Source organism: Labrus bergylta, chromosome 17, assembly GCF_963930695.1.
Source record: "Labrus bergylta chromosome 17, fLabBer1.1, whole genome shotgun sequence".
NCBI lineage: Eukaryota > Metazoa > Chordata > Actinopteri > Labriformes > Labridae > Labrus > Labrus bergylta.
This window is the reverse complement of record NC_089211.1, coordinates 11,395,510-11,467,598: the sequence shown is the minus strand read 5'-3', so window position 1 is coordinate 11,467,598 and position 72,089 is coordinate 11,395,510.

Sequence of the window (72,089 nt, the reverse complement as noted above, 5' to 3'; positions counted from 1 at the left end):
CAGACTGAGAATCTTCCATTCTGCTGGATTTTAACCAAACACATGTTGCCAACTGTGATTTGATCACAGTTTCCTGCGGGGCATGAGGGAAAATAAGTCATTACCATGGACAGGTTACATCTCTGTTTTCTCTTTCTGTGCGAAAACCATCCAATAAGCTTGAGCAAAGATCAATCAAAGCAGCTCAATTCACCTGGATACATACTAGACTGTAATCATGACACTAAGGTCTTTAAATCCTCTCTTCTTAATGTTCAATTCAGTTTTTTCTCTTGATAAAGGTTTCTGTATAGTTTGTCTGATGGAGAAAATGGTGAGCTGGGACATCGTATCATTTTTACTACCCTAAAATAAATCTTCAATTAATTTCTTTCTTTCTGTCTGTCAAGTGTGACCGCTTTCCCATCCACTTGCTGCAAGTCCTGATGAGTCAAAATGTCACATTATTCAAAGCTGTTATATAAAATTGTTCTCAGAATATGACCCAGGTTGTGATAAAAATGGCTGAATGGTGGCTTCCATAACCCCAATTATCATTTTGTACCTCCGAATGTGTCCTGCTCATCTCCATAAGACACTCCTTGTCATTGAAGCTTTCTTGTTAAAGACCGTTGTAATTACTTGTTCCTCTATGTTGAGCCTTTTCCTCAATGATTTTTGTTTGCAAGATCCAGTCAAATATAAACTCTCTTCATTCATTTTGACTTAATTTTTGGATAAGGCTCAGTCTGGTCTTCATCCTGTGCGTTCATTAACCTTTTAAACAAAGTTCTGCATATGATATGATACCCTGCTGGGTGGAAGACGCAATCAGCTGAAGCCTTTTCCAGCCTTGAACCCACTATAATGCCCTTGTTATTGCTTGACAGGAAGTTTATATCTTTCCCTTTTTTATGATGCCTTTCTGTAAAAACTGCCCTCTGTTCTGAACTCTTCTATTGTTTGAATGTTTCAAAATGTCCACTTTCTTTACTCCTTCAAACAGAAAAATCCATGAGAAGTCATGGGATTCTTTTTTGTTTGTTTTTTTTTGTTTGTTTTTTTTGGGCTTTTGGGCCTTTAAAGGGGCTACTTTTGTTTGTAACTTTTTACATGTATAAATCGTTTTTTATCGCCCATTAATAAGCGAATGGTTAACTGATGTGAAAAAGTACATGTTCACTGTCTATCTGTGTTGCCTGTATAAAAAGTTTCTCCGGGTCGTATATCCAGGAAGTGACATTTTATGCACGTTCTCAACGTCCTCCTCACTCCGCTCCGCTTACAGAGATCAACAGTACAAACTCATCACACACTCCCACTACAGCCAGAGGCCGCCTTCCACACACTTCTATCCACCCTAAGAGCTCTCAAAGGCAGACAAACTCATCACACACTCCTGCTCTCAGCCAGTGCCTGCAGAGACTGTCGTTTGTAGGATGGAGAATGAACACAGACACACAGACTCCTTCACAGACTTTCACATGTGTATGACCACTTACCTCCTCTGTAAACATTATGCCGGTAAACATCCAATGTTTCACGGCCGATGATGATGCTCGTTTGTGTACGTACGAGCACGCGAGGGAGAGCGAGCAACAGGTTACTGGTGCAGTTTGCCTAACGGCCATGCGGTATTGCTACAAACGCAGTATTTTTGAAAGTTACATACAGCCCCTTTAATTGAGAGATAGGACACTGGATGGAGTTGGAAATCAGGGAGAGAGAGAGAGTGGGGAATGACATGTGGGAAAGGAGCCACAGGCAGGATTCAAACCTGGGCCGCCCCATGTCTCCGTACATGGGGCACGCACACTAACCACTGCGCCACCAGCTGGGATTCTTTGACAAAGTCAGTGGTTAGTTCCACAAGTGAATGATGTGCCGATCTCTTCCATAAACTTTGGCTTATTGAATTTAGTGCCTAACCCTGTTGGTACACTCATAGTAACATACTGGAACACAATCCTATAATTTAAGGGATTAATTTATGAGCCTTATTCAAGACTGGAGTCCTCTGCACCACAACACATCGTTTAAAGTTATCGTTAAGTTGAAAAGGGGCCTCACTTAACTGAATTAACTTTGTTCTTAATAAACTCACAGACTTCGGTGACTTCATCATAATCTGGTACATGAAGAGTATTCTGAAATTGTATAAGGTTTGACAAGGCTGAAGGCAACATGTGCTGAACATGACAATGGTTGCGAGTTTGTAGAGTTATATCACTTAATGGACTAATTGTGTAGAGAGCGATTGTGTCGTAGTATTCAAAATCCGGTCTCGAGATCACTTTTTGAAGGTCTAGGAATCTAAAGCATTTTTACTCGATCTTGTCTCAGTCCCAGACAGGGCAGACTTAGAATTTTAAATTAAGACCAGTTAGGACCACCACCGAAGGGAATTTTCCCACGTCAGTACTGTGATTAGAATGAAAATGCCTTTTTCTAAAATAGCTATTTTAGAAGATATGATAGATATAATTATCTAATAATGATCTTCAATTCATTTGTAGTTTAATTTTGATTCCCCGATAGCGGCCGCAACCTTCCCGGTGATGCGGTCTAAATGTGAGACATGTCATCTGCACACAAGACGATGATTTTTCAGTGATATTAATGGTGTTGGTCTTCTCTTGGAGCACTCTGGTCTCGGGTATTTCTTGGTCTCAGTTGGTGTGATCTTAACTACAACACCAGAGAGCCATCTGACAGGAAAACCCAGATGGGGGAACAGCTTTGTCATGGACAGGAGGGCTCTGCAGACAGTGTTTATAGCTGAATGCATGACTGCAACTACACTGCGCTCCCTGAAGTACTTCTACACCAAGAGAAGCGGAACAATAGACTGTGGGCTGAGGTTGTTGTGGTCAGACAAGCACCTCAAGAGTCAAAGAGCCGTGTAAGAAAGATTGACACAGGGTTTCTTTCTTCAGGCCACCAGGCATGACACCAACACTTTGTTCATCGCCTTTAGCTTCACAGCAGAACACAAATAAAAGTATTGTTTATAAAGGTAACATGATTGTACATGGTCATTGGTTGAAGGATTAGCGCTCTCCTGGTGAATGTGATTAGCTGGGAGCTTTATTACCCTTTGCACAACATTCCAGACTTTATTGTGTAGGCTAATAGAGATCTCATGTCTTTATGCTGCTGCAGTGCTCCCTGTTCTCTTCTCCTCATAAACATGCTGCTCCTGCAGTTCAACACCTCTCCAGCCCCCTCTTTCACAGCTCTGCTGCCTCCTTGAGTTTAAGCACTTTCATATGTCACCGTGACACATATATGGGCAGCAGGGTTAACACTTTAGCGGGCCATTTCTTCCGATGTGAGACATTTCATCTGATGCTGTTTGATGATTTGATTACTGTGCTGGACTCTTAGAATGCATGTAACATTGATGTATTTTAAACTTTGGAAAAAAAATTTAAATACTTCATTTGACTATTGCCTTATACTGTACGTTATGAATAATTAATTGTATAGAAATACAAGTTATATAATAAATGACATTTCAAATATACTGAGTATTTCTATACAATTGTAGAATTGTATATTTATTCTCAGATCCTGGTCAAGCCTCATGAAGTGGTAGCTTATCTCTTTGCTGACCCTGTCCCGTATATCTTTGTTGGCAGTGTTTTTGTAAATCTTTTTTCCCCCTGCAACAGCATCACTCATTTTGAATCTTTGCTGTGAAATATATTAAAAAATGCAGTTTCTTCAGTGTGCTGTTAATTGGTTCTTCTGACATCTGCCCTGCAGCAGCGATTAGAGGCATTAAAAATTAAAATATGGAAAGAGTCAATCTTGTGGCTAATGGTCTCGTTTGTTTTTGTAGGTTTTAGAGGCATCAGTATTGAGTTCAGTCTGTTTCATAACCAGTAAAAAAAAAACTCCTCACAGGAGGAGATTTAAATGGTCACATAAGGATCCAAGGCTTAACTGTGATCTTAAATTTGAGAGGAAAAGTGAACTCTTATTCATTTATAAAACCTTTATAAAACCTCTGAGAAATGTATGTTATGAAACCAGATGGGAAGATTGCCTCAGACCCTTTTCATGTCCTACATGAGGAGTATCAACTTCTGTCCTCTGGGAGGCATTTCAGGGTGCTAAACTGTAAAGTACAAACACTGTTTCATTCTTCACTCCATCATTGCTGAACAAACAGTAGAGCAGAGGCAGGCCACAAAGGTTTTCTTTAATCTACTTCATTCTGCATCCCCTCCAAATCAATTATAAAAACAATACTCCAGAGGGCAATAATCCAGAGAAGATGAGAAGAGGCTCCGAATTTTGATACTTTCATCCACCAAATCAAGATGCTTTGACAATTCTAGAGTGAGAGTGGGCTGATATAAAACACCAAAATATACTGTCATAGTTCCTATTTTTCTAACAAGTTCATCATTTTAGCACTCCATGCATGCATACATTTAAATTATGGCTGTCTCAGGAATCAGTGTAGTCCTTGATATATGAGACAATGATTATCAATCCCCACGGGAGCTGCAAAGTAATTGAAAAAGTTACTGATTGAATCTCTTTGCAGGTGCTTTCCTGATAAACACTGGAGGTTACAGATAGAGTGTGCTGCTGTTAGCCTTCTAAACAGCTCTGAGTGGATCACAGAGGCCTTTAGCTCTGCAGGTTAACGGGCTGCGAGGCAATCTGTTGCTGTCTGTCCCACTTAGACAGGGAATGCAACAGGGAGCTGATGTTTGGCGGGGCTGCAGAGGGAAGAATTGCAGAGACACTCAAGGGGCTTTCACCACCTGGGTTAAAACATTCTCCGTGTCACCGGGCAGAAAAAAAGGAAATCTTCTGGCTCTGGGAAAAGTTTCTCAACACGTCTTTTGTTTATCTGTTACATTAGACTTTTTTTACTTATTCTTACATGCTATGTGATGAGAACAATCACTCTTCCTTCCTGTGCAGGGTAGAACACTTCCATGTATCTGTCAGGCTGCAGAGACATCATTAACAAACAGTCCAGGTAAATGTCATGTCGGCAATGCCAATGTTCATGGCTTGTCTTGCATACAGATTAAATCCAAAGAATATCTTTGCCTGTTTGACTTCATAATATATTAATTTTCCTTGAGACCTGATTTAATGGCTGGAAGATTCCACAATATTTTAAAAAGGTTATGGGTATGTATCCCCTTTTCCTTCACCTTAGAATAATGTACAGTTATTCGATTCCAGTATGGAGATTTTGTCGTAAAAGTCGATGGATTCTTTTGAAGCCTGAGGGAAAATAATAAATCAGGTGGCAATACGTCAGCCTGCAGCTTTAGTCAGTAAGATTGAAAACCAAGGACCAGGTCAGAAATCTGGGTGAAGTGATGGACTCAGACCTTAATTTTAAAAGCCACTTTAAGACAGTTACAAAGTCAGCCTACTATCACCTGAAGAATATATCAAGAATCAGAGGACTTATGTCCCAGCAGGACCTGGAAAAACTTGTCCATGCTTTTATTTAGTCGACTTGATAACTGTAACAGTGTCTTTACAGGTCTGCCTAAGACATCAGTCAGACAACAGCAGCTGATCCAGAACGCTGCTGCTAGAGTCCTCACCAAGAATCATGACACTCCAGTTCTGAGGTCTTTACACTTTTAAAATACTGCTGCTGTTTTATAAAGTGCTGAGTGATTTGGAGCCAAAATACACAAGTGATCTTGGGATTAACTACGAACCATCCAGACCGCTCAGGTCATCTGGGACAGGTTTGCTTTCTGTCCTCAGAGTCAGAACCAAACATGGAGAAGCAGCGTTCAGTGTCTATGCTCCTTATATCTGGAACAAACTCCCAGAAAATTGCAGGTCTGCTGAAACTCTCAGCTCTTTTAAATACAGGTTGAAGACTGACCTGTTTACAGTTGTCTATTTAAAAAAAAAAAAAAAACTATTACATTTATTTTAATATGATTTTAAGCTGTAACTCTTCACTGTAACTTTTATTTGAACAAATTTTAGACATTCTTAGTCGTAATTAGTGAGAGTTGGGCTGCGTAGGGTGACCCTGCTAGGGGTATCTGGAAGTCTGAGCCAGCCTGTGAATTGTGATTTGACATAGACGGGGCAAACTGTGAGCCTGCATGCTCTGGAAGACGTTCAGAGGTGGATTGTTAAACAGAATCCATTTCGATTAGGCGAGACCAGCAGGTGAAAGTGTGTCAATCAGGATTGTAAGACTGTGTGGTCAGCAGCCTCAGAGCACTAGACTCTTGTGTGCATACAGAACTGATTACTTATATATTTCACTATGATTGAAAGACCCAAAATAATTATTTGGGGCTGCAGGCTTACGCCAAGGCCTGGTGATGGGATTGCACTAAATACAGACAAGATCAGGAAGAGGAACATTTTTTTAAACAATTTAAGCAATTGGCTGCATTGTCTGTAATAATGCACCTGATTTTATCTTGAAGGCCCCAGTCTGCCATAAGTAGTCGTTTGGCTTCTTTAAGGTTCTCTGAGGTTTGTGACTGTGGAAACTTTGTCACACCCAGTAGTCGACATTGGAGTTTGTCATCCTTTACAAAATGACAGGTGACACCCATGAAAGCATCTATGTTGAGGGAGGTCCACATGTCCGATATATACACTTCCAACCAGAAAAAAACACTACAGCGTCCCCCATCCCGATGTATAACTTAGTACTCTCCAGATTGCCAACACCTGATGCAGCATGGTGCTTTCAGGTGCACACATTCACGAGGGACCCATCCTCAACCAGGAAGTTGACCTCAGAGAGAAAAAAGGTTAATAAGAAAGCAAAAACAAGAAAATAAATAATTGAATGACACACATGTATTAATCAACCCAAGTGGAAACGAACAGTAGCTGCTGAACACATGAAATAAACAAAACAAATATTTGATGAAATGATAAATGAAGGAGTAAGTGACACTGATTCTGAGAGATTCCTCCAGCACACCAGGGAACAATGCTCTCTCGCATAGACTAGATGTACATGCAAGGTCTTATTTGGGACAGATGGAGCTCATTATGGTAAACTGCTGTCTGCTTCCTGAAGAACAAAGCCTCATTGGATAATAATTGGTGGGTCTCAGCATTTCTTGGTTTAAGGCTTGGGGAGTTGATGTGCTGCTCTGTATTACTTCTGTTAAAAGAAAACGCCTTCAGAATAAACTTGATTTTATAAATAAAAACATTGAAAACATTTTCCACTTGTGTTTTCTGCTTTGAAGGTCTAAAAGGAATTTCTGTGAGCTGTACTTTGATCATCATAAAACACAGCAGGGTTCTCGTTACTGGAGGCATCCACCAGGAACCTAAAAAGTAGTCACTATGTAAAACATTGCAGAGCAAAGTGTTTGATTTCCAGAGGCATAGTCAAAGTTTATCACACTGACAACATTTTGTGTTAGGAGCCATATCCTCATAGACCCACTTTTAAATTAATTTCCCACAATCTGATTTTTAAAAACCCATTTCTAAATCAAATACTGTATTAAGAACTCAGAAATGAATCCTGACTTGGCCTGTATTACTTTGTATTTCACACAAGACTCCACAGAGAGCAGCAGAGGGGAATACTGCACCAGGGAGCAATATGTCACATTATGTGGATCATAACTCAGACAAAAGTCATAAAGTTTTTGTGTTCTCCCAAATCCACCATGTATTAAATAAAATAAAAAGTGTATTTGTTGTTAGATGTTGCTGTAAAAACTTGCTATGTGATACTTGGAGTAACTTTTTATGATTATTATATTGAATCACCATCACACCATCAAGCATTAACAAAATAAATTATAGAACATTTGCAAAAGAGGTGACAGAATTAGAATGAAAATGTAGCTGTGAGTAAGAGAAACCCAGTGTTTTCTGAGTTGTACATAAAGAGAGACTTTATGTAAATATAAAAACAGTAAAATATTACCCAGAATATATATTTAATTCTGACACAGGCAAAGGGTATAAAGTAAGTGGATGACCCAGATACTCAGCTCTTTTTTAGGGTGCTGCGCTTAATATCTTATTTTAACTGGTTCAGAGGATTTTTGCCCCCTGCTGATTCACTCTTTTCATCCAACTTGCACATCATGTTTTTAGGATAAATACTCTGAGCTTCAGTGTTTGAATATAAGTGGGAACACACCTCATACCTCCAAGGATTCATCAGTAAAAGTTTAAAGGAAGTTTTTTTTTTTAACCTTTTCCACTCTTAATCTGTCTTTGTCAGACATGTGATGTTTTTCTAGTGACGTAACTGCAGCTCAATATTAAAAGGTATCGTTACAGTGGATGGATGTCAATGAATTTTCTCCAGTTGAACACTGATAAAACAGAGGTTCTCATCTCTGCTTCTGAGCATGATGTTCCAGAGGCAAAGAAATACCTTTGTTTCTACTGTTAGACCTGCCCTGCGTAATTTAGGGATCCAAATGGGTCAGGCTCTGAGTCTATCAGCATGTGAACAGTTTGGTCCGCTCCACCTTTTATCATCTAAGGAATATAGCTAAACTCAGACCTGTTCTGTCCAGAGCTGAGCTAGAGATGATAGTACGCGCTTTTGTTTCATCGTGGCTTGGTTATTGTAATTCTCTGTTTACATGTCTTAGTGTCACTTCTGTGAACTGCCTACAAGTGGTCCAAAATGCTGCCCCTAAACTGTTGACTAAATCATCTAGACAGTATCATGTAACACCACTGACTCCCCATCAGTTTCAGAATACAGTTTAAAGTTCTTGTTATTGTGTTTAGAGCTGTGCATTGTCAAGCTCCTGTTTATGTCACTGAGCTGCTGAGGCCATATGCACAAAGCAACCCTCGCCACCATGAGACAGCTGGCATACTGGCCGACAAATGGACCGAGACACTAATTCTTATGTCCAGGAGCGTCTGGTCTTCTGTCATTTCCAGCCCTATCAACCATTACAGCATAGTGGAATCACCTTCCCCTGGTCAAACCTTCAGGTCGATTACATCGGCCCAGTTCCGAAACCGTTTCGGGATTTTTTATTTTAAAATAAAAATACTTCTAAACAAATGTGAATAAAATGGCAATAACACTAATATTTCTTATAAAGAAATACAAACCACTAGTGTAACAAAACAAACAATAACAAACAGTGCAGGGAGCAGAAGTGGTCACAGACGGCCCGGGGATGCAGGGGATGGATTTAAATGTTTATGATTGCATCTGGAGAGAGAAGATGAGCATTTGTGAAACAATCTGCATTTCATAATATAGTGCGAAAACAAAATATTATTTTCTGTTCAGAGCTGTACAGAAAACTCAGCATTGTTTTTCAGGTGAGCCCCAAATGTTTTCCTAACCAGACCTACAGCATGCACAACTATCTATACAGTGAGGACTTCTAGCACAAAATCTTTAACATCAATACTCTAAATGTGAGAGCTTAAAACTGTTAATGACAACAGGAGGTGGAAAATAAACATTTTCATCGACTAGGGTGAAAGCTAACTAAGTAGCCCACACAAAGATGTCAATAAATAAACAAGTAGGTCTTGTGTCCAACAACATCGCTTACTTCACAAAAGAAGTGTCTTTCTTACACTGGTTATTTTCTTAAAATGAATCATCTTTACCTAATGAAATTACAGTGGAAATAACTGATGTTAACTCAAGCTACTGATTTGAAATGAGTAAACACAGACGTTCCTATCATCCATCCATAACAAGCTAGCTTAACTCCAACAGATAAATAATTGATCCGTTACCTCTGTGTCTTTTTCACATTATTCCTCCTCTTCTTCTTTTTCTCCCGAGGGCTTTGTTGTTGTTTTTTACATTACAGTCATTTATAAACATGATATTAATCGGTACACTCATTGTCACTCACTTCTAATAAGTCACCTGCCCTCCTCCTCCACAACGAGCAGGTAAGGAGCAGCGGTGTTGTGATCTGCCGGGTCAAGCAGGAGACAAGAAAATAGAGCCTTTTTAAAATATATGAAGTAGGCCTAGTTTTGTTTCCATGGCTTCTTTCATAACATTACTAATTAACAGCATGGAAATTATATTAAACAAATAATATTTCATGATATTTAAACGCATTTTTCTTTCTATTTCTTCTTCTTATCTTCAACTTTTATGCCTCACTCATTTGGGGCGCCAGCTGCGCCCCCTATTGAGGCTGGTGCCCCTAGCATTTGCCTATACTGCCTATGCCACGGGCCGGCCCTGGTAAGACAGAACGAGGACAATGCTAGAAGACAGTACAGAGTATAGGCAGAGAAACAACAATGTTCGTTGGCGATGACTGACTGTGGCTTTCTAGTCAATCCAGTGTTTCCTTAAGTTGGGGCATCACCAGACGGAATAATGAGGTGCATCTGCTGATGAAAAGGTGATGAAGTGCCCTTACAAGTACAAGGACAGCTCTGTGATGGAGGCTTCTAACAGTAAGACAGAGACTTCTGTTCTGAAGTAGTATGTGGAGAGCTGCAGCTGAACAGAAGCAGACCGCACTACAAACAAGTCCAGACACAAATTTCTGTCGCCCATGCAGACAACTGTGTCTATTAAAGACTTCACTGTACTGCATGTTGTACCACACACACTGTTCTGAAGGAATGCTGCTCTGAAAAAGGCACATCAATGTTTGAGTTTGTGAGACTTCCAGAACGTGTTAGTGAATACTTCAACCAAGCTGCAATGATTCCACTGAAAGACATTTTTGCTACAGCAGTTAATCAGCAGATAACACAGCAATAATTACCAAAGAAGGATAGAAGAGGAAAACAGGTGGGAAGTGGTGGTGTCTTTGTCGTGGGCCAGAGAGCAGGGACGACATGGTGGCATGTGACAATAAAAACTGCAAAACTGTGTGGTTCCACCTTAGTTGTGTGGGTCTACAGCATGCACCAGCCAAAGAGGACAGCTGGATATATTGCTGCTTTTCACCAAACACAAGCACAACAGCATTAAAATGATTCCTTTCTGGAGGAGGTGGGACTATGGAGGCAATATAGATATTTATGTTAATACTGCAATAAAATAATAAATGGATTAATAAATAAATAAATAATATGCTGGTAATGAAAGTAATTAGATACTTATGTTACTTTTGAACAGTCAGTTTTTAAAACGGGTAAATACTTTTAAAAATAATCATGGATAACCAAAAATAACAACACTATACGTTATGCTTTGCTTTGCTTTGATTGATTTTGAAGCAGAGATGGAGATATTAAAAGAAAACAATTAGCAGACGTGACCTCTCCATATGGTGATTGCATGTACAAATATCAATACTTGGGATGCATTTGTTTACTACCTGATTTACATATTGTTTTCTCTTAAACATAATCTGTGCCTCGTCTTATAATCTACTTGTGGATCGATTGCTTAGGACTCCTGTACCTGTAGTTGCAGTGTTGAATTTGCAATTGTTTGAAGGAGCAGTACTCGTGAAAGCATAATGAACAGAACAGAACAGAACAAGTATCACACAAATACTGTGTGATACTGTGACTCTGGTAGAGTCAGTCACCGTCTCCACCGGAAGGTTGGGGTTTTGATCCCCAGCGCCTGCAGCCACATGTCCAATGTGTCGTCTACGAGGACATTTCAGTGCTTCTTTTCATGCAGGAAATTCATAGAAAATGAAAACATAGATGAAACATCACCCTGCTTTCCTTCTTCTCCCTGAATGTTCAGGCGATTGGGAAAACAGCTTGCCGGAGGCTGGCACATTAAGATCTGTGCTGATGCACCTCGACACACATGATCACACATACATGTGCAGCATCACTAAAGCTTTTGTGACACACTGTAGCTGTGCACTGTAAACACACACTAAGCCACACAGAGACACATCTGCTGGGGCAAACAACTGCACAGCCATCCAACTGGGAACCACTCACACTCTGTGGGAGGTTTGGAGACAATTAACAGAACTAACAGAACGCTCAGCTCACACCAAGAAAATCCCACAGACATTTAAAAAAAGAACCTACAGTCAGAGTGGAAGGACAATCAGTAAGTTCACATGCAAGTTACGCCTAATCGATCGATTCGGTCATTTACATGGTCTGCAGTCCTTGTCCCAGTATACAAGCCCCGAGGTAGGTGGCAGCTAGTTATTATCGGACCATTTTCTGGTTGACCTATTGCGTCACATAATCAACAAACAAGAAAGTCACAAACGTTTTGAGTGGTGAAATGGTCGAAAACTTTACAGCTCTGTACATTTTGTACATTTTTTGCTTTAGCAGTGACCATGTTGATGAACTACTGGACTAATGGAGGCCTATACATTCAGGAGTAAATCAATTCTCATCCGCATTATCTGGGTGTGTTAGTCCTAATTTTAGAAACTTCAGTTAATACAATTTCAGTCAGACTAACAATAAACTGACTTTTTATTATACTTATTTTTTACTGCCTGTAAAGATTCATCATCTTTGGTCCTTTGGTGGAGCTACAGAACATGTTCACTTGGGCTTCAACTTCCTCATGAGGTGGCCTCACATTGCATCACCTCACCAAAGAGTAGAGAAAAAGTACCACAACATTTCTGAGAATCCATTTGTCTTTTTTTGTTTTCTTGAAGATTGTAACATTTTTCTGGCAGTGTGTGTGTGTGAATGCTGCAGGGGCAGAGTTGATGGCAGAGTTGATGGGACAGTTTTTGGGGAATTGTGGTTATCTTCTGTGGTCAGGGCAGAAGGAGATTGCCTTAGTGTTTCTTTTTCAGGATGACTGATTACAGTGGATATGGTTTTGATGGGCAACATGGCAGTGAAGTCTTTTTCTGTTTGTGCTGTTCTCCACAACCCCAGTTTGCAACCTTGCAAAGTTTTTTTTCTGTCTGTATCTTAAACTCTAACTATCTATCTTTCTCTCCTGGGTTATTTGAGCATCTACCTTTGGCTAAGAGTTGTTCCTTCCTTATTGAGTGAAATAGCATCAGGTTCACCGCATGTTAAGAGATTCGACAATAACCACTTTGAATGCTCAACCTGGCAACGGCAAAAAAAAAAAAAAACATTCAATCTTTAGACGTACTTTGGAAATAAAACAGAGGAGAAACTCTTCCATACCTTTTTAGGAACGAGGTTCCGAAACCAAGACTCAATACCTTTTTCCAATTTTCAGCTAGACTGATTTAAGAGAGGTAAAAATTGCAGAGAGCACCAGGAAATAAATAAAAATGCACTGGCTTAATAATACACTAGTTCCATGCAGTAAGCCAGGTGAAGCACAGCTTCAACCATAGAGATAAAAAGATTAGAATAGCTTCCACACTTGTAATACAGGTATAGCGTTTGCTTCATATTCAGAATTGTGTCTTGAGATTTTACTTCCGTTGTGTTATGCTAACTAAAGCGCTGACAGTTTGTATTCTATGTTAAAGTATTAACTATTCACAATACATTTTTGTCTTATTTCTTTAAGACATTTCATGGGCATAAAACTCTGTGTAGAAAAAGTCTATAGGGTCAGGTAATGTTATTCTGGTTGGGTGATACATTGGCCAGAAGAATCAGACAGTTATTGAGCTTAAACAGAACTGAGCAGGAAATTGTGAGCTGCCTCAATAAACTGTTAGTGGTCATTTTTCAAGTTTACATTAAATGTGCTGATAGCTAGTTGGTCAGTAAATTGTATTCTGTGCAATGGTGGAATCGATTTCGTCCTGAAAGGAGATGAAATTGTTTTCCTGCACAGCCTGTGTGTGTGTTTGTGTGTGACACAAAATGTCAGATGTCCTGCTTCCTTGAATTATCACCCTCTCCATAACTTCATGTTTCCATCTTCATTCTTACCCTCACTTCTCCTACAACCTTTCCTGAAAAACGGGAATAAAATAGGATGGGGACAAGGTTCAGTAGGAGGGTTAAGTACCTTTTTACTGCAGGTTTTGGGATAAGTTAATATAATTGAATATTTCATCTCGAATTCTAAATGTAAATCTTTCTGCGTGTTACGTTTGTTCCATTGTTGTTGACCAACATTCTAGTTTGAATGTATGAAGTCTTGGTTACCTACATGGCTGTCAAACACAGAATGTTTAAGATGCATGTCAGCTCTGTTTATTGTCCCAAATTAATGAATGCATAAGATAGTTTCTATTGTCAGACACTCATACATATTAAAAAATGTTCATTAAAGGTTACTCAACTTCTTTCAGAATGATAATAACACTGGGAACTGAAGACCATGTGTGTAATTTGCTTTTTGTTCTCCATTGTTCTCCAACAATGTGAACCTTCTAGGTGTGAATATTAAGTATCTTGGCAAGATGTAATAAAATACCTCATGCTCACTTTCCAAGCGTGTTGTCTTAAGATTCCCATAAAGTCTTTTCATTCTTCTGCAACTAAATCAAACTCTAACTCTTTGCCCATTTATCTAGTACCTTATATATACAAAATAATCACGTTTTTTTTCTGCCTATCACATAGCACAAAGAAAGCTGATAAACATATTAATCGTCTCGCAAGAGTAAGACAAGATGATCCATGTCTGTTAGGTAAATATGGAGCCATCCATGGGAGACTGAATCGAGCGTATCTGAAGGAGGGGAAATAGAGAGAAATAAGTAGTAAGGAGTAGAGCGGGAGAAAGGGTTAAAAAAAAGAGCCATGATGCTGTTTAACCACTACTGATATTTGTTGTTTTCTGGATTGAATAGATTGAGGCTACTGAATTATCGTATTTTATACATACCAGAGATAGGCACAATCTTGTTTTGCAAGTCCAAGTCAAGTCTCAAGTCTATGAGGGTGTCTTTACAGCCCAAGTCAAGTCTGTTATAGTTTTAAGAAGTATGACATTTAAAATACATTTTCAGTTGCTTGAGCTCCTCCATCAGCAAACTCACATCCGCACTCTCAAGGTATGCTGACGCAAACCTCCACGTTTTGTTTGTGCAATTCATGAGAAGATATTTTATCCACAATTAGCACTTTGACATCAACCGCTCTGTCTGCATGCACCCATTAGTTTTACTTTCACCACCAACCATGGCCTTTACCTCTCTTAAGAATTTCATAAGCATGGGTGACCAGACTAATGAACACAGCAGAATCAGCTAAAATACAAGAGGGATGGCAAACCACTGCCTTCTCAACCTAGCTGCACTAATACATCCAACAGTGTGCTCCTCCACTCGAATATTACGATTAACATCTGAAGAGTACAAGATCGCTGCTTAAATGTTGTAGACTTTCATACTTTGATATTCAAAAATATGTGAACATTTCCACCATGAGCAATGTTCTCTGCTTCCCTGAGCATGCCCAGAGCCAGTCCTTTGTTTCCTTGGGGGCATGAAGCTGAACGAGTGAGTCTCTGTTGGCTCTAGGTACCGGTCTGAAACCTTATGGGTACCAGTGTTTCTCAGCCTGTAATTGGGCCCCTGGAGCCAGTGTGTGTCTCATCTCCATGGATACAGTAAGATTACAGATCCCTCACAGCCATGAAAAGTAGTAGGTTGCTTTTTATTAAAGTAACTGATGAGGTAGACAGCTGGACCTTGGTCTAGTCAGGTCTTATTTTTCTCAGTCTGTAGTGTGATTTTTTTGTGTGTTTTTTTGTTTTGTTTGCTCTCCATGTGGGTTGACTGGATGGAATTACAGGTTGCTAGAGATCTGCTCTAATTTATCCATGCAAAAAAAAAGGTGGATGATTTACTCTATCTTCATCCATCTGTAATCTCCATGGAGCTCCTAGCACGTTAAATGAAAGAGACAAGAAAAAAATGATGATCTTTAATTCATTTGACAGCCAGTCATTTTTCTAATGCTTGGGTAATAAAAAAAAAAAGAAAAAAAAAAAAAAGCTTTTTAGAGCGAATGCCTAATAGTCTCAAGATCCAGTAAACAAGATCTGACAGTAAAGTAGGCTTGGTATTTGTCCTTGTATTGCATTACAATCTTTGTTTTACATCTTGCATGCAGGGTGCAGGATCAGAAAGATTTTCTCTGTGCAGTAACAGTCTGTTTGTGTTGTCTGCTGAAGTAAGTTTACTTAGCCTCAACAGACTGTCAGATATTCCGAAAAAATCTACATCAGATTCATGAAGCATAGAAACACATTGTTGAGGCTTTGAAAAGAGGCAGGAATATCTGAAGCAAATCAGGTGGGGCTGCAATAATTACTTTGGATTGATTATGTATTCAATCAATCGATTCATTCAGCATTAAGAATGTCCCAAAAAGTTCTAAGTAATGCCTCATTGCCTACATGTCAATGGTAAAAAAATAATAATAATAACTTGTTTAATTTGCAATTATGTTGAGATGTTTGAGCCTGAGATGTAAAAATTCTAAAATTATAGATTTTTTTCTCCTTTGTAAACAATTTTCTTTTCGTTTTCATTTCAGCAGCATGGCTGTTGGCACACCATGTCTGTCGACTGGTCAGTCCACCACTATTCTCTTAAATGGGTTGGCTCAAGGTGTTGATGGTTTCTTGATGGTGTATTGTAATGGCTTTAATGATCTCTTCAATGAAGACACCAGCCTTTAGTTCAAAGCACCACTGTGACGTCCTCACTGAGCTGCTCACTGATTAGTAGTTAACATTCACATTTCCTTTCCCAATAAAAAAAACTTTTATCAGTTAACTGCCTTTCAGTTCAAGCACGAAAACAAAATGTCTTCCTTCATTGGCTTTGAATAATCCCTGGTTAAATGTTGTAGAGCTTCTTTTCCAAAAGTTAGAGGGAAACCTAAGAAGCCTGAAGGACTACAGTTCTTAAATACTAGTAATAATACTATTGTCAATAATAGACATCATATGATCATATCATCAAAATTCATTAAGATAGTTTCTTAGTTGATTCCATGAACTCATCCCGTTTTCAATACTGATCTTATTACTTATCAAATTACGGCAACTACCTCAGAGAATTGTAAATATTTAAGCATGGTATGGTAACAAATCCAGAAGGTCAAAGTTCTTAATGAGGTGTCATTATGAGTGCTGCAAGTCAAGACCAATTAGAAATGTTAAGTGCGACAAAACCCACCCTCTTAGTCCTTGTAGTTCTGCGATAGGTAGAGACTTTTTGGAGTAAAATAAGTCTATAGCAGTTTTCACATATGTGCTGCGGAACATGTCTTGAAAGTTGGCCCCCTTCCTGACTAACTTGCATCACACAGCGGGAGGCTATCCATGTAGTATGGGAGGAGAGGGGTCTCAGGAGGAACATGACACAAAAAGAAAAATGCAGAAGTGGTGGACGAAGCAAAAAAGTCTGACTCTTTGTTTCTTGACTCGTGCTTTATGTAGTACAATTGTATTCAAGGTATTAACAAAAGAGCAGAGGAGAACCTACTGGGAACAGAAACCATAATGGAGCAGTTTGATTATGTGCACAGTGATCAGAATCAGCTGTATTGGCCATGTATGTTTACACACACACACACACACACACACACACACACACACACACACGAGGAACTTGGCTTCAGTGAACTGTGCTCTCAATGTACAGTAGTAAAACATTAAATGTAACAAATTAAGGTGGTCTAACGCTGGTCACACGATATACATAATCACCTCCTACTTTAATTGTGGGTTGAATTTTCCTGAATATTTCACCCCGACTTCACACACTTTACTTTAACAAAAATTAATTGCTGTCAGGAGAATTTTGGGTGAAGTTGGCCTGAATAACTTGACTGTTTGCATCCCCACATTCAGCCCTGAAAATTAAGAACGTTTTTTGCATGAGTGAAAGTACTAAATGTCGTTATTAAGACACTCACTCAGTACTTCAAAAAAGTTTTTTTCTTGTCTCTGAAAACCTTTATTTGTTTTGCGGCTGAAGTGGAACTTTAGTCTCCCTGCATATATTGGGGCGCCAAACATTTCTAAATCTATACTTTAAAAAAAGGACTGGGGGAACTGGATTTTTTTTATTTCCATCACACTGAGAGAACCTGGTCTTCAAAAGCTGCAGCCTGCAGCTGCTGCATCAAACTCTTTACTTCTCAGCAGTTCATCTGTTGATCTCCAAACCAGGTTCTTTTTCTGCTTAATTGCGCAAACAATTACAAATATTCATCACCCCACTCTTAGGTCAGATCTACTAATACGTAAGGATTAACCTCCGGTCTGTAAAGCTAATTACTGCTAAATCCACCCTGATGTACAAATCAGAGTTCCTTTCATATGTAGATTTTGATCAAATTATGCCATGTTGAGCTCATTAGATTAACATTAACATTTATAAATCCTTTTTTTGTGCTTCGTCTCCCTTGAACACTCTCAACAGGACATCTGCAGGCACAGGATTCTGATGACCTGACATTTCCTGACCATTAGCGCTGCCTGCTCCCAAAGTCAAGTTCACCCATCAAAGCTGGGAAGTGGCACCATACTGCTTCAAAATCCAGGCTTTCACTTTCTCTATATTAAACACTCTCATGGTTTGTAAATGGGTCCTCGTTAGTTAAAAAAGTGGGACAGAGCACATCAAAGACCTCTGGTAGGATTGTGGACAATATTTGATGAGCAGTGTCAAGATAACAGACTCGTGTCAGGCAGTGAGGGATGTAGCGCTTAACTCACCCCCTCTACTGGCAGGCTTTGATTTATTTTCTACTAACAAATACAGATCTGTGATCCTGAAATGTGGCCCTTTAACCAGATTTATTTCATTTTGTCATTGAGACATTTGACCACAATATGTATTGGTTTAAATGTATTTTTTAGGGTTTGAGATGTTCTTTCTATGGATGAATCCACAGGATGACTGACTGAATGTTTTAGCTTGTTTGAAGAAAGCCTTGGATCTTATTATGAGTTGTAAAAAAAAAAAAAAAATGAGGGGGAGCGATTAATCACAAACCCCTGTTCTCCTGCTGTCAAATTACCCCCGAAACCATCACACCGCCCCTGACTGTAATTTGATACAGAGAGAATTTTTTTTTTTCCTCCAGCTGTCAGAGGAATGATCGGTTAGCTGATTATGATGTAACTGTAGCGTTAGCTAATTGAGTTTACTGTTGAACATTTAGGGATGACTCTGCTGTTGTAAACCTCGCAGTGCATACAGCTGAAGATATACATGTATGAATATTAACATCATAAATTGTCACAGTATTTCCATTCCCTCACAGCTTTTCTGTGATAATTATTTTTCTCATTTTTCACCGGTAATATTACACGTTCAAATAATAGTGGTAGTATTAAAGGGAGGATTGAGGGCTTATCTGGCTCTGCAGGTGTTGCGTTACAGGCTTCTCAATGGGTATCAGACTTGTGGGGTTAAGCACTTAACTGGGAGCTGGGACAAAGTGAAGGGCACAGTCTGCAGCTGCTGAGGGGGGGGGGGGGCAAGAGTGCTGGTTGTGATGCTTCTGTGACTCTGTGCTCATGGCGCACTTTTCCAATCTTTCCCATTCCTACATAAGAACCATTTCTCTCTTTCAGTTAAGAGTAAAGCACAACAAAAAAAACATGGGCTGATAATGCTTTTAGGTAATGCTATTACAGGCTGATGTATAACTGAACTGAGAAATGGTTTCAATGTGACAAACAATTATCCCTCTAAATATATAATTTTATTCAAACAAGGTCACTACACTGTTTATGATTAAGTGATGCAAGACGTTTACATAGAACATCATTCAAAGTAGGAAAGAGAAATAACTTTTTTTTATTTTGTACATGCATCTATTTTTGTATTACACATAGTGTGTAATGTTATCCCAGAAGGATAACTACAACACACACCTGACTGCAGCTAGATGATTATCTCACCAAACTCACTGAGTAGAAAGAGCGAGTGCCATCTCAGTGTGCGGCTCAGCTCATCTGAAGTCAGTCCCAAACTTGTCTTATGTACTCGTCTATTTTTATTCCATATTGTGTTCAAATGAGACCGAGGATCTGGACCGCTGAATATTCAGTGAGTCTTTGTAGACTAATTATAATGTTTGTCTTCATAAACTTGGGGGCTGCATGTGGGGACTGAACAAGGCAGAGCAGAAAATAAATAGATTTCTCTCTTTGATGCAGCTGTGTCGGGAGCACGAGGGTCTGATGAGCGGCTGCATTAAATAAAAGGAATTATTCTCTGTATTATTTTTGAACTGTAAATTACACCAGCTACAGTACATCACATTGTGCTGAAACCCCGCCTCAGCACATGATGTTATTGTAATGAAGAAAAATGTTGGCTAATGTTGAGGAAGGGGAACGATTTAAACGGCCCTGGCAGGCTCTACTGCCACTGGATGGGAAATAAGTCCATTATGGGGGGAAAGCCTGCTCAAAAATAAATGAATGATTAATGTGAGTTTGGATTTGTTTGAACACATGCTTTCTTATTTAGCATGTGCAGCACGTGCGCACACACACACATAAAACATCAGGATAAATGCGTACAGTCATATTAACATAAGATATGATCAGTGTTTAAATGTTCAGACACTTCACCAACATGTATGCACAAACACTCGAGGCCAGCCACATTTACAGGCACAGGGTTTGTCTCTAAGTTAAGCTATAAATAGATAATACTCATACTCCTCAGTTTGGGACCCCCAAAATAAGAGTGCCAAGGGTGCCCTGGCGGTGCACGCCTACACTCTCGTACTAATAGGCCGATCCAAATAATGGTAACACAAAAGAACGCCATTAAAGTATACAAAAGCCTCAAAACCTTACAATATTTTTTATAGTAATATATACAAGTTACTCCATGTATAGACTTAAGCACACAGTGGACATTTAAAACCCACAGGTGTGTGCATCTTTACTGTGTAAAGAGTAGCAGTCAACCACACTGTTGCTCTTATGTGCAAACTTAGATTTTAAGCATTTTGATCTTATCGACCCTTAACACTCTGCTTCTTATGCATGTAAGTAAGGAAATAGCTTTTTGAGGGTAACCTTTGCGTCAAATTCAAGTCCATCCAAATATTTCAAATGGTCCAGAACTCTGCTGTTCGCATCATCTTGAGAACCCCCTCAGGTAATCACATCACTCATGTCCAGCTTCATTAGCTCCCAGTTAAATACCGAATCGACTTTAAGAGTTTTCACATTCGACTCACGTTCCCCCCTCCCGTCTCCCCCGCTGGTGTGCGTTCACATTAGTAACATTGTCCCGAGTACACTTGTATGTGTATGTACACCGTCCGATACAGCAGGTGGCAGTATGCACATAGTTGGTTTGCAAATCCACCGAAAAGCATGAAGAAGAAGAAGCAACCATGGCAACCACTTGCGGACTGGGTACATCCTGCTAACTGCTGAAGTTTTTGTTATTTCTGAGACGCCAACAACTACCCTCTTCTACTTCCACGTCTACAGTGCAGCTTAGAGGATGAAACAGGCCAGTGCTGCACGGATACTACGGTTTTTGAAGCAGCAAGAGCCGTTGAGAATTACGTCATATTTTGTCTCATCTCAAAACACATATTTTTAAACTGGCATATTAAGTCTGACCAAAAAGTGGCGTGTGTGTGGCTTTTTGATTTTGATTTTTTTTGCCACTGGAAACTGTGGACGTTCTATAAAGGATGATCCTATCTTTTTTAATTGTCAGACATGTCCAGCAAGTCCAGCATGAAAAAGTACAAATCAAACAATCCAGTCCAGTGTTTCAGACAACTGACTGCAGCACTCGGATGTTCACTTAAGGATATTAAAAGAGGGTACACTGTGTGCATGCATGTGTGTGTATGTTTTTGTGTGTGTGCCTGATTATGGAGGGGGTGGTCCCAGCTGCTGATGAATGAGAGGATGTGTAAATACCATCTGTGTGTCATGAGAAAACTTCACCTTAACAGGAAGTGTGTGTTGCAGGGATCACACCAGCACGCTGCTAAACAGACATGAGGATATATACCCCATGAGTAGCTCAGTGACCTGTGAAAACATAAAACAGAGTCATAACAGCCATCTGCTCTGCCTCTGTTCTTCTATTCATAAATCTGCTGACTGAGCAGAAGAGGCGATGAGCAGCATGCAGAACAGTTTACAGGTCGAGAGATACTCTGTCTTATTCTGACTCCCTCTGTCTCACCTGTATCTCTGTGACACACATTCATACTTAATCTCTCATCAGCTGTGCAGTGATCCGCAACGGACCAATGACTGATGGCTCCTACAAAATAAAAACACCTTTACTATTTTTCTTTTTCAAGAAAAAAACATCAGGGGTGGAAAAGGAATTGTAAAAGGAACTAAAGCAGACAATACAGTGTGTTTTTGGCACACTATAATTATATTTCAATCATGCAAATGAGCTCAGTCTTGGTAGTTAGAGCACTGTTGGAGTGTGTAATTGAAAATGCAAAAGGTTGTTTTGCATCAAAATGTCAAGGAATGTCATGGCTGGCTGCTAATCAGACTCCATGTGGCCGTGCACGCTGAATCTCTGCATCAATCTCTCCACAGAATTGGAACGTTTTATCTTAATTAACTGTGCAGAACCCTTCTGCCAATTTCTTTGACCAACACTCTCTCTTCTCCAGTGTGCACATAGCAAAGATGCTCTGCTCCTGCTTTCATAAATATTTCTGGGGCTAATTGTGATTGGAGTCTGTTTCTTAAACAGTTTGTCTGCTCGCCGCTGTCTGTTGAGCTTCAATCATTTTGTGTAGTAGTGCGTTTTGCCACTATATTTCCCTCCCTTCATCTTTATTCTGTGTAATTAATGTTTTTTATGTTCTCCACTGGCAATAATACACTAGTTATAGAAGTTCTCAGTCCGGTTTAGAAGCTGGATCAACAGAAAAGAAAACTTTCCTCAAATCACATCAGTGGCTAATTCTTCACAACACTGAGGCAATATTCGTTTTTTGAATTTCCATTTGCTTTTGCTTTTTTTTTTCTCTCAAGCAACAGCTTTCCACGAATATCACCCCCATCAGTGTGATTTTACTGCAACAGGAGTGTGTAAGATTTGTGGTTTCATTAGTGTGCTCAGAAATCTCTGCAAGCTCCGACTTCCCGCTGTGATTGTGAACAGCTTTTACAGCCATACACGCGGTTAGAATAAACAATATCAGAGGAGAGGGGAAAACTCAAGACACTTACATTTAAAGAGATAAAAGTTTTCTCTTCAGAGTTGGTTGAAATGTTATCCTTCTCTAACTACACAACTGAATGATAACTGAGAAGATGCAGATAATTATCTCAATGAGGAGCAATACAATTTAATCACGTTTGCTGACGGATCCCACTGCGCGACACTGTTTAAACAGAATAATTTAACAGCTTTAATAGCTTTTTGCAATTGTGTTTCCAGTGATAATTACTCTAATATGAACTCATCGGGTTTGCCTTACCCAAAATATAAATTCAGAAAGTGCTAAAGGGAAGTTTCTGCCTCCAGCGTTGAAACATCTCAAATAGAAGAATCTCAGTTTGTAACTTAATGAGGTGGTCAATGATGTTTGATGAAAAAGAGAGTAAAAATGGAGTCTGCAGAAGGTTTACCATAGCAGAAACCTTCACTTGCTGTTCAGAGCCAAGGTCCAAGGTCACAGCAGACAGCTCTAACACTTATTCTACACCTGACTAGGCCGTCCTGACATCCCGGGCAGATCATCCTGTGGTGTGAACAAGCTCAGGAATTGCTGAGTTTGGCACTGTTGGCTGAAAAAAATTGTTTCCAAACATGTCAGATTGTATCTGCTTCATGTAGTGTGAAGTGGTGGACACACACTGCCATGAAATCTGAGAGCAGCATCGACAACAGATAATAAGAGTTTAGGCTCAGAAACAAGACGGGGGGGGGGGGGGGGGGGGGGGACAATGGACTGCAAGGGCGCACTCAAGCAGACACTTTCAAATTAATATTTCATTCAGATGTTAGCTGCAATGAGGCATGGAACATGTTTGTAAGCAGGCCTGGAATTTGGATATTAAAGCGGGCACTCTAAGTCAAAGTTTAATAACCACTAAGTTGTCATATACATTAAGTCAGATTGGATACTGCGAAGTTTAAAGTGGGCTTCATTAGACCTTCTAAAGGTTATGCTGTGTAGTTGCCAGATATCAAACTCGAGCCAGGATATAATATAGATTTGAAAACCTATGGAGAATTAAAGAGGCATTCAATTTAAGCTAAAGTATCCACTTTCTTTCTACATGGCAGAAAAACCTAAACATGTTTTTTGACTCAGGCCCTGACTGAAACTGAAACTGCACGACGCAGAGAGCTTTCTTTTGATGCCTTTCCAAAATGTGAAGCTTGTCTAAATGAAATACTAATCATCCAGGCAGCAAGTGCAGTAAAGTGGTCGGTGTTGGCGGCGTGAATATTGACTTTTGTAGGTTGAATGTCGTGGCTATGACAGCTGCTGTCTACGTCTTCTCAGCTTGTCATACAAAGTCAGTCATGTGCACGTTCAAAGACTGATGTCTGCCTTGATTTGTGGTTACATTGTTAAAGTTTCATGATAATGCCTGTGGTGTTTTGTTTCAAATTCAGGTTTGTGTAAACGTGACTTTTCTCATACAATTCATCCATGCGTTTCCACACAGAACATGTATACCTGAGTCTACATGTGTTTGTGTGTCTGTATGACTGACAGGGTGTCAGACTGTACTGTAGACAAGTTGCTTCGATGTGGTGCAGACGGGAATTACATTAGAGAGTACAGTTCCTGTTTCTCCAGGGTTTAGCTGCATGTTGAGAAGAAAAATAGAGACAATAAGAAAGAGGAGGAGAAACAAATGGAGGAGTCAAGGTTTAAGAAGGGAGATGCATTAAATTCATAGGGAGATGTGGACAGATTAAACTAGAAAAAAAACTTCCTTGTTATGAACTCCCCAAGTGAACTATATTAAATGATGTATACAAAGAATAATGCACTTTGTGAAGTGTGAAGTGAATTCATATGGATTTAATATGTGTCAGTTGTAAAAACCAGCAGAGCTCAAAGATTTATACATTAGTTTAATGCAGTAAATCTAATGCCCAGTTGCAGATGTTGTGGGAGACCTGTACAGTAAATGAATTTGTCTGCAAATAAATGCATTACTAAGCACAGAAATTGCCTACATTCACTTTTGAACATGAAGTCTTTTGATTCAACTGGGTGCCTGAACGGCTGAGAAAATGTGTGTCACTCACAAGCTCTCACTCACACAATCAGTCACTTAAAACCTGATATGGTAGCTTAGAGGTTAGTGTGCGTCCCATGTACATCGGCTGTAGTCCTCCATGCGGCCTGGGTTCAAATCTGACCTGAGACAGCTTTTCCCCATGCCATTCCCCACTCTCTCTTCTATCGCTGACTCTGTCCACTTTCCTACCTCTAAATTAAGGCAGAAAAAGTTTTTTGTTGTTGTAAGTGTTTACTGTGATGCGTTGTGTGTTTGAATCAGGCCTGTTTTGATGTTATTGTTTGTGTTTGTTTAAAGTAAAATGTTGCACTGTGAAATGTTTGTTTAGGAATGAATCGTAAATATTTATATATCTGTAATGAATTGAACACACTGTTTTCTGAATGTTAATTTTGACTTTATTTTGCCTTTTTTCTAGTTTCATGGTGCTCAAAATGAAATAAATAAATCGCATCAGTCGAAACCTCACACTTCATATGTTATCTTGGTCGAGGGCTGCTACAAGAATGCTTAAATATAGTTCTGTTTACATGTGGTCACTACTGCACATAGTTCTGGTTACATCTGTTTACATCTGTTAGTCTGATCACTGTCCACTTATATCTACTCTTTTATATTTAGTATTTTTAAGTTAAGTTTAAGCTTTAAGTTGTATTTAAATTGACACTTTATATTTAGGTTAAAATGTTTTGTTTACTTGCACTGTTGTTAATTTACTGCTCTGTGTGCCTTTGAATTGCCCCCGAGGACAAATAAAGTTTTTTGAATTGAATTGAATTGAATTAACCAGAAAATAAGACCACAGGTTTAAGCCAGAATTTCAGGCTCCTTCGTTTGTCAGCTGTTGCTAGCTAGACTCAGGGCTAGAATGTTTGCATTACCCGCTTTCTTTCTCTTATTGTCTGTTATGGTCTTCCTCATAAAGTGCTCAAATATCAGGCACATTTGACTGAGCCTGTAATCCCTTCATATCACAAGTAACTCAGGGCCAAACATTGATACAAACAATAGTTCAAACCAGGCTCCTCCACTGATAGTCAGGCAGGGGAATTCTTAAGTTAGCCCCAAAACTCCTGTAGTCTGAACTGCTTTTGGTAGTATCTAAAGAAAAGATGCTCAAAGCCTTCTCCGGCTTTTGGATGCAGTTAAATGACATTTTCTGGTAATTGCCTGATAAAGTAGAGCTGTCACTTTTTTGTACAAAACAACTTTGAGCAAATGTAGAACACGAAATGGTATGAAATGGACTTGAGCTTGTATAGCGCTTTTCTAGTCTTCTGACTACTCAAAACGCTATTACACCGTTCGTCACACTTACCCATTCTCACCCTAACTTGATGCAATGGTAAAGTTATGCTGAGAGCACCCTCTTCTACAAACGTCTTCAGTTTTATTGAACGTCTTATTACAGTTCAAATGGGAACCCCCTGTAGCAGTAGAAAATGTTGACATAAAAAGCGTTAAATGCATCCAAACTGCTTAGCCTTTGTTGTAAGCTCACTCCATGCTATGTTGACTCCACCTGGCGAAATGCTACCAGCACACCGATGACAGAGCTGTAGGACATGCACCATGTATCGGCCCATTGTCACTGATACCCAATCTAGTCATTATTGGACCCATATCAAATACAAGGACCAGATCGGATTGGTGCATATACACTATACTATAACACCCCCTTAACACACATAAATACAGACATACTTTTCAGCAGATCCATGTTACGTTAAGTATTTATGTTTGCCTTCAAATCTGTGGCAGGTGTACACAAACAGTGCCATTCACAGCAGACCTTCCTCATACAGAAAACAAGTGTGACCTTTCTGTCTCAGCTGTGACTGAATGATGAGTGTGAAACATCCTGTGTGGCTCAAAAATGGGTTCACAGTGATGCTGAGTTGAGAATGAGAGCCCTGGGGAGTTTGCTCGTCCTAGGGGACATTGGAGGCCGGAGTTGAGTTTCCGCTGACAGGCTGTAATATGCTGTCATAGACGGCTGCTTTTGAAGGTACGCAGAGCTCGAAGCCTCTGCAGGTTTTGTGAAGTACCTCACAGAATATTTTATCATCTCTTTACAGAATTCTTTTATTTATCTCTTTATGTTGTTATGATATTTTGACTTTACACTAATGTAGGGTGTCTTTGAGTTCCTGAAAAGCGCTTTTGTATGTATTAAAGACTAAACATTAATTCAATACATTGTATAATTAGTTCTTCGACAGATAATTAATTAAGTATTTTTTTGTACTAGACAATCATTCTGGGTCCTTATCATGATCATTTCCACTGGATCCGTTTCTGGAATGTCAGCGCAGCGCAATGCAACCATGATCAGCTGTACACACATCTCAGGAGAACTACAAGATCCCGCGGGAATAAAGAGAAAAACGTGCAAACAAAATGTTGCTTTGTCTTTTTAAAGATGATTTGGTGTTCATTTGGTGCCTGTTTTGACGTAATGTTGATAAAGTGATGAAAAAGTACAATCAGGAGTCCATATATTGTGTTTTATGTTGAAATTGACCGGATGCTCTGTGCGTTTCCTTGTCTGACTTCCTGTCCGGGCAGTCATATTCTGTCCACCTTGTGTGCCTGCAGCGTACTCTGGCAAAAATAGACTCACAGCAAGTTTCATGGTGATAGCTATTAGTTAACCTATTTTTACCCTATTTACCTGCAGTGTCTACCTTTCAGGGAGATTGGGGTAGCATTTTGCTGTATTTCAACCACCCTGGTCCAAAGTGTGCTTCTTTTTTTTTCTTTGTCTGATTACACAGTGTCTCCTGAAAATGTTGATGTAGTTTACATTGGTGTTTTACTAAATGTATATGGACGATCTCTCTGAACAGCTTAAAGCTTTTAAGACTGGATGTATGGTGGGAGATAGAATTGTTAACTTAATTCGATGTATGATGATGACTTAGTAATCTTGTCACCTTATAGTGCTGGCCTACAGCAACTTCTAAGAATCTGCTCGAGTTATGGCGCGCAGTGTGACATAAAGTATAAAAGTAAGAAGAGCGTTGTCGTGATAGTAAAAGCAAAGAACGATGGAAGGCATAATTTTCCTTCGTTTTTTTAACTCTGATCAAGCCCTGAGTGTGGTAGATAAATATTATCAGACATATTATCAGGAATGACTTTTGTGACGAGGATGATGATGTGTAGCGTCAGAGCTGCAAACTGTACGCTCAAGCTAATATGCCGGCACTTAGATTTTCAAATGTGTTCAGACAATGTTAAAACTGAGCTGGTCCGAGCTTACTGTACACCGCTATATACTGCCCACTTGTGGTGCAACTATAGTAAAGCTAAAATGAAAAAGTTGCAGGTGGCAGATAATGATGCATTCAGAATATTTCTAAAGCTACCAAGATGGAGGAGTGCAAGTCAGATGTTTTTTTTTTAATAATGTGACCACATTTCATGCTTTGCTGAGAAATTTTACGTTCAAATTTACGTGTCGATTAAAATGTCATTATAATGTCACTGACCCAGCCCAGACTTAGTGACACAAGGTATTCCTCATGTTTCTGGAAACACTGGTGTAAATGTCTCTTTGTATTTTAATCACATGTAGTGATGATATCCCTTTGTTAATGTCCTGTATTTATATATCTGTGCTATCCCATAGGTCCAACGATATGGACCTATGGGTGTGAAATAAAGTAAAGTACCATGTAAATGTTTAATTTTACTTGATGTTGATCCGAAGTTGAAGCGTATTGTCTACTAATTTGCCATAATTCTTGGTCTTTATTCATACACGAGTATACTAATGCTCAAATACTTGTGTCATATGTTTAGGTGTATGTTTAATCATCAGTTTGGGAGTTAATTTGTGTTGCTAACATGAACATTTAGAAAATAAAGAAGCAAAACCAGCAGCATAAGATTTTCGTCTTTTAAGATTCACATTTATGGATCGTGACAAAAAACTGCAGGATATTCTTCTGAGAACTTTTAACACAATGTCAATAAGGGTGTTGTCTATGCCAAAAAAGCTTTTAAAACATAGTGCCAAGGTTTTGTCAAAAATCACTTTCTAGACACTTTTTCATGGTTCACCGTGTGGTTTAAAACTGGCAGAAGACTTGTGAAAGGGATCTTGATAAATGTGCTGGGAGTTAATCAAGCAATGGGGAACAGGTGTGTTAGAGGAATGAGCAGGTGAGGAGAACCAAAGGACGGAGAGGCAGACAGGTGGGAGTGGCTGGATCGGAAATCACATGGGAGTTTCGATAACTGTTTAAAAAACCAAAACTGAATACATGAATGATGAAATCAAAAACAAGCTCAAAGCGTGACAAGAACTCCTGGTTTCTTAAAATTGAATGCTGTTGCCTCTCAGTGGAAAAGAGTAACAGTGCCTGTTATCTTTGATGGCCCTCGCCGCTGAAATGAGAAATAAAAAATAAGAACTTGCCAGAAGCCAAGGGGAGCAATGCCAAGCTGCAAAGAGTTGAGAGGCATGACGCCCATTATGATACTCAAGAACAGCTCAGCTGGGCTGTTAAAAGACAACTAGCCTTTTAATGTGAGCGTTAAATAAAGACATTTGTGGTAAATCAGCTGCAGTAACTGATGACAAAGAATCACACTGGCCTTGTTTTTGTCCTCAGCGGACCCCATGTCTTGCTTTGCCATCTGGTCTGGTTAGTATCTGTCCCGTGAGCAGTGATCAAATTTTGGAAAGATCTTTGTAGTAACAAGGCCTGAGTGAATATAATGACACACACACACACACACACACCCCGTGTCAAATCGGTGCAAGCTGACAGAAACAAGCCAGTTCTCCTGTGCTTGTATTTAAGAGGGGTCATTAACTTCGTATGAGGATTCTTTTTGGATTCCTAGTTTGGTCAGAGATGATAAAAACAGGCTTCGATTTAGATCTGTTGTAATCAATAAATTGTTTTTTCCTCAAACAACTTGCTCTACTTCCTGGACAGCCAGACATGTGATATGAATACCAATCAATGTAAGCGGCAATGAGCCCATGCACATACTAATAGAGAAAATCAAGTGAGGAAGCATAAGTGCACTCAACAGGATCCTCAGAACATTAAAGCTGTCCTTCATCTAACTGCACACATTTATGCTCATTTTTATAGCAGCAGTGTTCTTAGCTAAAGAGAACTAGAGACCGAGCTCCATATCTGGATAGATCAAGTCAAAAAGGAGCAAAAAAGTTGATCTGTACATGCTCATGACTGATTTCTAAGGACACAAATAAATGTGGAATTGCCAGACTGAGACATAAATGTCATTGTGGCATGAAAGCAGAGGAGGTGGGGAATGTGGAGTGGAAAGAAGAGAATGTACAGCAGCAAAGTTCAAAGAAGATGTAAGTACATAGAAATGATGCAGATCAGAGAGCTCAAAAAGGTCACTTTTGACATCATCACTCAAAAAACAGACCACAAGAAAGACAATGGTAAGACCTCTAAGTGTCAAATAACGCAACCAGCATGAGCAAAATTGTCAGATTTTATTTTTTTTAAAGATTAGTAAGTCACACACCAGCTTTGGATTAAAACAACCTCTAGTGAAAGAATACAACACTCCAGTGCATGGAAACCTGCTGAAAAATGAAAACACATAAACATCCTTGTAAAGCTTTCCTTGCTGTTAGCACTTTATGGATGGCTTCTAAAATATGAATGAATGTGTTCCATGTGGCTTTATAAAAGTGAAGGGGAGCTCTGTAGTTTCTATGTGACTCTTAAAGCTGCAGTGGTTGTAAAAGACCTGCTGTGGTTTAGAGCTGTAATATCCTGCAGCTGTGTGTGTGTGTGTGTGTGTGTGTGTGTGTGTGTGTGTGTGTGTGTGTGTGTGTGCGTGCGTGCGTGTGTGTGCGTGCGTGCGTGCGTGTTATTGTGTGACCTTGCTTTGTAGTACTCTTTGTAGCATCCAAGCATTTGAAATTAAAGCTAATCTATATATTTTAAAGAATGAAGACAATTTGTTTTTATATCATTAAATGCAAAAACTACAATAGTGTACTTTTTTCACATCAACAAAATTAGACACCTGTCATAGAATCAACCCGAGTGTGTGGGGTTAAAGGTTATCCTGTCTGTGTGATGCATCATGATCAGACTTTATGTCACAAGCTAGTGGGCCCTCAGTGTGGAAAGGGGAGCTTTGAAGGCTTTTTCTCAATCAGCCACAAGTCTTGGAGTCTTGAACATGGAGTTTTAGTGGGAGTTAGAGTCCAAATGTTTCAAGTATTAGAGGGGGATTTGTGCAACTTTAGTTATTTCTTAAAGTCAGACAGGATTTACGGTCGGATCTCGGTATGCCTCCCAGAATATTTTTTTTTCGATATATGTATTAAAGATGTAGCTCCTTAAAAAAATCTATGCCTTGATCTATTATGCCACCCTATCTCCTTAAATTCACTCCAGCCATTTTCCTCTGACATCAGGCTGATTTGTTAAATCAAAGTACTCCATGTTTCAAACAAACAGTACGTAAACTCTGCTACCAGGGTGCTCTCAGTCAAAACAAGAACAAAATATGACGTTAAAGGAAGAATGTGTGATAGATACATAAATACAGCAGAAGTATAGTTTATCCATGTAAATGTCTCTCTGAGTCATGACTGTCTACAATGAATGAGGAGCGTGAGTCCGCCAGCTGTGTTGTTGTTGGAGTCGTGTTAACATCATGTTTACATGGACTGGACGGCCCTGCGTATAAAGCTGTTTCAGTCAAGAACTAGAGAAAAGAAGAACATAGCCTGCTCACTGCTTATTAGGCCACTAATCTAACATTTAAGTTTGCTAACACATGATTTTCTTTCAGTTATTTTCTGATCTTTTAAGTTGGTTACTTATAATGTTAGCTCGTCGTTTTGAACCCAATATGGCCAATTTTCCTTCTGTTCTGTGTCTCACATGCAGGCTACATTTGAACTTCTTACATTGAACACAGCATAATGACATTATAACAGCATTGAGAAATAAAACAATAAACCGTAGCACACCATGGCTTTACTGTATTTTTATTGGGAGCGAACAACACGTTTCGCTTGCAGCAGCATTTTGAGCTTCCCATCCGGAGCTTTAGATCAGAGGAATATAGCCTCTGTGTGAGGAAAGCCTGCAGTCACATTTGTATGTCGTTTAGATTTTACCGTCTTATTTTACAGCTTTGCTGTACCATTCAGCGTCTCATCTTTGTTCAGGCAAATTTAAAGTCAACTCAAGAGTGTGTCCTGAATGTCCTCTTGCCTCAACAGCTTTTCCTTCCTATGAGTTCCCCACCGTGTTATTACAGAGGGCTCTTAATGTGAAGAGGAGACAGGGAGCAATGACGATGACTCTCTCAATAGTTGTTATCCAAAAATAAGATGACATAGCAGCTTGTCTCTCTTACTGAGATGTATCTTGATTTACTCTACCTGCCTATAGATCGGTTAACCTCGGGCCTCTGTAACCATGAGTGATGCACCATAGAGTGTCAGCTAAAATGATTTGATGATGTGTAGCATCTTATTTCATGAATGGATATACAATGTGAAGAACCACTCTGAAAAGCTTTATCTCAGCAAAAAACCACGTTTCCTATGAGGTAATTGTTTGCCTTAACCATGCACACTCTCTCTGAGTCACAGAGTCTTGCAAGAGAAAGATGATTCCAAAAACAAAACTACATCTGAACATTGAGTGAAAACGACGAACAGCCTTTCTCTTGAAATCTTTATTTCCATTGTTCAGCGTATTCCCCAAACCTCTGAGCTCACTCAAATAATCCAAAGTCCTCTGTGGCACTTTTGGGGGAGGATATGGCTGAATAAATGTTTGCTGTCAGCGTCGCTTGCTGTAGGGAGAGACCACAACTTAAGAGTTTTTTTGAGCTGCAGTCTCTCTCTCTCTCTCTCTCAGAGAGCACTAAACTACACTACACACTACACACTACACACTACACGGACTACACTTAGATATAACAGTCAGGGCTTTAGAAGCTAAACTTTGATCATCTACAGGCTGACCAGTGGAAACAAACCTAAATCAGTGTTTGCCTGAGGCTAAATGACCCCTGGCTGAGTGACTACTACAGTACTATGACCTGCCAAAGGTACTGCAGATGTAAATTAGATCCAAGCTGACTCTGGACATATCTTCTCAGACATACTGTACTTTAAGACATATCACTGTTTTTCTCAGTTGCTTGTGCTCAGTTCTTATGTTACAATTCACTTAACAGACGCTTTTATCCAAAGCGACGTACATCAGACGGTAAGTACAACGCTAATCCATTCATACACTGCCACTGAAGCAGCGGGAGCAATGTGGGGTTAAGTGTCTTGTCCAAGGACACATCGGACATGTTGCTCAGCGAACCCTCGACCCTCCGGTTGAGAGTCGACGACTCTACCAACTGAGCCACAGCCGCCCTTATATGACAGTTAATGTTGTCAGAAAAAAAATTAAAAACTGTTCACAACACTTGTCACTATTGCACGATAGAGTCTCTCATTCTTCGTTACCATTTTCAAATCTCGAACCACAAGAGTACATTCACATCAGAGCGCTCTGTCGCAAGGTGAAGATTTTCACAGTGGTGGCGCTGGTAGCCTCGTGGATATAATGTGTGGCCCATGTACGGAGGCTTTGGTCCTCCAAGCGTGTGGCCCAGGTTTGAATCTGACTTGTGGCTCCTTTTCCAGCATGTCAGGCCCCACTCTCTCTCTCTGATTTCTGACTCTATCCACTGTCCTGTCACTAAATAAAGGCGATATTAAGATGTAAACCTTATCAGAGCTTTCAAGTATCCCTATGTAGAGCCTGACATGTTCTCTGTCAGCCTCATTAAATAGCTCTATATTCTCCTACTACTTATTAAAGAGTGTGTCTCTAACTGCATCCCCCCTTTTTTATTTGCTATGATTTTTTTTTAAACTGTTATTATCCAGGGAATAATAAATCTGTGATTTTGTCTGTGTGATATGAGGACAACTTTTATAGAGAAAAAAACGCATTAAACATATGTAAATGATGTGGTGAACGTATCCATAGATCTACGGATATCGAGACTGTCACATTGATCATCTCACAGCAGCCACACAGTTAACTCTGCAGCTTTGGATTAGCTCTGTGGGATCCTCGTAAAAAAAAGCTAACTGCTGCTCTGCCCGGCTCAACACATTTTGCTCCATTCCTTTAAGAGCTCACCTCTCTTCTATTTCCTCACATCGAAACAAACCTCTGTTGCTCCTCAGTGACTCCCAGCTCTATCATTCACCTCCTACTTTCCTGACACAACACACAACACTTGGGCCCACAAGCAATGAGCCAAATGGAAGTGTCATAAAAAGCCCATTCATGTCCCACATGTGTCTTCGAGGCAGAAAGCGCTGCGGTTGTTTTCCTCTCTGCACAATGGCAGGTTGCTGTTCATTGCTGTAGCTCACAAGTCCTCCCCAGAGAGACGTGATGCCGAGCAGAATGAGAAGGAAAGAATGTTCTTTATGCAGACAAAGAAATGTTCTGAAGCTGCTGGAAGTTTTCCCAAGTCGCACATAACCAAGGCTCAAATGGGAGGTTTGTCTTTTTTATGTGCATTAGTGTTTTTTTTTTTAAATACCTTTAACGCTGATATAGATTATTTCCAAGTGAGCTGAGACAGAGGATGTATTTAAAATGTCATCCTTGCAGCAGTTACCTTTTAGAGTTAATTGAAGCAGCTTGTAGTGCAACATATTTGCTCAATCAGAAGGGACAGTTTACTGATTCTTTCCTAACTTCAACTTTATTGTCCCAGAGGGGAAATTCGGTTTGCTACCAGGTGAAAACAATAAAGATATAAAGAAACACAGGCACATAGACCCAGACATTGAAACTACATACACGGTGAACAACAGTGAACACATAAATACTAGAGTTCATTGGGTAACAACAGGAAACTGAGAATGTAAAGATGTCCATAAAACCTTCATTTAACCAAAATGAAACTCATCAGTCATCATGGTCATGATTTGGAGTCCCTCGCTTGTCATGAAAAATGTGTTATCATCAAGAAGCAACCTTCGGTGTTGTTTAATGATGTTGATGCGGAGGTGCAAAATCCTGCTTGAGGGAGGTTGCAGAAGAACACACACACCCCATTCAAAAGAGCCAGTTTTTAAAGAGCATCAGTTAACATGTTGACAGCCTGCTTTTAAAAAACTAATTTTGTATGATTAGCTCATGTTGCGATCTTAACACACTGTACAGTTTTTATGAGTCATCTGTTCTGATTTTATAAAGGATACAAAATATTCACAATAAGGCATGTACTGTAGCTGACCTGATTGTATGCCGGCGTGGTTTAGTTGGTCTGTTTGTGAAGCAGCTTATCCCGTCTCAGCTCCAGCTGACAACTGTATTTCAAGCAGGGCGACAGCCATCGAGGGGACTCCAAATGAAGCCCCACAGCAGTAAACAATGGGTGACCTCACTCAGGCATTGTCCATTAATATTTACCGTCTATGGTTATTATTACCCTAAAGACTCTGTCCTAATTGGGAACAATATTAAAAGATGCTGGTGCTCAGAAAAATAATGATAGGTGTACACAGGGCCTTTTTTTTCTTCATTGTGGCTGTATTGATACTAAAGCAATATTTTCAGGACAAGTTAAACATCTATTTTTAAGCATGCAAATGAATCATCATGCCATTAGATGAATCATTGTGATTGTTAAGCAATGGACATTTGTTATCAGTGGCTTTATATTGTATATTATGGCTGCCATTGTCAAAGTGAGAAATGTCTTTAACTCTCCATTAGCAGATGAACATTCTTCGATCTTTTTTTTGTGTCTTGACTGATAGGTGTGTGTCATGTGATGAGTGTGTGAACTAAGAGGCAGTTGCTTTGGACTTCTGTTCAGTCTCTGTGAATTTATTGACAGATTTGACCTTTTTTTCAGAACAGTTTTGAACAAACTCTTTGCTCAGACTTATTGCTGATATGTTTTGAGGCATTAAGCCGTGCCTCATCCATCTCTGTTATAGGTCACCATACTTCATTTTCCCTCATTTCTTTGAAAGGGGGAAATCTGATTCCACCTATTGATTGCTGCATGAATGTGTTGCCTGGTAATGAAAGATGAGGTGTGCTTTGCTTTCATGTGATCAGATTAACCTCCAGCAGGGAGCGAGCTCTCTGCTCCGCCCTGCTTCTCCTGCAGTGTCAGGGTGCATGTGACGGCCACTTAGGGCGATTAAAGATCCAACGTGTTTAGTTTGTGTTGAGACATCAGTCTCTCGCATTTCACTAACCAGGGGACTGTATTACTAGAGCCTGAAGATGATTTGACATCTAGTAGTTTGTACTGGATTTAAGGAGCTCTTCCACATTATCATTATTCATTACAAAATGATTTAATGATTTAATTCAATTTGGGAACTGTATTTTTAATTGATATGCGACAGTCTCGCATTTTCTTTGTTGCTGTTGTTGGTACTATTGTGGTAATTGCAATATTGTTGCCATTTTTATTTTCTGTATGTTGTGTCGTTGTAAAGCTCTTTGTTACTGATTTCTGTGGCGGCGGTGTTTCAGTTGGTAGAGTTGGTCGTCTCTCACCCGGAAGATTGGGGGTTTGATCCCCAGCTCCTGCAGCCGCACGTCCAGTGCATCTTTGAGCAAGACACTTGACCCCAAATTGCTGAGTTTGGGGTAAATAATTGGATGGACAGACAGATGAGGCAGAATGCAATTTTACAAAGAGGCCCTGTCAGCAACCCATAGGGAAGAGGAAACAAGTGAGCGAGTTGAATGAGCAAGCTGAACTCTTGTACAGATGTTGCTAAAAGCTAGCAAGATACATTTTCTGTTGTGTTTGAGTTAGCTCTGAGAAAAACAAGTCTAATTGTAAAACAATCATTAGAATGACAGGTTAGGACCATGCACATCATCTCTTGCTGTGCTGTGAACTTGGATATTTTCCACCTCTCACTTCCCTTCCGTTTCAATTCTCTCTCTATAGATTTCAATTAAGTCAGTCAGTTTGAACAATTACTGAAGTCAGGCCAACTTAACATGGAGGAAGAGGAGAAGTAAAATGTAAAGGTAAACATTTTAAAGTATAATGTCAGAAGTTGCATGTTGTACGCATTCAGTTGAAAATACACTAAATGCATTTCATTTGCGGTCCATGCGCCTGCGGAACCAGTTGCTCACAGTACATGTATACAACATCAAGATATTAAACCTGAAATGTCGTATGATGTCCAGTTCATGTGCAAGTCTGATTTATGATCGGACTCCTTGGCCTGCTTCCTGAGGGGTGGGCAGAGCCCAGATAACCTCCACAGGAGTTTACAGCCAGGATCACAGGGGTGAAGTTCTCTGCACAGATCATTCCCTTTTTCATTTGCAGAAAGAGTCCTGCAGAAGTGATTTACACATACAGTCTGCAGACATGAAATCCAAGAGTAGCTCAGGGCTACAAATCACACCGGCTTCTATTTATGATGACCTGTTGGTGTCATACGAAGTGGCATAATTCTAAACCTTAAGATTCACATCGGAATTTTTTTTTTTGTCATTTGTGTCACTATTGGAAAGTATAGGACAGTATTCCACCCAAGATAAACAGAGACAGAAAAAAGAATCCTCTCACTGAGCTGTAAGCATGATCCAACAGCAGCTAAACACCTGCTTCCCACACGACATCAATCTCTGCTTTGTCATTTTTTAAAGTTAACATCCTTCTCATGGTCAAAACTGTGCACCAGCTGTCACTCCCTGTGAAGTGTCTCAATAGAGGCCTTTAGCTTTCCTCCTTTCAGAGTGGAAGTGATGGATAAAAATGTAGTTTGATTCTGGAGTCTGAAAAATGTCTGAAAGTGTGTCTAACATGGAAAGAAAGTTAATTTATATTTATATATTTTAACTTTATTGCATTGTTTGTTTCCCATATCAGTATCCAATGTGTTTTAATGCATATGATTATGTATGTAGAATAGAGGTCTGTAATTAGGTTCAGCTCTGTGGATGTTTTTCATTTTGGCAACCAACATCCTTTTCACAGATGTGATAGAGACAAAATGCTACGTTTCAAAAGGCTAAGTTTTCATTTTGGGAAAAGAGCTAGTTATTACAAAAACATGTTATTAGATGCTCTTGATGCCAAAGTTTAAATCCACATTCTGAGAAAAAAAACAGACCCAGCAGCAGTAGAAAAAATAGATTAAAAGTTCCTACAGATGAAGAAGGATTGGATATTGATGCTCTGATTGATTTAGACTCCCTCAGTATTAGTCTTATTAGTCATCAGCTTTTTGATGAAACACTTCTCTTACAGACATACAAATGAAAGGAAGATAATGAAAACGTCACTTCAGCACCAGGAGCTGTCTATAATCTATTTTCTTAAATAGACTAATGCAGAATTGTCCTTTTCTTGGCTCTCTGATTTTGAGAAGTATTGATTATTCAAAGTAGATTTATATATATTACCATGACTCCCATGGCTCAAAGGCCATGGCAAATAAAAGGGAGAAACACCAAAATAACACTCAATTAAACTACTAGTTTATTTACAAATATATCCATTAAATTGCAAAAGAGATTAAGTTTGGATGTCAGTGCAGTTTATAGTGTAAGTAATGGGTGTGTGAAAAGTGTGATGTGCATGTGGATGGAGAAGGAAGACAAAGTAACGTCCTCAGAAATGAACCCTACACGTACGCGAGATGCAGTGTGCATGTAACCACTAGGGGCAGTGGAGCGCAGTATGGTGATGAGTCCGGAAATGGCAACATCTGAGACACCAGAGAGCGACTACAACCTGCACTATGATGTGTCATTGCCCTTGCATAGCATCCAAAAATGCATGCCAAAATAGCTGACTGTGTTTTCACGCAGCCTGACTGATGTGGTTCTCCCTCCAGAGGAATCCTCCAGTAACACGCGTTGCACAAAAGGCGAGTATGTGAACATTTAAGAACATTCTGCGTGGTTCAAAAGTAAGTATATTTGAGCCCTAAGGTGGCAGCTTTTATAGCCACTGTGAGCATTGGGCCCAGGTGATGTCAGTCAGGCTGATTAGACAGCCAAGCCTTCCAATTACATGAACCTGCAACACAAGATTCTCAGATTCAATCACCTTACACTATAAGTCCAGGTTTTACATTTCTTTCTTTAATATTGAGGTAAAATTCAGTTTTTATGGTGGTGTAAATATTCAACACATCCTCATTCCCTGTTCTTCCTCTGTGTGAGAGCTGGGTGAGTCATTTCTGAAGTGCTCTGCCTGATGCTGATCTGTCCATCGGGAGAGCCGATCATTGCTCGGCTGCCATGAACCGTCACAAATCACTGCCACCCCACGTCTCCAACAGCATGGAGGGTTCAGGAGAGAAAAATCAATGTGCTCTCATGGGCTACTCCATCATTCTGACTATCAAGGCAATGATGGGAAAGGAAAACCGGAGAGAATGAGAGAGGAAGGAGTCGAAACACGTTTTTAGATTCAAAAAAACAAAACGTTTTTTAAAGATCTGATGCCGTTTTTTTTTTTAATCCCCGCCTCGAGCCCTCCTCTCTGCCTTGTTCATTCCGTTTGAATGTTTTTAAAGAGTGGTCCCTCCCTTTTATATTTGACTTTTGGACAACAGTTTGCCCACAAAATAAACTTCACTTAAATGCACATATCGACTTTTCCTGAGAGTATTATTTGTCAGCTTCACAGAGTGAATGCTTTTAGAATTATTAATCAGCTATGACCAGGCAGTTAAAGTTTTCATATTTGACAGTCTTGAAATACGATGTGAGGAGGTCAAAACGAGAGAGGGAAGCAGGAAGGAGACTGATGATATATTCTGAGGGGGAAGAATGACAAAAAAGAAAAAGTTAGTGCATCTTAAGAAGAAGTTAAAGAGCTGGAGGGAACATGAACAAGCTTGATAAATGACTCAGAAAGTCATCAGTGTTTTTACTTGAGTCCACCAAGGCTTTATGATAAAATGATGTGATATGGAAATGTCTCCAGCAAACCTTTTATTATTCACCACTGCAAACTGACTGTAGAAATGATTACCTCAGGTTAGAGTCAATAAATGCAAATGTTATGTTAAATGTGAAGTGCCGCCTGCAGGTTTTTTTAGAAAGTCACTTCCTCCATTGTTCTCGTTCAGCTCTTTGATTTCACACCCTGCTCAGGGTTTCTTTTAAGATGCAGATTATACAATAAATCTTCCTCATAGAACTTACAGGCCAGCTGGTTTAGCCCGACCACCGTCAGGCCAGGCAGCTCAGATGAGTCCAGAAAGGGCAGCTCTGTCCAAACAGACCAGCAGAGGCTGATGGGATATTTTGCAGGGCACACACCTATGCAACACATTAAGAGTTTTAGTCGTTGTAATTGGGCTGAGAATTGGAAATTAAGTTTGTGGTGATGGCACCCTCCAAACCCATTCGACAATTGATAAAAGTCATTCAAACCATCAACTGTCCATTATTTGGGTGGCGGGTTTTTTTGGTTGGTGAGTGGTCCAGTGGGGCAGGGCGTTTCGTCCAACGAAGCAAAACCCTGGCACTGACGGACTATGTGGAAATTGGGGGTTAATCATTGCTTGTCTGAATCATGTTTTGAATGGAAACATGTATGATTCAATAACTCTAGTAAAAGACCTATTGGTTTAATAAGACGTCCACTAAGAAGCCTAGTTAACGCTATTTGACAAATCTGCTTTTTCCTCTAGTGATCATAGTTTTTAGACTATACAGTTAAAGCATCACAGTTTTGGTTTGGAGATATAAATTATTCACGTTTCTTATAGATAAGAAAATGTGATTATGATTTACTATTATTTTGCCACCCCATACCCAGGTCCTCAGAAAATGTTGCCATGACAATCCAAATGAAATGCAAGTATTCAAAAGGACACTGATGAAACAATGACGTGCCCTCATTGTGAAAGAACAAAGACAAACTGCAACCTAACATCATTCTCCTGCTCGGCTTTTGCAGAGGAATTTTTTTGACGGCTCCCACCTGCTACGGGCTGCCGCTCCAGTAGGATGGGGAGTGATGTCATACGGAGTAAAACCACGCCCCAGACAGAACACAGGGCCCATGAGATGTGGGGTCTTTGAGTAACATCTTCAAAACTGCATGTTTGACAGTCTGAAGGGGATAATTTTGAAATGATGAACACTTTGATTTCACCTCTGTGCTGTTTATGAAGAATGTTTCACGTATACTCAACTCCAAAGTTGCCCGCCAAAGTAGTATTGTATGTGACAAATTTCCACAAAACCACATCAACCTATCATTGATTTATTTAGTTAGTTTAGTACAAATCACCATCGAAGGGTCTGTAATTACTCCAGTCGTTTGGGATGTAAATGAAGGTGTGAGTGGTATACAGTCGCAGGACGCGTTTTGTTGTGTTTTTGACACAATATTTTAAACAATGATGGAAGATTTTTCAAGGTTGTCCATCATTTTGGCCGATTACAAAACTGAGGGTGATCCAGTGTGGCATCCCTGTGCAGACCGTTTGCAGTTGTGAGCCCAAATTGCATTGTGGAGGTGATCGAATCAATCAAAAAGTGATTCCCCTCTGTCTCGTGGGTATAATCACTTACACTGACACTGTGGGCTACTGAACACTAAATGTACAGCAGGTCACAGGGGGCTGAAGCTGCCCTTGTAGGGTGATGGGATGGCATGTGAGCATCCAGTTTTAGTCCCTGCGGACGAGGAGTAACATTTGAGTGGAAGGCAACAACAAGTCTACTGAGTTTAGCCCAGTTAATGTCCAAAAGGGAGTAGCAGCTGATGCTTTATCTTCCAGGGGGGCATTGAATGATAAAGCACAGAGAGACAGCTGGACATCTTAGATTGTTAGCTTGATGCTAAGGCATAATGGCAATTGCCAATAATGGGCTAACAGAATTAGTACTGTGATCACAGTCATTTTAACTTAATAGAGGGGCATGGAATTTCATTTGAAATGGGTTAATGGATTTCCTGATAAAACAATCTTAAATTTTAAATACACGTCAAGCCCTTGAAATCCTCATTATGGTGTCATTCAAGCACTGTTAACTGGAGAAGGAGGCTGGAGCATTTGTATGTGTGTGTATTTGCATTCTTTCGCACAATGTTTGCCTGTGCTCTGGTGTGAACGCTCTCCTCACAAGTTGGTCTGGTGTGATTCTTACAGCAGCTATAAGGCATCATTAACTATGTATGTTCTCTGGAATTCCTTCTCCTCTTCTTCTCTTTCCTCCAAAGCTTGTCCATCTGTCTCTTCTCCTAGATGACAGTCTGCTGCAACTTGTGACGGAAACATTCTGAGAAATTCTCTGGTCAGTTTTTAATCCTACATGTGACACTGTCACTTGATCGGCAGGTTTGTTTTCTTTCAATTTGTACAATTCTGGACTTTGTGGTATGACTCCCAAACTCTTCTTGCCTTTTGAGAGATAAATATGGTGTTTAAACCTCTTAATTGTCTTTTTTTTACAAACTGATGACATGTCAGGATTACTGGCATCTAGCTGGACAAAGCACCTAGAAAATGTTAAAGCTACATTTTACAGCTTATCTTTCCTCACTGGTAAGGCTTACCATCAACCACTGTTTGTGTTGAGTGGCAAAGCAGCGAGACAAATCGAGGTTTTTCTCAGAACCTTTATGTGGCACAGATTTCCAAGTCCAAGTATATTTCAGTCTGTCATCAAAGTAAATTAATGTGCATAATGTATTTCTCTGCTAAGTCTGATATTTTAATGTTTTATATCATGAGCACAGAGGTCTGAGAGATCTGAATGCAAACCAAGAATATTGTATGTGAACCAAAGAAAGTGTCAAACTGGTAACAGTAAAACCACTTTTCTGTTTCTTTTCAATGATAACTTACATTCAATGGTTAATATCAAACTCAATCGAGCTGAGAACCAAATGCTCCTATAGGACTTGACAAGATGAGAAATAAGGTTACTGCTGCTAAGTTTGTAACCCCTTAAAACATGAAATATGTTAAAAACATGTATGTCCACATATTGACTGTAAGAGCCACAGATGGGTTTTTTATACTCTATATACCGTGTTATTACAGTGTTTTGTATTGATTGTGTGTGTCTCTGTAAGACTACAGCTCAGGTATACATTTTTAGGAAACCTCTGTCTTAGTCAGGTGTGTGGATCAAGGAAGGGCAAAACATCTTCCACTGCTAAGGGCAAGGGATTTTATTTTCACCACTGTTATGGACTTGGAGGCACTTTGTTGCACTTTTGTATGGATAAAGAAACATATGAAGCTGCGACACTTTCTGGTAGCCAATCATTGGTAAAGGTTGATTGCTAACTGTCAAAGTATGTCAGCCAGGTTACTCCTGTACAAGCATCCTAATCGCTCAGTATAGACTGTCTTCCTTGAGCACAAACCATTAAAGAATTATGCAAACATATTCACATGTTTAAAATAACACTGAGGCTGTAACTTTCCTCAGTTTGGTGTGTGTGTCCCTTGAACTGTAAGTCTTGGCTTCCTAATCTGATCACCACTCTGTTTATGAACTTTCATTTTTGCTTTTTCATTCAATGATGTCTTTGTTTAGATTTTAGGATTTTCCAGTTGTAAATATGCTTGTGGTACAAATATTGATCATTCCACCTAATCTTGAAATGTGATCTCACCCAAATCCCTACATTGTGCAGCTCTAGAAGCGATCGTCTTTAACTCCTTTCCACAACGAAATCAGCTCATATAACAGAAGGGAGGCATTTCTCTCTCTGCATTATTGTGAAATTTGCTGATTTGATCAAATCTAAACTGATGTGATTATTTTGAATGTGTGTTGTGGGAAGCAGGACATTATGTATGCACAGAGCCATGCATATGCATAAATAAATTCATACTCTTTGACACACATTCAAAGCGGTTTACAAACACTCACTTTTATTTGCATGGACGTGGTGTGTGCTCACTGTAAAGTCATGGTGTGTTTGTCATAGGCTCCCTGTGGAATCAGTAATCTCTGCTCCCTGCCTCATTAGCCGTGAAGAGAGAGGTGTAACAGGTTGGAAGATGTCTGCTCCAGTTTCTCCTTATTCAACATGCAAATGAAAACACGGTTTCCTCCTGAACAAATTAACAGCCTTTTCAGGAGATAAATTGCCACAGCTGTATTGTAATTTTGACTAAACAATCCAACATATTCCCCCTCGGGGTGGGCGGTGCTGCTGATGAATGCAAATGAATTTCTAATATGTGAGAGTGTGAAGGTAGAAGTGTGAGATTCATACAGTTTGCAGGAGTTGTTTTTGTTGTTCACAGATTTATCCAGGTGAAGGAGGCAGGTTCAGTGTCTGGTTATGAATTAAGAAGAGGATTTAGCCGAGGCCTTCATGTCAGCTGATTGTGATCCTCGATACAGTTCAGGTTTACAGGTCGTGTGTCTCCGCTGTTTGTGAATGTTCATTGAAATATCAGCAGGAGAAAAGGTTGTTCTCCTCTGTGTATTACCCTTATCTTGAATGTTCTCCTCTGTGATTCTCTTCTTTAAAGGTCACCTCAGATAGGTTTGTCTCTTTTTCCATTTCTGTACTTATCTGTCCTTTCACTTGTGTTGTATCTGCAGCTCTCTATAGGATCTCTCCTTTTTTTGTGTTTTCTGTCTTTGTAAATGCTCTCTTCTTTTCTTTCACTCCTGATCTCCACACGTCCCTACTCTCTGTGCTGAAACATTTGCAGGAAGCACATTTTTTTTCATATATAAAGAAAGTATCTAGCCTCTATCCTCTATTTAAAAGTCTGTCTCAATGTTCAGTTGAAATACTCTCATTCTCCTCTGCCCTTCTTTTCTTTTCTCTATCTCTACGTTTTCTCTTCAATGTTTATTTTAAAACCCCAGACTTTCCTCATCTCCTCATTAGAAAGTAATTAGTGATGTGCACCCTGGGGAGACCATTCACTAGTTAGATCTGCTCTGTATGGGGCCCTCACGTCACAAACCAATCAACAGTTGCCTGCAGCGAGGAATATGAATCCTTGTATTTTCTACCTTAATGATTTTCCATCACTTTTTTCCTCTCGTATTTGTGTCCAACCTAATGCCCACTCAAGGCCCAAACTGCATTGTTCTGGTAATTCCCTGTAGCCTAAATTCTTTCTTTTCTTTGCTCTTTGCTCTGTCTATCTGCCTTATGAAAGGCTGCATGTTCCAAGGGGAATTCTGTGAATTGAGCTGACCATCAAATCTTGACAGGGTCAGCGTCCAAACAGTTTCAGTTTCTTTCTCTGGGTTAACTTTGAATTAATGAAAAACTTTCAGTTTCAGTTTTATACAGGTGGCAGGAAGAAATGGAGGAAGCTGGAATTTGGTTTTCCCAAGAGATTGGGGCTCCATATCTGCTCTACTGTTAGGATTGTTCAACCGGAACTGGAACTCCCATGCGTAGACATTCTGAATTAAACAGAAACAGAGAATTACATTTAAATATGATTTATCATTCATTCACCCTATGTTGATAAACAGTATTACTTCATTTATGGCTGCACATTTATTTTAAGGCAACAAATAAGAATACTTAACAGAATGTTCCCCTTATACACAAATAATAGCAGCTCATAAAACATTCACAAGAGATTTCAGCTTTGAAATTAATAAATGTAAATATTGTTAATTATTGATTTGAAAGCAAGCAGTGTTCTACACACCATGTAATCTGAGTCATGTTATCATGGTACACATCTAGAAGTGTTGCAATCTCTCTGTACCTCTGTAACGCTTGGCAATAACAAGTGCCACACATCCTAAAAATATTATCCTATTAGGATCATCATTTTAGTTTTATCTGCATTAAGTACCAGTCTTAAAGACAGGAGTTGGGCTTCTATTTATTTAAAAGCAGCTTGCAAGCGATCAACAGCCTTTAACACAGTCTCTCCAAAACAATAAATAATAGTATCGTCTGCATAAAAATGGGCATTTGCATTTTGGACATATTTTTCCCAAATCATTAATATAAATAGTAAACAATAAGGAACCTAATATAGAGCCTTGTGGCACCCCCTTATGGACAGCCAAAGTATCAGAGGAGCAATTTTAACACATTGAGCCCTGTCTGAAAGATAGTTAGAAAACCAACCAACAGCAGAATTAGACAATCCTATATTAGCCAGTCTATGCAAAAATACATCATGGTCCACCGTATCGAAGGCCTTGGAAAAATCAATAAAAAGACAAGCACAGTGTTGTTTGCTATCCAGGGCCTTAAAAATATAATGTACTATTTTAGTAGCTGCTGTGACTGCACTGTGTGATTTTCTAAAACCAGATTGATAACAAGATAAAATTTCATTAAGACTCAAGAAATCCTTCAACTGACCACTAACCATGTTTTCCAAAATCTTGGCTAAAGGAGACAGATTTGAAATAGGCCTGTAGTTATTGAGGCTCGACAGTTCACCACCTTTTAAGAGGAGAAGAACGTGAGCCGTTCCATATCTTGGGGATTTTCTTAATAGTTAGAGTTAAATTAGAAATGTAGGTCAGTGGCTCTGCAATAAAATCTGTGGCGAGTTTTAAAAAATAAACACCTATATTATCTGGCCCTGGTGGGTTTTTTTAAATCTAATTTCTTAAGAGCTTTTTGTACTTCAGCAACAGTGAAGGGTCTAAAGTTAAATTCATTATCCAAAGGGGGCTCAGCAATAGCAAGTGGAGCCAGTGCAGTAGAGGGCGTATTTACTTTATCAAATAGAAAACCAGAAGAAACAAAATACTTATTAAAACAATTGAGCATCTCAGCTCTGTCATGGATAGTGGCAGACTCTGACACAATGCAAGTTGGAAGACTAGAGGAGTTATTTGGAGATAGAGATTTGATTGTCTGCCAGAATTTCTGTGGGTTATTTAAATTTTCAGTTGTAAGGGCAAGATAATAGCTAGATTTGGCCTTCTTGACTAAGGCAGTACATTTATTCATTAAGCATCTAAAAGTAGCCCAGAGAGCAATGTAAGGGTTGATAGAGCCATTTTGCAGTCATTTCTGTGAAAATTTAACCCATTCTATGCAAACCAGCTGCATTGCGTAGTTAAAGTGCTTCATGTAGAGCACTGCTACTCTGCTGTAAAAAAAAAAAAGGTGATGTGAACTTTTGTCATTGATAACAATGTAACATAGCCCCGTTACTTGATACTGTATTTTAGTCTATATATACTGCAATTTTAGACAGCATTGCGTGTCTACATTTAGTGGCTGGAGCAGGAATTTCTCTTTTAGTTGGTCAACTCTAAAGTTGTCCCGTGTATTTTGTTTCTCTCTGCTCTGTTGAGTCTGTGTACTGGAGTATGAGTAGGATGTGTGATGTATTGTACACATACCTGGTTTATGTAGCCTATATATCAAAAGTATTTAAGTATGCATTTTGGCCTATTTACATACCATATTGTACATTTTTACTCAACAAAATTGCCAAAGTGGGCTCTGCTCTGTACATGAAGGACTACACTGAACATCAAACCAGACATGACATTTGATTGTAAATCTACTGGAGCACCAATGAGAGGATTGCCATAAAGGAGTTTTTTTTTTTCACTTTCTTTTCAACAGTTTCTGCAATCCCTTGACTTATCTCACTGTAAACTTCTTCAGGCAACGCTTCTCCTCAAACGTCAACACTGTTAACTCCAGCTCCTGCAGTCTGAGCTGAAGATGATATATGTGGGTTGGCAGGGTTTGACAAACAGGTTGGGATTAGGTAGAGAAGCAGTCCTGGCTGAATAAGCGCTTCTGGCTAACTGTGGGTTGGTGTTACTCTTCCTTTCTTTCACACACACACAGTCATACTGTAAGCTTGGCCCTCTACTCACTTGTTTAAGGGTTTTCTTTGATGAGCATGATCCCACAGACCTGACAGCTGTACCATAAAAGTCATGCAGGAGGCAACTAAATAGAAAGAGAAATGATGAAATGCTGTGGTTGTGATTTTATTGGGAGACTTCTAGAAACTGACAGTCGGCCCAAAATGCACCAACCCATCCCAGCTTTATGAGATATTACTTCATTCGCAGGGGGGTTACACTTAGAGAGATGTACAAATATTGAAACAAGGAGTCTGAGAGTGAGAGCAGGGAAGCAAAAAGCATGACTTTGCTGCTAGTTCAGTCAAACTAAAACAATTACTGTTTGTCCCACAATAACAAAATGTGCTTGAGCAATGGCTCAATAGTAGTGTGTTGCATCAGTTCTGCACAACGTTGGAGTGACTACAAGTAGTGAACAACCTTTAGACTGCAACAAAAATAGGAGACGAAGACGAGGTATATGACAAAATAACACCAAAATGTTTTTACAACATAATAAAATCATAATAAAATTGTGAAACAAAAAAGAAACAGCCACGCTGTGATGTTCACACAGATGTTGTTTAAAAAATAAATAAAAAATGATGTAAGTCAGATGAAAAAAGAGTAAGAACATAAAAAGATGCTACAGGTTGGAGCTTTATGAAAATGAAATGTGAGCTGCTACATGGCAGATGGAGACTCCTGTGTTGATTCAAATCAAAGCAGATCTGTTCTGTTAGACATTTGATAGAGGACTGAAATAATGTTGCTCATAACACAGTCCTCATACTCAACCCAAGCAAGCTTCACTACAAGTATGTTTATCTTACAGTGTTTAACACTGGTTATGTTCTTTATTCTTTGTTAACCAAGAGTTAGAAACCTTTAGAGCAGCAGTAGCTCAGTCTGTAGGAACTTGAGTTCAGAACTGGAGGGTCACTGGTAAAAGTCCTGGTGCGGATCAATGAATGTATATTGGTCTAATTGCTGGAGAGGTGCCGGGTCACTTACAGAGTGCTGCCGAGGTGCCCTTGAGCTAGGCGCCGAACCCCCCAACAGTTCTGGCGGGATCTCTGTGTAGCAGTGTGTAGCACTCTGACATCTCTTCATTAATGCATCTCCACAGTGGTGTTAAGATTTCCCCCTTGGAGTTGAATAAAGTATGTAAATAATAAAAAAGAAAAAGAGACCATGGAAAATCAAGATGCCTAACAGTGGCAGTGTTGCTCCTGTTTTTATACATTTCAGAGAATTTGATTGCCTTTCGAAAGTATTGTTTCATAACAGAATGTTAAAATTCACCTTCTGCTCCTCTGTCTATGAAAGGTAGACAACCTGTTCTGGGAATAAAAGCAACACACATGAAAGAGCAGAAATACAGAATTTGAGACAGTGACAACAACAACAGTGAAATGAATCAGTGACAAAGAACTGCAGAATAAGAGAGAAAAAACATTGACAAGTCGACAGAGTCAGGGCTTTCTGGGGAGAATTGTTTGACTGATTTTATATTCAGCTTGTATCTTGGAGCGGAGTCTTTGGCTGTGTGTTCAGCAGCTGTGTAGCAGTTCTGCTCAGTCGTGCTGTAGCTTGTTGGGAGGTCAGCCACTGATCTGCAGATCTAAGCTGCTACTTTGGATCCAAGCCTTCATCATCCTGCGGGGAAGAACACCACTGCGGGTAAATAAGCCTCGATCTACACGAGGGTTTGGGTGTGCATGTGACTGTGTCACTGTGTGTATACTGTATTGGTGAAGAGAAAAAACAAGTGTGTCTGTGCAGTAAATTTGACCTTTTTCGTTGCACACACAAACAACTCAACATTATTAAAAGTTTGCACCATATTGACAGCTTTGGTGACATTAGACGGCAGTATTTGAAAAGACAGATGTGTTTGATAGACAGGATGGACTTAGGTTGAGCCTTGTTTATTAAGACCGATGTTTAAGGCTGAATGCTTAGACATTTGAAATTCGACTTTTTTCTATCATTTGAAATACTTTAAGAATTGGGTCTTTTTGAGAGATGTTACTTCTGACGACATTGAGGGCTTAAATCAAGAGCTTCCTTTTTCGTTTGAATCAAATCAAGCATAAAAATTCTGTTCAGAAACAGAGGAAATTTCCTTCTCCAACGCTGAGGCTGAAATTCTCATGATGATATCAACCAACTTTGGTATTTTCAAAAAAGTTACAGGGTTTTGTGTTTTGTTTCAGTTTTTGAGTTTGAACCCCATGATGCAGAAAACGGAAACAGCTCAGTCTTAAGATGTTTAATGAAGCTTGTTGTCAAAAAAAAAAGGCTTAAGGTTGGTGGTGGCAATAGAGGGCTGGCTCACGCAGGAAAACTCCAGATTCAGCTAGGCCAAATTAAATCCAAACGAAGGTGGTGAGGCTCACCGGCAGGCTGCATACAAAAGAAAAAACAGGTCAGTTCACAACACAAGAACAAAGATCACTTTCACAACTCTGCAAGGTTCAAGCTAGGAGTGTAACACGGTGTACCGACTGCAAAGGGAATAATCTGGCATAGGAGTGGAGTCTTGATCTGTCTTTATAGCAGGAGTGATGACCTAACGAGACCCAAGTGCTCCTTGTTAATGAGACCTAGCTCAGCCAGCCACGCCCTCCACTGCACACACACACACACACAGCAAGAGAGGAAACAGGAAGAGGGGGAAAAAAACAAAGTGACACCAAATGCGTCCTAAAACAGCACAAAAACTTACACCATGACATTTTGGATATTAAAGATATTGCACCTGATGGAATTAAACCAATATATTCTTACAAAATCCAAATTTTGTATCGTTAAGACATTCTTTTTTTTAATTCTTTTTTAAAAATAATGTCCAAAAATATTTCTTTTACATCTCTTCCACAAAATGGATTTTACATCTGTGTTTGCTATCTGAAGTGGTCATAGTCGTGGCCTGGCTTTTTGTCGTACTTAAACCCCATTGCAGTTGCAAAAAACGAAAGAAAATGATTGAAAAAAACAAAAAGAAGATAAACTATTGCTGAATCTTAAGAGTGTTGTTAAAGCTGTATCTAATTTAAACGGGCTGTATGGATTTTTATTCAGGACTTAATAGCAGCAGGCTTTTTTCCTCTCATTTTAGTTTAGTTAAAAGAGCAATAAGTGAGAAGAGACTGAGATACTCATTAGCAAAGCACAGAACATGATGCAACGATCCCCTGTGCTGAATGATTAAACAGCTTGGCCGGGATAATTGGGAACTAACTGAACAACTTTGAGGTTTCTTAGAAACACTCTGGTATCTGTTTGGAGTATCACATCTGTGTGTGCCAGATTCTTGATGAATGAAGATAGAAACTCGTTTTCTAGAAATGAACCACTTTCATAACTGACTGAGCTGCTGACTTTGTCACTATTGTATGAAGAATTAATCTTTAGAAGGAAGCTCAAACCCTAATTAAACATCATTTGTGTTCATGTGATATGGAAATAATCATATTTAATAAAAAATGGAATCAATATCAGTTGTAAGGTCTGTACCGTCTACCAATTAATGTGTGTAATACACTATATTGGGCGGCTGTGGCCTCAGTTGGTAGAGTCGTCGCCTCTCAACCAGAAGGTCAAAAGGTTCAATCCCCAGCTGAGCAACATGTCTGATGTGGCCTTGGGCAAGACACTTAACCCTGCATTTCTCCCGCTGCTTCGGTGGCGGTGTATGAATGGATTAGTGTTGTACTTACTCTTGATGTACGTCGCTTTGGATAAAAGCGTCTGCTAAGTGAATTGTAACATATCTGTTGCTTTTGTTACTGTACTTACGTTATCTGTATTATTCAACTTTTTAAAGCTTAGCCTTGGATTAATTTATTAAGCTAAAAAGATAAAAGGGGTAGGACTGGATAAGTTATTTAACTTCATCCCACACCCTTTTCGATCATGGACTGGTTAAGGAAAGGAAATCAAGCCACTACAGAAAGTATACTGTATACTGGTGTTTGTAATTTATATTTTTATTTTATTTTTAAAACATGTTTGAAATAAAAAAAAAGAGAGAGGGAGAGAAAGTCAGTGTGATGACACTTAACACACATCACTGCAATCAATATTAATGTAACCTGACATCATTAAATCTTGGTCCAATGTAGCTAAAGTTGAGTTACTTTTTTTTTTTTCGGCCTGTCCTGCTAACCATGAAGCCTTAAAAAATTGAGCGAACAACATTCAACATTTTAAAGATGCATTTGTGCTGTGGCAGTTTAGTTTAGGACCCAAATGCAGGAACCAAGGGACCTTGAATGTTAAAAGGAAAGTGTGTTGTATTTCAATATGTATCAGATGGCTTGATTTAAGTAATTGAACAATCACTGATGGAATCTGATCCCTAACTTGAAGCAGCATCTTCATGCCAGCCACCTCTGTGTCAAGTCAGGATGAGCCCAATGTGTGAATGCAGCAGGTCATATTTTTGGAACAAGAGCAACATGCAAGTTGGTACGTTGATAACGTTTGAGTGAAATTCGCTGCTTACAGCTTGTCTCAGTTGTGTTTCATCCTTATACATGTTGTCACCAAAAACGTCACCAATATGGAAGACTTTTCCTCTACCCCTGTGTCATCCTCACCTAAACCAATGCAAGTGTTTTGGTGTTGTGAATGCACATCAAGTAAAGATGATCTCCTTGTACAAAGGCAAGTGTGGAAAATCCCAGGACATTAATGTCTTAACTGTCTTGAAATTGTCCACAGTTCTATATTAAGGTGACTTTAGTTTTGTGATTTGTGATGAATTTTTGACTCTGTTTCTGAAGTAAACAGTCTGCCATGCTGTTTCTCCTGTGTGTAGAATGGCACTTAACTCTAAAACTCCATAAATGGTAAATGGACTCACACCAAAGGTGACACCTACCCATTCATACCCATTCACACCAATGAAGTGTATTGCTTAAGTTCACATTGGACATGTAGCTGTGGGAGCTGGGATCGTTTCCCCGACCTTCCAGTTGTCTGACAACCCATTCTACCAACTGAGCCACAGCCACCTTAAGTGCTAACAGGGACTAATGACACGCACACCCATTGTGTGTTCTGCTTTTATGTGGATGATGTTTAAATTTTCCTAAAAAAAAAAAAAAAAAAAAAAAAAAACCTAACTGACAGTATGACAGTAATGTGTCCCCTTATTTTCAACATAACTTAGGACAAAACACCTTTAAAAACACAGGTTTATAACGTGCTTTGACTTACAGCTAAAGCATAAAAAGAACATAGCAAAATGACCCCAAATCCATAAAAGAATGTAAACAACATCGAAATAACCAAAACAACAACAAAAGCAACCCAACAAAAGAACCCCCCCCCCAATAAAATACCCAACCATCATAAGAGGCAACACAAAAACCAACAACTTGACCTATCAAATCCAGTAGAACAGAAAATAGTGTCATCACTCTGCAGCGACACTCCCTTTGTGTTTTGCACTGTGTTCAGTTGGTTTCAGCCTGTTTAAATAATTTTACACAAACTAACTCCCATCAATCCATAGTGTAGATGCACATTTCATTTCTGATTATTTGTTGTTTTTACCAATTATGCAAAGGCTTGTGAAGGCCCAAGCCACCATTACACTTTGTTTGCTTTTTAGTCAGGACATTCTCTGACCCACATTATTGGACACTGGAGGAGATCTTTTCTCAGTCCAGACGAGCTGTGTTTTGACCCCACCGAGGACTCGCTCTGATTCATTTAGTCTCACTTTCACTATCAAATCTATTTCCCTAATATTTCCAGTTCCTTATATGCTTTGTTGTGTCTTCATGAGAATCATGTAATTGACTGCAGTCCACTTAAAGACTATTCTACACTACATCTCCATATTCACACTCTCATAGACTATTTTGATGACACTGTGGAGACAAAAGTTATGTATGAGGTGTGATCGTATGTTTAAATTATTTTTAGATGTTCTAAGCTTTAATTGGAGAGTAACAAAAAAAAGGGAAGTCTTCAAGAAGTCTTTGTTTGACATGTGAGTATTTTTTAAACGTGACATCTCAATCTGTTTTCAGGATTCTCTAGTTAATTCCAATTCTACATTTCATCACAAGACGCTTTTATACAAAGCACAGAATGTCAGAGAGTAAGTCCAACACAAGTTAAGATCTGGAGAGGAGGAAACAACGTCAGTAAGAGCAAACAAACAGCTTTAAGTCTGACAGGCAGTGCACAGAGGCCAAGCACACAAAAAAACCAAGATAATTAAAATTAATATATCGTCATCAACAACAACATCGAACAGTTGTTCTTGAGAGTTCTTTTCAGCATCAAAAGCATCGTCATTATCATCATGGGCATCATCGTCTGAAGGATGACACAAAATCTGCGACGCAGATGGAGAAGAAGATTACAGCCCTGTCCTTTATGCACTTCTTGCTTGTTAGTGTCGAGGCCTTAATGGACAAGGAGTGAAATGATGAACAGGAAGCAGAAGGCTGCAATTAATGCTGTTCTACTCTTTTGTAAAAAATTAAATTTTTTTGAGTGCTTTGCTAAGAGCTTCTGAGCACTACACAAAAAAATGAAGAGCCAGTGTTGCATTGTATGGTCTGTCATCCCCCCTACTGGTCATAATGTGTACATGCTTATCTGTTTTCTTATGGTTTTGTCTTCTCTCCCTCAGTCATTTTTTAAGTTCCTCCTGGTCTTTCCCCTGTCTCTTGTCTCAGGCTCCCTGTGGTGGACCCTGACAATGATAACTTTTCAGCAGTGCAAACTGATGCACATAATGAGGTTGAGATTGGGCTAATGTAGTAGTTGACAGGTCAGGTTTTCACAGATCTGGCCTGAATTAATTTACCTGCAATTACAGCTCTGCATCCTCCAATAATGTGCACCTCGAGTGCAGATCCTTTCACACTCTGAAAAACATTTGGTGACACCACCGTGATAGCTTTCAGATGGACATTATCTTCAGAGCTTTGTTAACATGTCGGCTGTCATCTTTCTTGTCATACTGTCACTCCAACACTTATTGTTCCACAGCTCAAATGTCACAACACTGACATACACAACAACACACGACATACAGACCAAGACTGGAGACTTCTGTTTCCAAGGCTCACTCAGCTCACACACACACACCACCAGGAAGCATTTAATCAATGAAATCGGTAATGCTGCTACTGTGGTCTAAAACATCAAGACAGCTGAATGACAAACTGTAACATATGACCCCTGGTGATGATCACCTGTCACCTGATCACACATCTGCAGGCTCAATCTCCCCTGTCAGTCGATCAATAAATCATTTATAGATGAAGTCAGGAGAGAACACACATTTAGTCCCTGCTCAGAAACCCTGGCTCCCCTAGTCATCAATGCAGCTTTCTTCCCTGTTTCTCCCATGTGTGTCACATCTTTCGAAACCTCCCACAACAATGTTTCATACAATTTATGGCCTAATTAGAAGCCATAATGAAGAGTCAACCATTTGTAACCATTGTGATTAAAAGGACTTATTGATTGCCAAGGATTAATTGTTTCAGTAACAACTCTAAATCGGTGTCATTTGCATACATAAGGCAGTTAGGATTTTTTTTTGTTTTCTTCTTCCTCTTCGTGATGTTCTGCAAAATCTTTTTTCCTGACAGGACTGTGTATCTTCTGTCAGCGAATCTCAATGAATTATATCAAAAGTTGAAATTGCTTCTTAAGTTCCATTTGGTACAGGATTGTATGTATCTTGTAATAAGAACTGAAACTTTGAAATGCCCATACACTTTTGGTTTGCAATATCTCTTTTTTTGGTTTGTTTTGGCCATTTATGCCTTCATTGGATAGGACAGCGGAAGAGAGACAGGAAATGTTAGGGGGAGGGAGTAGGGGATGACAAACAGCAAAGGGTCGAGTTTGGTTTTAAAACCCAAAGCCACTGAAACGAGGACTGTAGCCCCTGTACATGGGGTGAGTGACTTTATAGCCAGGCAATTTTACAGCAAGCTTGCGCTTTCAGAACAAAGAGCCTACTGTACTTTCTTGTTAGCAGCTCTGCAGGACTAAAATTAGTAGCCATATTGCTTTAGGGTAAATACTAATATCAGTTTGCTAATATGCTCAAAAGGAAATCGCGTGTACAGTTGTTACAGAAAATGTAATGTTTACCATGTCCCCTGTCTTAGTTTTAACTTTAACTTAAATTTGAACTTGCTGTGATTGCTGTGAAACGTCTCAAATGTTCCCATTTTTCCAATGGAATATTTAACTGAATGATTGATCTGCTGCTGGCTCTTCACATCTGTTCTTAAGCCCGCCTGTGTTTCTGTTGCAAATTCTATGGAAATCCATTCAACAGTTGTCAAGAAAGACTGTCTGACCGCTGATTCCGACGTGAGCCAGGCCCTATTTATCCACGATGAAAGTCAAAATACTTACTAAATTCAGCTGCCAAACACAGCTGAGCTGTATATGGAATCAGAGTGGGGATTGTCTGCACCAATTCACTTGCTTCCATAGTGCATAAAGGGAAACAGCATGAAAAAATCAAAACTCCGTCAACAATTAAAGTACAATCAATTTAAATTTCAATTAAAGGGCTTTCAAAATGTGGCCTCCATCTAATCAGGTAACCCTTCCTCAGGTTTACCAATTTTCACTCTGCTATATCCCATGACATTCTGATATTATACGACTAAACGGCATTCATCCAATTACTTGATCAGTTCTGGATCATCTTCTACAGCCCAACAAATCCAATGCATGGATGCATCCTTATATGTCAAACTGATTTTAACTGGAAGCAGCGTCGACACGTGTTTGCCCTAACCTTCTAGTTAAACTGCCTATAGGCTTCCACTCAAATGGCGGCTGTAGGGATCAAGCTGGTATCTGCTACAACATGACCTCATTTCTAAAACTAATCTACAGCAGCAGCAGTTCCAAAAAATACCTTTTTTTTCTTTTTTACACTGTCTGGTGTATATTTCTGCAACTATACAAATAAAAAGGAAAACCAACATGACGTATATTTCATATTTGTGTTCATCTGAAATCTGCTGCTAACTCATCATATCCTGTGACACGTGTGAAGGTCAAACAGACACGTATAGGGCAACAGATTTGTGATGTTCTTGAGTTTGACATTTTGAGTCTTGAGTCGTGAGGAGAGTCAGCCTGTGATTTAGAGAAGGTGACTTGCTTTTGGCCATAGTAGATGTTTCACTACCACACCCCTCAGTGTCATCATCCTGTTGGCATGCTTTCAAGTACAAACAGCTATTTGTCATTTAAGTCAATACACACCCGCATCCAGCCTGTTGCATTATTCAAAGTATTATGTTTTTTTATTTTTTGTTGTCTTTGACTGTTTTTTTATTTTTTTGAAAGAAGCTGAAATACAATGCAACACAGGAAGAAAGTGAGAGCCTGGGGCAGATGTAAAAAGAGAACAGCGTTGAATGCTTGAATCTGTAGGCTTTTATACATTCCACTTTGTATTTGCTATCATTTCTTTTGCCGTCTCATTTTCTTCCTCTGCTTTCCATTTTTAAGTAAATAATCCTTTAGTTCAGGCACATATTTCTTCTATGATGTTGGGTGCATTCTGGCTCAAAACAGCAGCTGTACATTATGACAACAGGATTCATATCTATCTCATCATATTATTATGAAAGAACCCTCAAGGATTTTGTGGCCTGGTTTGTTGCTCAATAATGGGTAGCTTAAGTAAAGTGTTCTTTTAATGCAAAACCAATCACAAAGCATGACACCAGTCTCTATTTCATTGTCTTATAAAAGGGCCATATATTTTGTTTATTGTCCAGCTAATGCATAAAGATGATGAATTTGATGGCTGACAAACTGAATTTTTGAGAAGACTGAGGGTATTTATAATGAAAAGAACCACTGTTGACCTTGGGAGCCAAATAGTAACAAGTTATTTGTATCAATAGCAAAATGTAAGGGCCGGATCACACTGAGACGGTCGCTCAAAAATTGCCTAAGCGCAATTTGGGGGTAAAAAAAGCTGTGCGTGGCTGTGGAGCAGGGCAATCAAATAAAACAAGTGGGAAAAAATGCATTCAAGCAAATGTAAAGCTCTCGCTGTTGCTTTGCACCTGGACAAGGAGAGGGAAAATGTCGTAAAAAGTGGAGGGAGTACATGACATTGTTATAAAAAGGAAACAGCATGGTGAATTCCACCATATCTTCAGTTATCTCTGTCTGGACGATGAGCTCTTCCGTCCAAGCCTACTTTAGACTAAGCCAGTCAGTTTTAGCAATGCCTTCAAAGAGTGGGACTCAGCTTCTTTAAGTGAAAAGTTGAAACTTTTTGTCACTTTAATGCGTGCCCAAAAACTGCTAAAAAAAAAAAAAAAAAAAAAAAAGCAGCAATAATAAGAGCGCCTGGAAATCCTCCTGTATCCTAGGAAAACAATGGTTCTGCTGGCGATGCTTTATAGCGATTCGTCCCTGTGGGATCAGGCCCTAACTCTTTTTACACTTAGATGACTTAAAGATTTAGCACACCTTGGTTTGATGCAAGTTCCTTTCCTTTGACAACTTCAGGTACTGCTCTGAATTTCACTGAAACTTATTCCTCAGAGCTCCTTCCTCTACGATTGCTCTTAATCTGTCATGGATTTAGTCATGTCATGAGGATATGACCGGCTCACTTTTCAAACCTCGCTTATGTGAAGTCTCTCCTCAGATAGTTATTCCTTCGTCTATTCTTCAAGGCAGGAGTTTGTTCCCAGAGCTTAAGGTCCAAGCTTTATATGGCAGTCAATATTCTGCTTTTCCTTTAATAAAAAAGAGAGGGAGAAAGAGATGCTTGATGTGGTATCTCTCTATATCTGTTTTTCACATAGCCAGATACAAATGTAGAGTGAATTTAGCTAAAGGCAATAATCTCATCTCTTTGAGAGAAAAGCAAACATGATGAGCTTTTCCTGGTCAATATATTTTCTTTTACAGCTGTTTGAAGGTCAGCACTTCCAGTATTTTGTGACAGTATCTTCTCAATTTAGTAGCTCTTAACATAATCTACTTAAGATTCACCCCAGATTCACAAGGAGCTTTTGACCTTTCACAGTTACATTCAAGTTGAAGCATGTGTTGTAGTGAGGTTAAGAAAAGGTATACAGGAAGGAAAGGGAGCTTCAGTCTATGGTGAGACTACAAAGCTTAAAACCAAAAACTAGAAATTCACGATAACTGGGTGAAAAATAAAAGAAGTTAACAAATGTTTCTTAAAACATGAATGTAAATGCATATTGTCTCCAGCAGTTATGAAATAACGAGGAGGCTGCAGCACTGTGTTGGTTTTTTGGGACAGCTTTGAAGGTTTTTTTTTTTTTTTTTTTTTTATATTTTGTGTCTAATGGAAAGCATATCCCCTCACTCCGCAGTAAATTGTGGAGTCCCTCAGGGATCAATAATGGGACTCTTTTTATTTTATTTTTCTTTACATGTTACCACTTGTTCAGAGTATAGAAAGACACTGCTACACTGATGACTCACAGCTATATCTCTCAGCAGAACCAAGTGCAAATTGAAACCTCACAAATTGTCTTGCAGGTACATGTGAATGTGTTAACATGAACCGAAACCTAAGTTTTTAAAACACAAGAGGTCATCAAGTCTTGCCACCTCCAACTCAGGAATATTGCCAGGTTAAGATCAGTGCTGACTTTCATAGCAAGCAAATAATTATTTGAAAAATAATTCAAAAGCAAGACATATGAAACCAAACAAGAAAATAGAGCATTTTACACCTTTATAAACATATATTTTTTATATATTATTGTAGGATTTAGGAAACTTCTTGTTTTTAAAGACTTGGCCTGGCCCAAGAGTACATTTCTGAACAGCTGTCCCCTTACCAACCAGAGCGCCGCCTCAGATCCTCAGGCAGAATTCTCCTCTCTATTTTCAACTAAATCTGAGAAACTAAGGAGGCCTTGTATTTCCCATTCAGGCTCCTCAGCTGTGAAACAACCTGCCTTCGGATCTCAGACTAGCTACATCAGTATCTTCTTTTAAATCACTTCTGAAAACATATTTTTTACGGTAGCATTCTTGTAATTTATTTTATCCATGTTGGTTTATGTGTGATTGTGTCCATCTTGTCCTTGGTGTGCAGCGTCTCTATGCACCAGCACTTTTAACTAGCTCTGATAATGAGAAGAACAGCATCAAAGTCATTAACTGAATTAGCGCCCTCTTTATCTCTGTATCTACATGTGTGCGCTCAGCCCTAAAAACACTCCACAGATTCCTCCACTAATTGACTCTGAGCAGCTCCCTGCTTCACCTGACCCGTTAATTGACCCAGCTCCCAGCCAGCTTTCACCTGTCATTGGCTACGATCTCATTTCATTTTACTCCGAGGTGATGACGATTATTCTTTTTCCGAGTAAGTATGGGAGAGAGAGAGGGAGAGAGAGAGAGGGAGCATAAATAAAGCAGCTTGTGTGTTTATTCAATAAGTGGATTTAGCTGCAGTTGTTTGAGAATTAAGGCACAGCAGCTGACCAAACAAGCTCAATGTGATTTGTCGAGTTTTTCCTGCTGTCAGTTATTGAATAAAGCTGAATAAACTTCTTAAAAATAATCAGGAAAACATGCTCAAACATGAGTAGTTGTGTGTTTTTCAACTCATCTGACAAACCAGCCGAGCAATTTGTCCACTCTGGGGTTTGGTTTTTTTGTGGCTTTAAATGTTTCACAATGGGCTTTGGTAAATGATTCTTCAGAAGCTGGTTTCAGGCTGGGTGGCTGTGTCTCCATCTGGCTAAACCTCTACAGGAGTGTTCCTGTGATGTCAGAACTGAAGGTGGTTTCTTTTGTTCCTGAGCTGAAATCAGAGTGATTGTTCACTCTGTCGTTTATCTCCAGCAGCCCACTCTCTGCCACTGTGGCAAGGCAAGGCAAGTTTATTTATATAGCACATTTCAACAACAAGGCAATTCAAAGTGCTTCACACAAGACATCAAAAGCATCATGACAGAGGAAAGAAAGTAAACATTAAAATAGAACATTTAAAAATCACTGAAATGATTAAATCTGAACATATGTTCAAATAAAAATAATTGAAATAAATAAAGTAAAAATATAAAAAGAGTTAAAAGTTACAGTGCAGAGTTACAATTTAAAATCTTATTAAAATTGTTTAATGAAAGGCAGCCGTAAACAGGTGTGTCTACAACCTGGATTTAAAAGAGCTAAGAGTTTCATTCCATCAGGTATAAGACTTGGTGTGTGTGTGTGTGTGTGTGTGTGTGCGTGGGGGGGGGGGGGGGGGGGGGTTATGGAGTGACAAATTATCTGTTTTCAAATGGGAATTTTTATTATTATTCTAACTCCAGTTTTAGACAGTAATACAACCTTTCCAATGTTCTCTCGAGGATTAAAATGAGATGTTCCCTCTTGTGGTTTTAAATATTAAGGCCAGCTGAGACAGTCAGGAGAGCTGAGCACAGGTTGTAATTCTAGCCCACTTCATCCACTAAAGCCCTCTCTTCAACTGTGGGTTTTCTCTCTGCCTCTGTCCTTTTTCATCCACCCTGAAACAACACTCCACCTGCTTCTCTCAGTACACCACCTTTCTCTCGTTCTTCTCAAACAGCTTTAACAGCAAGCTTTCCTTCAATCCCTGATCTCTCAATGAGACCTTTACACCCCCTTCAAAAAACACCCCACTCCTGCACAGCCTTCTACCCCATTCATTTATCGTCAAGGGAACCAACAAAGCCAATTTAGGCATCAAATATGGAGCACTTTTAGAATCACATCATATAATTATTCTACCAATTTTGCCATTATCATCAACATGAATTTACGACAAACTGTTCATCAAACATTAATTACATTTCATTCCTTCCTTCTTTAAAAAAATATGGGTAAAACAACAACACATCCAGGGATGAAAGTTAACAGAAACACATATTCAAGAGAGCAATTACTACTTCAATCATTTTCATTTGTGACCATCCAGGCGTCAAAACCCCTCTCAACCCCAGTGCCTCGAAATTCAAAAACAGAACGACAACAACAGAAAGCATCATAAATGTGTTCTATGATGCCTTGTGATTGTTTAAACATAATAAATGGTTATATTTGTTGGCAAAATATGCAAGCAAACATGATGAATTACCCTGTAGGTAGGCCTTCAAGAGGAGAAAACTTAAAGCATGATGGAAAAACAAGCAACTGGTTACTTTTTTTAAGGTTTTGCCCTCAGAAAGCCAGAGTCCACCACTGAATCTGGAATTCTGAATTCTGGACAGCATAGCGAAATCCACCAAAACGATCACATTGTCCATTTTGTATAATTTTTATGTTTGGTCTTTATAGACAGTTAAAGTAGTAAACCATTCTTTTGGTATGGCAAAGCTTTGTTGCTCTTGATATTGGACTGCATGAGACTTTGAATGTTCTCTTATCTCCTGACATGACTGGAAAATCTTACCTAACCTGGCTTTGTGTGTGTTTGTTTTTACTTAACTGCAGATGTGACTTGTTCTCTATGTAAGGCATACCAGCTGCAGCACTGCCCTATGTAATGGGTATATCAGGGGCCACAGGTAAAATTGTGTTTGGGCGGGAGACTGGTGCCATCATAAGGAAGCGCCAAGCTTACTCATGCGTGCTGCTGGGTGCCGTGAGGCAATATTACATGCCAAACTAAGGCTCAATGAAGAGGTGGGAAGTTATTATTAAATAAATATGTACTGTGCTCTGTATTGGGGGGTTGAACGCTGTATTATCTGATTGCATTTTATGTATCGAGACTGTGCTGGTGCAGGACCAGTTGAGGTAATTTGACTTTTTTTGTATCATAACAGAGTTGATTGATGCTAAAGAAAAACATTTTAAGATTTATAGCTGGACTACTTGTACCTTTACTGTAGGGACAGGACAGTGGATAGCGTAAGAAATCAGGGAGAGAGATAGTGGGAAATGACATGTGGGAAAGGTGCCACAGGTCTGATTCAGACCTGGGTCACCAGCTTGAAGGACTGTAAGCGTCCAAACTGGAGGTGTGCACTAACCACTACACTACCCCCACCCCTTGATGCTGAATTTGTATTCACATAGTGTGAGGAAGTGAAATCTGCAAGAGCTGTTCACTTTTGATCGGATACCAAGGACACAAGTTAATAGTGAAAAACTGTTGAAGTGAGACATTTTTAAATTGAGTGGGAACAGTAGAAGAAAAGGGTGACTTTAATACAATTTTGCAAAAAAATCAGAAACAAAATTGAAGAGGAAGACAGTGCTCAGTTTAATGTAGTCTGCATTCTCTAGGAGTATAGTCAGCGTTTGTTGATAGTGCACTATCAGAGCTGAATCTGCCTGTGAGTTTGAGGTTAATTACAACACTGTGCCTGAGGTATCGACTGGGGAAACAGGAGGTCAGACAGTAATCTGTGCGCTCCTCCTTGTTGTTGTCTTTGTCTTCCACACCGGCTGCCTTTATCTCTGCCCGTCAGGAGCGGAGTCCAACACAAGTCCAGTTATTACCGCCTCAGCAGGCCGGTTCAGATCAAAGAAGACCGACTGAACACAGAAGATGTAAAAACTGTGCTCTTCTAAGGACTGCTGCATGGTTGGTTGTCATGTCATTAGCCTCCTTTCTTTCCTTCATCCTTTACAAGTCATTTACTGCTCCAGGACAATATCATTCTCTAATTGTTTTAATGTAGGAAAAATTACCCAGCATTCATCTTTCACTGAATAGCAATGTGTCTTTCTCCTCACCTTTTTGTGCTGCAGGGGTTTACCTTTAGATCTGCCTGTTCTTGCTTTCCCTGCTGTCTCATTTCCCCCCTTAAAATAGTCTTCCTCCTCCATTCCCGTGGTTTGAATAGGAATCATTTGTCATGTTAATTGGATAAAGAAGAACTGCTGCTCATGTTCTTCATGGTGACTTCATGTAACAAAGGAGGAGGAGAGCAACATTCTGTCTGTTCACTGGCAGAGGAAGAGAAGGTCATGGTTCTCATGCACCTGTATGGCCTCTTACAGACTGTGACCACCAGTAATGGAAGTGGTAGAGGAACAAACAGAGGAGACATGGAGACTGCAGAGACTAGAGTCATTTTTAACCTGCAGTCGCAGAAAATCAAGGATTTTTTGGAAATGGAGTTTGCTCAAGAGAAAGTTCTGATGTTTGGATATTAAGGTGTAAAATGTAATTTTTAATTTAAGGGTGCTTCTTTTCTACTCCTGTAGAGAGAGTGATCCTCAGAAGCTCCAAAAGCACTTCTTACCCTCACATCTTTCTTGCCACGCCCTCTGAATCATCCTAGCAGTGTGTGGTTGTGTGTTTGTTTGTGCTTGATACGAGGAGTGGGATCAGGTGTGCTGCAGCTGCAAACCGTCTTCAATCAACTCCTTACGAATACTGGACCTCTACTCCATTACTCTGCCAGATGGTAGATTCTGTTTCCGTCTTGTTCCAGCCATTTTGAATATCCTTTTCTAAGATGCATATTACTCAAACGTGTTCTCCTTTGCCTGCAGTTATCCTTCAACTCATCTCCTGCCCACCATTCCATTCTACATCAACTGGATGCTGGACAACTGCATAAACCCAGATCAGCAAACATCTCTGGATCTCTAGACTCAAACTAACTGGCCTCCCCCCCTTGCAAACTCACCTGGCTTGCTATGCTCCATTCCCTGCCCATAGCTTTCCCCTGACTAAGATAATCTTTTCACAGTTCAAGTATTGTAAATAGATTCTTCATCTGCAACTATTCCCTTCCCCTGTTCAGCTCTGCCTAACATTTCTTTTGACACGTTAGTATACCTGCTTTCACACTTGCACAAAATGCCTGACAAACTCCTGAAGTTGCATGTGTGAACACAAACAGCCTCCTCCTATTTTTACTGCATGAAGACAGAGAGAGCTGCTGTGAAAACGCAACAGGATAGAGGCGTCAGCAAAATTCAAATGCATTTACATCAAAACCAAGTGTTGTGTCTTGTGTTCATTGCCATCTCAAGATAGCAACACAACAACAATACACCTGATCACACCACATTTCTACTACAATGTATTTATACTTTACAACACCAGCCTTTTTTTTTAAGTTGTACCCTATTCAGTTCCTACCTTCCCACCAAGACCATGAGTTTAACTAAATTCATTTACCAGTGAAAATCAACCGGCACTGTCAACTGAATAGTCAAAAATCCAACCTAGGATAGAAAAACCTTTTAATAATGTGATGGATGCTGTAAGAAAAGAAAAATGAAAACAATTGATCAGCTGCTGCTAAATACTTGAGACTTAAAATTAATTGAGAGTGAATCCTTGAATGAATTCATACTGTGTGTGTGTCATTGTATAGTATTTGACATTCGAAGGGTTTGAAGCAGAGACAAATCTGGAAGTGACAACCTGGCTGGGCTGCTATTTCCTGCTGGGTGTCAAGGTGACGACAGTGATGAATGACGATTGGTGATTCATCTCTTTCACTGCCCTTGAGGAGAAGAGATGTGTTGAATTATAGGACACTGCCAAAATCAAGGTCACACATGTGGCTTGGATATCAGTGTCTTCTGCAATTCTGTGCTCTACAAAAGAGAGTACGTTGAAGTATTATCGGAGTGATAATGAAACACCTGCAGTGACCCTGGGCTTTTAGGTGTCTGTAGGGCGGCAGTAGCTAAATGGTAAATGGAGCTTGTATAGAACTTTTCTAGTCTTCTGGCTACTCAAAGTGCTTTTACACCGCAGGTCACAACAACACATTCACACCTCTTCACATACTAGCTCAGTCCATTGGGACTTGGGTTGGGAAATGGAGGGTCCCAGGTCCAAGTCCTGATACTAACCAAGCCATAGAAATTGGCCTGGTTGTTGGATAGGTGTCAGTTTACTTCCTGAGCACTGTTGAGGTATCCTTGAGCAAGGCAGCCCCTGGTTGAAGCTCCCTCACTCTGAAATCTCTCTATTTATGCATGTCTGTAATTGGCGCCTGTGTATTTGTGAGTAGTTTGTCTTCCTGAGTGTAAACCCACATTTCTCTACAGGGGTAAAGTATATAACGTGTAAAATACCAAATGGAGGAACTGAAATACATCAGGGAACAAAATGCATCTCTTAAAAGTCTTTGCAAAATACTGAACTTTGTATTTGACGGACTCACTTCTTTTTCTTTCTTCAAAATGTTTCTTTTGCAGCGTCTGTTACATCAGCATAGGCCCTGTGAATCCTTGGGTCAACTCAGCGTTTTGTGATTAGAGGCATCTGTACACATGATTGGATAAATTCACTGCGAGATGTGGTTTTGCTTTTGTTTTTCAAAAATGGAAGAAAATAGGCTGCCATTACTCTTATTTTGTCTCCTCATATCTGCTTTTGAATTACTTTTTGAAAAGAAAAAGGCCTTGCAGTTTCCGCATTCTGCTTTATTTACGAGAACAAAAAAAAAAAAAGGTTCAGGAGCTCAGGTGCAGAGTCACATCACATATTGAAGCTCTCTGATTGGTAAAGCACCCAGCAGGTGAGCTCTATTGTTTTTTTTTTTTTCAGTTATGTGCAGGTGACTGGAAAAAATTCCCTTTTAAACATAATTTCACCTACTCTTCAGTAACTGATTTGTCCTAAAGTCAGTCAATTTTTGGTCACCAACAAAATAGCATCACTGCCAGAACCTGAGAGATCATCAGTGGGGTCAGGAGGTTTCTCCTCTGGCTTGAGGTAATAAGTGTGACATTACAGCTGACAGTGTGACCTCCAGGTGATGGAGTGACTCAGCCAGGCTTGATGGCTAAACTCCAAACTTCAACAGGCATTCAGGAGAGTGGATATACTCCGGACATGCAGATCTAGAGAGTTAATCTCTTACCTCAGTGTGAAGATGTTGCCTTGGATGGAAATGTGAAACTAGTGAGGCTGAAGTCCCCATGACAGTTGTCATGTCAGGAGTGGAAGAGGTGAAACCGAGTTTAGGAGGACAGAGCTGAGAACATAGTGTATTTGACTGTATAGCCACAGCCTGGAATATACTTCATTTGCTTAAGCCCCATGTTCATTCATATACAGTATAATTGTGGTGTATTATGTTTTCTGATATGATTCTTTTTAGAGAAAGTCACATATTGGGCTCTCTCTTTCACATTTCATGTTTGTATCCACCTTTCACTTATATATATATAGAAAAACATTGTTAGATGTTGTCCATGTCTGTGTATTAAATGTTTTGTCTTTAGTCTCTGAAGCTCTCGCAGCAGCTTCTTTATGCAAACCGCAGAAACAACACTCAATATTTAGACAAATGTACAGCAGCCTGCATGGATTATATCAGAAGAATAAAGCAGGTATATTGGAGGTTTTATGATTGGATTTATGATGGTTGATTTTGGTTTGATTTTTATTACGTCACATCCTGAAAATGGCGACCGGAAATCATTGGATATGATGTTATGGGGTGGAGCATGATATGAGCCAAACTTGAAGTGTGATAAGAGGGAAGTCTTTATGTTTTAAAGTGGTGTGTGTTTGAATTGTGGTAATATAAGTTTCTCAGTTTTGTCGTTTTATTCACTCATCTTTTTTTCCACGCTTTGGTCCTACTTTTTGTTGTATGGATAAGACTGAGAACTCACAGCAATCATGAATGGTCCTTGATGTTTGGATCTCATCGCTGGCAGCATGTGGCGGCCTCTGAGATCTGCAGGGTTAGGCCTCCTAGCAGTTCCAAATTCCATCGAATTCGAGCATTTTCTGTACTGGCTCCTCAGCTTTGGAACAGTCTTCCATTTGATGTATGACCTGCTGACCCTGTCTCCGTTTTTAGATCCAGACTGAAGGCACATTTTAACACACTTGCCTTTTTATCTAATAACTAATTTTATCTGTTTTACTTATTACAGCTCTGTTGCGCGATCATATAATTACACGTTTGTCATGTTTTTATAATCTTTTTATTATCTTTCTTTTAATCTCTTTTCATTTTTTTGGTGTTTTTGTGGTAACTGCTTTTAACTTCCTTCATTGATTCTTGTGTATGTTGTCTATGGGAAGCATGTTGTGCCTCTGGCTTGAAAAGTGCTATATAAATAAAATTATTATTATTATTATTATTATTATCTCTGAATCCAGACACCCCTCGGCTGATCCAGACCCACTCGACACCAATTGAGGAAGTCACCCCACCAACAACGGTGGTGGTAAAGGAAGATGAAAGTGCTGTCCAGGCCCCATTCCTCTACTTTTATGAGGGTGTGTGAAAACAGCTGTGTACTATCTGTAACACAGGAGTGAATACCAACAGGATTTTGGCAAATTTATTTTGGGCACTACCAACATGTTTAGCTGTGTTGCTCATTCCACCAATGCATGATCCTTACAAGTTATACCTCGTTGTAAAGGTGACTAATCAGGCTTTCCAACGATATAAAATACAACGCCAATTAGTATTATTAAATGGGTGAAATAAGTGACCGAAATAACGTCAGAAGCTGCTCCAAAAGGTGAGATATGTTGGAAAGAGAGAACTCTGAAAAATTGGGTGAGCTGAGAGATAACCCCACCCTTGTATGTTCATGACCTCCAGCACTTTCCTTAATCCCAATCGGTCAATGACAATTTACAATCCAATGACCAATGGCAATCTTTTTTCACACCATCAAAGAAACTCTGAGAATTTAGAGTTGGATTTTTCTCACAGAGAGTTGAAACCCCACATGCTTACAGACTTTATACTCTGAACCCAGACAGTTAGATACCCTCAAACCAAATACTCCTGGAACAATTTAGTTTTTTCAGTGGATACAACCTCTTAAGATTCACCTTTTTTTTTGATCTGATTTTAATTTACTTTAAAGCCATTTTCCTTTTAAAAACATAAAGACATCCCTCTTAATACACTTCAAGATCGGCTTCATGTGAGGCTGGGCACAAAGCTTAATGATGCCCCTTTTACTTCTTTTATACAATGCTTTTTAACATGAACCAAACACTGAAAACCTAAAAACACACTCCTGGCCCTTTTACATCTGTACTCCTCTTGACACAAGATAGAAGCCAGAAATAGACCTCTAACTACATGCGAGGTCTGCAGTCTGTGACAGAGCTCAGGACATTTAAAGCTAAGAGTTGTCCTTCACCAGCCTCTCCTCGCTACCATTGAATGAGCGACTGCTTTTTTCTACAGTCAAGAAAATGTTTTTTCCCCTTTGATGCACAACATGGGTCAAAATTTACCCTGCTGAGTTTTTTTTTAATCATCAAAAATCCGTAATTTAATTTATCCATTTCTCTTTTGAATAAAAATCACTTTTGTATCATTTCCCTCTCTAATGCACAACAAAATTACAGTATTCATTCCCTTTATTATTTCATGCATGGCTGAGTCTTTCTTTGCTATAATTTTTAAATGAATGTATTTTATCATTAAATACTCCAGGTATACATTCAATATCTTGTTTGTGATTACCACAAATAATCATTAAAATATTTCCTTTCTTGAAAATATATAGGTTTTGTATTACTACATCAAGTTTACAGAAATGATCCTTATGTATTCACTATGGAATTCGATAGGAATTTTTGATAATTAGAAACATCTGCACTTAGGAACTTATTTACTGCGGACTACTATTCAGCTGCCACTCAGCACGGCTGCTTTTGAACACCTGATGCATGTAAGTTTAATTTTTAAAATATTTGATATCTTGTGAAAGATAACTGTAACTGTAATACTAAAATGTGTCTCTCGCAAACCTTTAATATGAACTGACTCCCGTCTGTTTGTGTAGAAATAGACGCGCCTAGTTCCTGAAAAAAACAACCAAATAAACACAAAAACATGTCAACAAGGGCATCTGCTCCCTCTAAAAGTCTACGATGGGATCATGCAACGTCCCACCACGTTCAGTTTGTGTGCTGCTGCTCAGAGGACTCCTGATGCGAGGGAACTCGCACTCTAAAGGACTGACAAGAAAGACTCACAACACCTACACAATGATGCAAGCCTATAAACAAGATATAAGCCTGAGTGACAACACCAGAAAACACCAGGAAAAATGAATGATATCAAAGCCAGCAGTGTGTGCTTTAAAGTGGGGGTTGCATCATGTTTGCACTTAGGACAAAAAGCATCTGTGAATTGAATTGTAGAATTACAGAATTATTGCAGCTGCAGTGAAATGCATTTTAGGGTCAGGATTTGAAAAGAAACCTTGAAGAGGAAGTTTAATGAAGAGTCTGAAAGCTCTGCTGATCATTTGATGAGGAAACTGTGCTCAGTGTGCAGGCTCTGAAAATGGGTTAAAGATTCAGACGACTGTTATTGGTGGAATCATGTTTAAAGCATCAGTGAAATCGAGGCTTGTCATTGTGAGTTTGCCCCTGCCATCTGCTGAGGGAGCTGACATGAGCCTCTGAGGGTCTTTCTGTGACACAGAGGAAACAAGCATCAATGAGGGGAATGGAAAACCCTGAGCTTGTTTTAGACTGGAATGATTAACATACTCTGCAGAGTGCCAGGGAGACCAGAAAGACACAATCTGCATATAAATTGTCCATCAAGATGCCCCATATGTCTTTCTCCCTTTGAGATAACCACAGTGTAGCCTAACATTTGAGGGTTACTTGTTGACATTACCCAGGGGGGGAGGGGAGCTGCATGTGTTTAACACAAATGTCAGAATCATTGCCCCAGTCAGCCACCCAGTTCAAAGTTGGTTTAATGTCTGAGTGAGCAGATGTTTGAACGCAGCAGGTCATTTTCAGAGCCGTTCACAGTGTGAGTGGCATTTTGATGACACCATTCACATTGGGCAAAGTTTTTATCCTTTCATAATTCTCCACTACTGGTCTTTGTTGACACTTGAATACTTTTCTACTAAGGGGTTGTATTCTTAAAATGAACAAAGAAATACAAACTTTTTTTTTATGTTTTACAATGTGAACAATCAAAGGTTCTCAGAGAAGCAATCCAATTGCCGATCAGCAGATTTGAACATTTAGTCATCCATTTTTGCACAAATAATTTGAACATAGTATGTGACCAACACTGTCGGTGTAGCTGTTTTCACGCACATGTCAACGTTTCTGTAGCATAAAGGTTCTGTTCACAGGTTTGGGTTGCTAACCCCAAGCCCAACCGTCCACTATTTTGGAGTCAGTTTGTAAGTCCTCATCCCTAAACTGTCTTCGCACATCTAGCCCAACCAACTCCTGCTACTGTGTAGTGAAAGCTGCAAAGCGAATCATTTCCTACCAGCAGCATGAGAAAACTTTAACTTACTGTTAAATTCAACCAGTGTAAGGTCTGATTCCGCTCTGCCACGGCAGCAGAGCTAATATGTTTTTATTTTTATTCAATGTGTTAGCTTCCACTGGCTCCGCTGCGTCGCGTCTCAGCTCCGTCCCAGATACTGCAGTCTGGAGCCCCCTGCAGCAGATATGGATGCCATAGCACGGCACATCTTTTAGCCACAGAGCAGATTGAGCGGGAAAGGAAGTCAGACACCGACAACAACATTAAACATCTCGTTTATTTTCAGAATAATACACTCCGTTTTGACGAACGGGAACATTGACTATATGTGTGACCTTCTTTGTCTCAGGACTCCAGCTGTCCAGTGGTGCTGCTGAGAACACAGCCTGTGGGTGTTGACGGACAAGGGAGCACAGAGCCATACCAGAGCGGAGCTGACACTAAATTCATGTGGAAGTTCAGGGTTACAATCTACTCATTGGTTATTCATCTGTTGTGTTTGGCATACTATATGTGCCATAATAATATGTAATAAAAAATGTACTTACGGTACTTATTATGGTGATGAATTCATACACATTGGCCAGGGTCAAGTAGGGAAGGAAAAGATAATTGTGTTTTTATATGGGCTATAAATTGCAGATTATGTTCAATCGGGTGTAGGTTACCTGAGGTCCCAGGAGTGTGAAAACTCCCCTCTAAGCCACATAGGGAAGCTGTGTGTTATTCATGATCTCATCCTGCATGTCAAAGTGGCCCTGAAACAGCGTGTACATTTTAACCCCATCTGATTGATTTACCTCATGTGGTAATAACAGTGCCAGGCCTTGTATGAGGTGCAATCTTCTCCATGCTCTCATCACTTCTCCACCCTGTCTCAATGACAGCTTCTCTCACTCTCTTCCCACCCCCTGCCATATGAAATGTAACACGATTATTATGTGGCTCATTTTGTGGATTTATCTCATCAGATATCTGTTATTATAAGGAATAGTTTCATCCTGGAGCAGACATTATGAGCTACAGTTT